The following is a 72,089-nucleotide window of genomic DNA, read 5'->3' as shown; positions in this document are numbered from 1 at the left end:
GCAATTGTCCCATCCTGCTGGAAAACCTCTCATGCCCCATCCTGTGGAGTTTCTACAGCTTGAGGCTTGTTAAGAGACTGAATAACAGCCTCTGGGTGCTTTGAGTCTTTGCCTGATTTGCTTCTGGACCCAGGGCGTGGAATAGCAGAACTTCATGTGCATCTTGGTCTTGTCCAAACACACCCAGCCCCAGCAGAGGGAACCACAGATGTGGAGTGTGCAAAACTTCAAACAGGATACTCAAGACCAGTCACAAACAACATCCAAAAGACTAGAAGTCCTAGCAGATCTACCTAATACATAGAAACAAATCCAAACAGGCAGCCAAAATGGGGAGACAAAAAAAACAAGCCCAAAATGAAAGTGTTGTAGGCAATGGGAACGGCACTGGGTGTTAGTCCAGAGGGGTCAGACCAGACCTGGGTTCAGCAACCTTGGAACTTGAGTTCTGGCTAGGAAAGCAGAGCCAAGACCCAAACTGAAAGAAAACATTTATTTCGTAAAAGTACAGAGGTGGAAGAAGGCATTCCTAGAAGAAATGGGTTTAGAAAATAAGTTTTAGAGGCCAAGGAAGGGCCTTTGGGGTTTGGGACTGAGGAAGCTAATGGTAACATGCCTGGGGGGGCAGGGTGGAGAGAGAAGGGGAAGAGAAAGGGAAGGAAAAGGGAAAGGCACGGACATGCTCCCAGGAGGAGGGCTCTGGGTTCTCCGTCCTAATGGTTTTAACAGAGGAGATTTTAGGGGAGGTCCCAGGGGAAGATCTCATTGTAATATTCAACAGCTTTGCAGGTGTATCCTTTCAGGGTTGTGGTCTCCACTGATTGATTGGTTGGCACCAGGGTCATTATCCAATGCAGTTGGTCCTGAGGTCAGCCCTGGCTGGTTTTGCTCCTTTTCTGGGCCTGGAGCTGGGATACAACTGAGGCCCAGATGTTATCTCCAGGGAGGAAAGGTCAGGGGGTCCAAACCGCATGGCCAGCAATATGCTAGGGGAGGAAAGGCCACACTGGGGGCAAGGTCCCACCCTACAATTGTCCTTTGCTAGGCATCCAGGGCTTTCCACCCTGATGACCTTCTGTACCTGGCCCATGGTCCTTACTCTGCTCACGTCTGTCTAACTGCCTATCACAAAAGAACAAAAGAATTCTCCAGAAGAAAAGCTAAATGAAATGGTGAAGCAATCTATTAGATATAGAGTTCAGAATACTGATCATAAGGATGCTCAACAGCAGGAGAAAAGAAATGAAAACTATGAAGGAAATTAAGAATGACATAGTAGAAATAAAATAAAAATATTGGAAGGAAAAATCATCAGATTAGGATAAGCTGAGGATCAGATCAGTGAATTAGAAGACAGGGGAGAAAAAATTACTCAGAGATCCAAAAAGGAAAGAACAATTAAAAAACAGGACAGTTTAAGGGAGCTGTGGGACAATATGAAATGTAACAATATTCACATCACAAGAGTGCCAGAGGAGGTCGAAAGTAAGCAAGGGTTAGAGAACCTGTTTGAAGAAATAATGGCAGAAAACGTCCCTAACCTGTTGAGGAAAAAGTCACACAAGTTCAGGAAGCACAGAGAGTCCCAAGCAAGAAGAACCCAAAGAGGCCCAAGCCCAGACACATTAAAATGCCAAAAATTCAAGACAAAGAGAGAACCTTAAAGGCAGCAAGAGAAAAGCAATGTTACCTACAAAGAAGCTCCCATGAGCCCGTCAGCTGACTTCTCATCAGAAACTCTACAGGCCAGAAGGAAATGGCACAAAGTATTCAAGGGAATGAAAAGCAATGATCTGAAACCAAGACTACTCTATCCATCAAGGCTATCATTCAAAACAGATGGTGAAATAAAGAGCTTCCCAGACAAAAACAAAAAAGGCTAAAGGAGATTATCACCACCAAACAGCATTGCAGGAAATGTTAAAGGGGTTGCTGTAATAAGAAGTTGAAATAGAAACATAGGCATAAAGAAATAAAATAGCAATAGATAAATACTTATCGATAATAACCTTAAATATAAATAAATGGATTCAATACTCCAATCAAAGGACATAGGGTAGATGAATGGATAAGAAAACAAGACCTAAATATCTACAAGAGACCCACCTCAGAACAAAAGACTCACACAGGCTGAAAAAAACAAAAAACAAAAAAAACTTCTGGAGGACTTTAAAGGAGAAATCATATCGACAGCAACACACTCACAGACTTTAACACCCCACTGACTTCACTGCATAGATCTTCCAGACAAAAAATCAACAAGGAAACAGTGACTCTAAATGACTCACTAGATCAGATGGATTTAACTGACATTTACAGAACATTTCACCCCAAAGCTGCAGAATAGGCTTTCTCCTCAAGTGCACATGGGACATTTTCAAAGAGACATGTTAGGACACAAAACAAGTCTCTACAAGTTCAAGAAGATTGAAATCATATCAAGCATCTTCTTAGACATTTACACCATGGATACTATGCAGCTATAAAAAAGAAGGATCCCTTACCCTTTGGGACAGCACAGTGGGACCTGGGGAGTATTATGCTAAGTGAAATAAGCCAGTCAGAGAGAGACAAGTGTCACATGATTTTACTCATATGTGGAATCTAATGAACAAAATAAACTGATGAACAAAATAGATCCAGAGGCATAGAAGCATGGAACAGACTGAGGGATCTCAGAGGGAAGCGGGGGGGGGGGGGGGGGGGGGGGGGGAGATTAACCAAAGAATTTATACTCACATATGCATAACCCATGGACACAGACATTGGTATGGGGAAGGCCTGGGGGTGGGGTGGATGTGGGGTGGAGGGGATCAATGGGGGGAAAAGGGGTACATTTGTAATACTTTCAACAATAAAGATAAATTTTTAAAATTTTATTTTAATTACAATCCTTAGCCTGATACCACCTTGGGGATTGAGGCTGAGAGGTTATAGCAAAAACTACTGGTGAAATGAGAAAGTGCCCCTCTCCCTCCTTCTGTGGGGACAAGTGAGACAGTGCCTGTAGGGAGGTGGGCAAGAGGGGAGAGCAGTGGTTCCTTATGAGTCTTCAGACTCCTGCTCTCAACACATCAGCTCCACACACTCGCAGTCCTAACACAGAGAGCTAAGATCATAGGAGTCATTTTTCCCAGGGCGTGGGGCCAGGGTTCCTGGGTGCAGGTCTACATGAATGCCACGAGGAAACCTATCCCTGAACTGCAGCGAAGTGCTTTCCTGAGATCAGAACAGAGTTGTTCTAAATCCAGCAAAATGCCACCCAGATGCCTACACCCCCAAGAGATCTTTGGATTTTGCATTTTGGGTTTTTTGTTTTTTAACCTTCACCCAAGGATATTTTTTCCATTGCTTTTTCAGAGACTGGCGCGGGAGAGAGAGGGAGGGAGAAAAACATTGATGGATTGGTTGCCTCCTGCACTCACCCCAACCAGGGCATCAGTCTGAGGGCCGATGCTCTAAACACTGATTTTGCTTTCTTGATCTGGGAGCTTCCCAAGGTTTCCCTCGTTTTGCGCATTTGGCCGGCACTGGTGTTTTGAGGCGAAGGACTGGAGGGCTGCTTCCCGTGGTCAGAAGTGCCAACCGATGAGGCTGTGGCTGCCAGGGAGTGCGGGCCCAGGAGGCAGTGGGTGATGCAGCCCGGGAGGGCGGGGCGCCGGCAGCAGGGAAACCCTGGGGTGTGAGCCTGTGAGCACCTTCACCCGGCGATCAAGCCAGAATCAAGTGCTGAGGTCCCTGTCTGACTTCTCCACAGGCTGGGAGGCTGAGCTGCCTGCTCCTTCATGCAACGTGGAAGCTAAATTCCGTGTTCCCACGGGGAACCGACCCACTCACCGAACCGGCCAGCGCCTCAGGACGGCCCTGCTGCATCTTAATGACAGGTTGTGCTGAGCTTCCCCAGATGGCCATCGAGGCGGCTGAAAGCAGGGGCATGAGCTTCCAGCAGATCAAAGCGGTCTGGGTGAGATGCTTTATCTCAGTTACAGAAAAACCAAGATGCAAGTCATGGGCTCAAGTAAACTGCTCCTCAGCTTTCTACGGTTACGGTGTTAAAACATTATCATTTCTGAAAATCTAAAACACAGCAAATGAGAATTTGTTTTCTTCAATTGCTTGTTTCTGTTCCTCTCGGACTGTGCCTGATAGCCAGTAAAATGAGAGATGAAGGCACCCCAGGGCTCCTTATGAATTCCACGCCCCAAGCATTTCTAAATAACCCGATACATACACTGCTGACAATACGTAGTTTAGTCTGAGAGGGAAACATATGTAATTTTAAATTTATGGGTTGAGGGTAAGCTGGCTCTCAGCTTCTTATGCTTTTTATTGTTTCCCAGAAATTTCCCAAAGAAAGATGTTGAAGGACTTCTCAGAAAGAATTTAAGGAGTTATCAACTCGGTAAAGAAATGGGTAAATGACCTGTACACACACTTCACTAGCAACCGCGTTTGAAAACTTGCCAGCGTGAGTCCCCCCCTGGAGCGGAGGGGCCCCCACTCGGGCCTCCGACCTCAGCTCGGCTGACCAGCGCCTCGCAGGCAGAACAGATGGGAATCCGGGGTGAGCGGCGCAGGGGACGGGGGTCTGTGCCTCTCCTGCCACCCCTCTGCCCGGCGCACCTCCCTCCTGGGGACTCAGAGCCACCCAGTGACGCTGCTTCTCCTCGGTCCGCGCCAGTCGGTTTATGTGGCATTCGGCTCAGCACCCTGACTCATTTAGCACTGACTCTGGAGGGTGGGGACCCCGCTCAGGCAGGGGTCAGATCTCCAGTGGGCCTTGGTTTCCCACCTAAAACATGGAGGTTTGACACTAGCCTGCTTCACTGAATTCTTGAAAAAAGGAGGCATTGGTGTATTTTTTAAGGAAAATTAAAAACCCATCAAAAATTATAAAGCGCAATATATTTTTTTATCACCCAAGGATGTTTTTCATTGACTTAAGAGAGAGAAACACTGATGTGAGAGAGAAACACCCATCAACTGCCTCCCGCAGGCGCTCCAACCAGGGATCGAACCTACAACCGAGGCATGTGCCCTGATGAGGAATCAAACCAATGACCTTTTGGTGCATGGAGCCTGCAGTGTGATTAGGTTAAGACACTTGCTATGAGGTGATTGTCCTGGATTCTGTGGCAGGCCCACTGTCATCAGAGGGTCCTAATGAGAGGGCGAGAGGGTCTGTGTCACAGAGGACACGTGCGGACGAGCGAAGGTCCGAGTGAGGCGTTTGGGGCCGGGAGCCCCAGCGAGGGTGCAGCCCTGGAAGGAGGAAGCTGCAGCCACCTGGATTTTAGACTCCAGGCCTCAGGCTGTGAGAGCGAATCTGGGGGGTTGTAGCCACTGAGTTTGGGGAGACTGGTTAAAGCAGCCAAGGGACTAACAATGTGGTTTGGCTCTGAGCAAAGAGGACAAGCAGTAGAAGGTGGCACATAGTGGTCACTTTGTCCTCAGGGGTACCCAACGCCCTAGCACTGCTGCCAGCTCTGGTCAGCACCTGGGGCCTTCCCTCTGCCCACGCTGGCGGCCCTCCTGTGGCCTGCACCTCCTGCCAACGCCTTCCCTGCTCCGATGCCAGTGGTTTTCCTAAAGAACTGGTCAGACCGCGTCAGTCCCCCGCAGATCCTGCACTTCTCACGAGAGTCCGATCCTCTCCGCCATTCCTGTCCTAGGGGCCAGCTCCTACCTGCCCCCCAGCCTTACCCCTCGCTGGCCCTGGGGTAAGAGTGCCCGTGAGTAGAGTCCAGAGATGTGGGTGAAAGAGGCGGGGCTAGGTGCCAGCAGCTGGCCTGGGGCTTAGCCCTTCCTCGCCCTCAGTTTCCCCTCAGGCACCTGCCCACCCCCACTCCCACCCCATCAGGAGAGGGGAAGCTAGGGAAGGGCCTTCAGATGGAAGGAGGGTCTGAAAAAACATGCCTCACACACCAATGAATACAACCCAGGGGAGCTTGTTCTAATCTAAGCAATGAAAAGGGGGGCCCCAAACAAACTGTCACCAGCTCCATGAGCTACCTGAACACAGTACCCCAGGCTGTTCAGCACGCCCGCTAGGGCCCTCGTCCCCACCAAGCCCCTGCACCGAACTCCCCGGTGTGAACCCGAACCACAGCCCCCTCCCTCTCCGTGGTGTCAGCCAGGAGGGGGGTCCAGGCTCCCAGCTGGACTGTGTCGGCAAGTGAAAAGACTCAGGCGAGACTGCGGGGCAGTCGTGTCCACTGTCACCCCCGTGCCCATATATCCTCCCACATTCTCCCTAGGCAAGGCCCAGACTCTGGGTTGTGCCTAAGCTCTGGCCCCTTCCCCTAAGCCCTGCTGTTTCTAAATGACCTGGTCCCGCAGGTCAGATAAACAGGTAAGATCACAGCCCTGTAGAATTTTAAATAATATGGGGGGGGGGGGGGTATTGGAAAAGGGGGTGGGTAGAGACAAATCACACGTAAGTCTACTAACCTACTGCCATCTATTGTTTTGATATATTTCACTTAAACCATTTTAGATGCATGTTTTCACACAAGGTCATACACACAATTTTGCATCTGGCTGCACAGTCTTCCCGGGCATCATTTAATGGCCTCATAATAGTCCTTCCAGTAAATTCTCTGCAATCTACCAAACCCTTCCCGTTTTTGGATGTTCGAGTTGCATCTAATTTTCTACAGTTTGTAAATAAAGCTTTAATATCTGCATCTTTTTCCATAAAATAAAATAAAAAAATCATTTCCTTACACCAGATTTCTAAAAGTGGGATTTCTGGGTCAAAGTGTATGAAAACATATAGGAAATGATACATTTGGTCAAACTGCATTTTAAAAAGTTGCACCAATTTCAAGTGCAGCAAACAAACAAAAAAGAATATCAGGTATTGAAATATATTCTCATTTCATATAAATGTTTAAAAATCTTCTCCAACATATTTTTGCTATTTTAATTGGCAAGAAAAAAACAGCATTTTGGAGTTGGAAGGACCCTCAAATCTAACCCAAAGTTTCCAAAACTTGGCTGCACATCAGAATTACCCGAGGAGTCTGAGTTCCACGAAAGCCTGGGACATGCCGTTTGAGGTCTGGAAGAAAAAATGTGCAGATGAGCCTGGAGAGTGGAGACTGGTTTCAGGGAAGCGATGAAAGACCAATGTCCTGTGTCAAAATACCCAAGAGCCAACTTGAAGAGGTCCCCACTGGCCAGAGAGCAATTCCATGGATAAGAATTGCAATGGATTAAAGCACAGCAAAAACACTAAAACCCATGAGGTAATGATGATGCTAAAATAATAAAACTTCAGTGGTCACTTTGGAGGGTGGTAGAGATATCCCAGCATCCAAATGCTTTTGAAAACTACAGGTAGCATTTAAGCCTTTCCTATCTGAACCTCCCATGGAAGAGCAAACGGAGACTAGGAAGTCTCTCTGCTTTAACTCAGCTGGTACGTGAAAGGGAATGAATTTAGGGCATCACGATCGACCATAACGAATTAATGGACAGGATGGTCATCAATGGCTGCCACCGTCACAGAAAGAAACAGCTCGACATACGTGCCCCTAACGGAAGTGCACACACCTCTGCGCGATGGCACATTGTTGAGGCTGGGTTCGTTATATGAATGCTCGTACTTCTGTGTGTTTGCATTTTCCATAATGAAAAGTAATCTGTATTTCACGTCCTAGGCCCCACCCCAGACCTGCTAAAGCAGGATCTCAAAGGTGGGACCTGGAATCTGAGTCCTGACAGTTCCCATGTGATGCAGATGCAGCTGGTGTGGGACTGGTGTCTGAGAAATGGTGATTTGACTGGCTCACAAGGAACCTGAGGCCAAGCTCAAGCTCACACAGCTAGTTCATGGGAGGGCCCAAGCTGCCCGGCTCCAGCTCCGGCCTAGGTCCTTTTCAAGAAAATGGGCAGCTCCTGAATGGATTTCCTTATTAGGCAACATGGTGCTTGGACCTACCTGTTCAGAAGACACCCTGGGGTGTCTAGGCCCTTCTGTCTCTCTGAAATCAGTCCCACGGGGCAACCCGACTCATGCGCACCTGTGTCTACTAGGGCAAAGGAGAGGGACTGAAGCCACACCTGACACAAGACCTCAAACAAGACCTCCGGTGTTATTTCCAAATGAGATCATACATGGCAATCACAAGCCTTCCCCCACCGTCCTCCAGCGCTCACATCCTCCGCCTCTTTTCTGAACATTCCTAGTTCCTCTGTGCCGATGGCAACCAGCACTCCCGACGCTGGCACAGGAGTGGTGAAATACTCATTCCCTAGCATTACAGGAAGTCTAAAGTAGCACCTTTTTGGGGAAAAAGCTGGTATCACATGAATTTTAAAGTGTTTATATTCTTTGACCCAGTAATTCCATATCTGGCAATCCCAAAGATTTTTTAAAGAATGAAAACAAAAATGTTATGCACAAGGTGCTCATCAGTGTTATTTAGAACAGAAAAGTAGAAACCCAAGTTTCTGTCTTGCCAAACTAATAAACGATCATTTGTAGCCATTAAAGTTGTATCTTCAAGTTTGTAACCTAGAAAGTTAGGCCCATCAGGTCCCCCTCCCTGGAACCCAAACCTCCAGCCAAAGGACACTAGCTGAGGGAAGCTGAGCTGTGGCCCTTCCTGGAGGGACCAGGCAAGCCGGCCCCCTGCTGTAACCCTGCTCCCAGGCCTGATGCTGTCTCAAATCCCGGGATTCCCACACTGGCCTCCCAGCTGCACTGTCAATTCTGAGTCTCCATAGGATCCCACTGGACTCCTCTTGCCTCATTTAGCTGGAGACGGTCTCTGTGGTTGTGCCCAAGGACCCGGCACACCTCACTAACCCATTAGGTGGCACACTCATGCTGCAGACGAGGACATGGCTCAGAACACCTCTTGTTAAGCAACCTGGCCAAGGCCACACAGCTGGAAAGTGACTGGAACCTGAGCTTTGCCATTTCGTATGGTTGGCCAAGTCCTATTGGGCTACAAAATAGAGCTAAGTTTTCAAGGAGGCACTCAGCTCCGGTGAGGTTCTCCCTTTCACGCCCTGTAGGAGCTAAGCCAACTTTAAAGATGATCACGGTCAGAAATTTCTTTAGAAATCACAACCACCCAAAATATCGAGGTCTGACGAGACTCACTCACCCATGAGGTTAAGGGAGTGACTGCACCTACTTCATGCCCCACCTGCCTGTCTTCTTGCATCGGACGATGCTTTGGCCAAAGTAATCAGTACAAAGTAATCAGAGAGAAATATCATTTAAGCAAGATCAGATAGTTTTGCATTATTTACCTTGTCTGCAACATATTCTGCAAGGAAAGAACAAAAAGCTTCAGAGAAAATGGGGAGGGGAAAAGGTACTAGAATGAAATCCGAAGAGGTGAGGGCGAGGCAATCCTCTACTTTCTCCAAGTGTGTTCTCCCTGCCTCCATTTTCATCAAAAGGTCTGCCTTCCAGACATGGTGTCTGCAAGGCCCTGGAGGGCCGTCGGTCCCAGCGAGAGCACATCACAGTAACCGACCAAGGACCAACGTCCAGGATGAACGGGCAGGTATTAGTATCCTCAGGTCCTTAAAGAGCTTGATGGCTTTCCCCCATCATCCAGGTGACACAAGGACGGGAGGTACAGGAAAGCGTGAGGTGGTCTGTGCAGCCACGTCCTTTGAATCCCTTGTGACAGGCGGAGGCCCTTGAAGGGAAGCACGACCCGTCACTGGGCAGGGCAGTATCGGTCGCCACTGTGGATGAACATGAGAAAGGACGCTCGCTCACATATTACAAACTCCGAAACGTACAGTAGGCAGAGTAGTTCTTATCTTAGCACCAGGGCTGCCGCATTCTTCACACCGTTAGTCAGGTTTTACTGTGTGATAGACACAAATAAAGACTACGCCATTTCGTTAGAGTACACGCAAATGAAAAGTAATCTGCGAGGCTTGGAAAAGCTCACGTCAGAACCAACCAAAAAATCATTTCCTGCTTTAAGACTTCCTCACACATGCCTGCTACGCAAGGAAAATGAACCATGCTTTCAGGGCGATCAGTTCGAAATTAAGCCAGCATCTTGAGGAAGAGTCTGCTTGTCACACTCACACACATGTCCAGTGTTTGACACAGAGCTGGACATGCTGCAGGCTTTTCTGGGAAGGAAACATTCTTAAAACAGGATATATAGGGCGTTGAGGGTAAGCACCCTATGGAACACTTATGGCACATGTGGTCTTGAAATTGAGTTGAAATTCACATTAGCTAAATGCTATTGTGGAGACTACAAAGATAAAAATCTACGTACAACACCTTTTGGGTTAGACAGCTCACCCCATGATGGAGACCTACATTAAGCTATTAATTTTCCCAGGAATAAATGAAGAATTTGACAAATCCTTTATTAAAACATTAGCACAGCCAAAAACAATCTGAAACTGCTCACACCCAATAGCTACTGAAGGGCAATAAAACAAAATATGCCTAACAAGATCATCTGACCGCACTTTACGTGCCAGAGCCGCTCCGCTGCTGGGCTGGGCCGGCTGCGTATACGGCGAGGGGCTCATCGGCTTCAATGCCAAGGTCTCAGCTAGATGGGAGGCCAGGCATGTTTTTAACCAAACTTCTGTTCTTCCAAATTCATGTTTGTGCAGCTTCTAGAACTCCAAAGAGCTTCACAAATATCCTGAGTAGAATTTAAAGTGTAACTTGCTTTTCAAACTCTATAGCTTCAGCTTGCTATTGTATTTCTGTGTAATCTGAAAATAAAAACTATAACTTGCAAATACACACAAAATAGTTCAATTATACATTAACCCTCTTTTGAGTCTTCTCTCAGGATACTGTTCTCTGTCCACTTATTCTGTGAAAATTATACATTACTTCTCAGCTCTAATAATTTGGGTTTTTTTACTTTGAAGTTGGACAAAAAAATTCAGTGCAGCATATTTAATACTATTCTCCAGGCTCTTTCTACTCCACATATATCCAACTTAAGCTGTTTACATTGAGATTTCTTTTATGGGCTTCCTTTCAGGAACTTTGGTTTATGCAATTCTATAATAATAAATGACACATAATAAAAATTTTTAAAAATCCACTCAATAAAAATGTTTTTCTCAAAGGAGATTAAGAATTAAATGTCCAGAACTATAGGGAAGCAGATTATAAAGTGACATTCAGTGTGCAGTAAACCAGGACATCGCCAAATGTAAATTTGTAAAATCCATTAAATACAAATCAAGTACAAGAAAATATCTTTTAAAGGTACCAGTGCCATGGAATTGTAGTGTTAGTTTTAAAAGATGTTCACATAGTTTTCAGAAATACTGAATGTTCATAAATTTTTTTCAATTTTTTATGTCTTTATTGATTTTAGCGGAAAGGAGACAGACAGAAACATCAATGATGTCATTAATCAGCTGCCTCCTGCACACCCCCTGCTGGGAATGGAGCCCGAAACCCGGGCCTGTGCGCTGACAGGGGATCGAACCACTACCTCCTGGACCCTAGGCCGATGCTCAACTGCTGAGCCAGGCCGGCCGGGCTGAATGTTTATGAATTTTAAATACCACTGTATGATAACCGTGTGCCAGTGATTTACAAGTGATTTCGTCCTTACAGTGAACACATAAGGTTACCACCCCACTTTATAAGCACGAAAATAAGATTCCGAAAGATCAAAGAGTGAGGAAGAGCTGGTATTCAAGTCCAAACATGACTCCACAGCAAAATGAGTATCTAATACAAACAGAGTTTACTCAATGCCAAAATTTCAGTTTCTTTTCATCAGGCAATAAAAATAAAACTAAGGAAGCATTTGTTGTGGTCACTGACATTAATACTGTACAATTTCAAAATCATAGTTTGCTTTGAAAATATATTTTGTACCCCTGCTATGAAGTGTTGAGATTAAACTACATCATACACAACCATATAAAAAGTGATAAAAATGGTAAAGAAAGTGGTGTGGAGTAGGTGGCATATATACTTGGTAATACTTTGTTTTCTTTTGAAGGTTTTACTCAGGATAAAAAATACTAACGTGCCATTTGGGAAAAATCCTTTTCGAATCCTATCAGGAATACAGAAGCTTAAAAGAAAAAGTAGGCTTCACTTTTATTTTATTGGTATTTTTTTAACCCTCACCCAATGATATTTTTTCCATTGCTTTTCAGAGAGAGAGAGAGAGAGAAAGAGACATCGATGTGAGAGACACACATCAATTGGTTGCCTCCTGCACGCACCTCAAACAGGGCTGAGCCTGCAGCCGATGCATGTGCGCTTGGCAAGAATCGAACCCAGGACGCTTTAGTCCATGGACAGACACTCTAACCACTGAGCCAAACCAGCTAGGGGGAAAAAGCAGGCCTTAAAAAGGAACCAGCCACCCGCCACCACGTGAACGAACCTTGAGGGCACTGTGCTGAGTGCGCCTGTCACAGGCACCTGAGGCACCTGGAGTATCCAACTCACAAGAAGAGCAGTGGAGGCTGTCGGGGGGGGGGGGAGACGACACACGACGGAGACGGGACGCTGCTGTTTAGTAAGTTTTGATTCTGTGAGATGAAAAGTCGTGGAGACTGGTTGCACAGCAATGTGAACACACTTATCACTGCTGAACTGGACACCTGAGTGGTTAGGGTGGTAAATTTTGTTATAAGTATTTTACCACAATTAAAAATTTTTTAAAGGGAACTGAATTATTTTTAATGTGATAATGACACTGTGGTTATGCTTTAAAAACATTTAAATACATACTAATAGGTTGATATTTGTAGGTTGATGGGTATTAATTCTACTATTGTACACATTTGAAATTTTCCTCAATGAAATAAAACAAAGTAACTCCACAAAAGGGGGACCAATAATGAAATAAAACTTCCTAATCAAGAGAACAATCTGTCATGAAAATATTTTATTGTAGTTTAAACATGTGAAATCACATCACTTATTTCACTTGGAGAAAGCTGCCGAGAACTAGGTGGTTTACTGGGCTTGCATTAGAAAACTATATGGAGAAAATTACGTGAACAGTCTACAGTTTGCTATAAAAACAACGTATTTTTATTAAAGTAATCAAAAGTCAAAAAACAACAACAAAAGGGAAATTCTACAACCTTTATAACTGTATATCTTTATGCAGAAAAACTATAAAGTGACAGCCTGGAAAGCAGCTCCACAATACACTTGACCCTCAAATCAAGAGTAACTCAGTTAAGGAATCGGTTCACCCAAAAGACGCTGTCTTACTGGGGAACAATTCAGCTGAGTTGACTTCAACTGTATTATTTTCATTTCTGAAAAACTGTCTTTCCAGATAGTTAAAATCACCAAAGATAAAATGTACAAGAGCCTGCTGAAGTGAAAAGATAAATCACAAACACTCCAAGCATAATTACAAGTGAAATGAATGAGGACATTTTATCTACAGATCTATAAACTCGTAAGTTATGCGTGTAGCCCACATCCACGAAGCTTGGAGGGCGCGGAGCAGACGGCGACCAGTGGGACGGGGCTCACCTGAGCAGCAGCAGTCCCCACGGTCTGTCATCACAGCACTCCCCTGGGGTTGGCATCTGTGTATTATCTAAGTCCTGGGAAGTTGATAACAAAATAAAGAAAAAGCCAAAAGGACAATGAATTAAAGGCCCCTAAACTCTACTCTAAAACATGCATGTGAAATGTGCCTAAGCCAAGCTCTCTGAGTCCTGACAGTCATGTGCTCCTTTAAACTTACGCTAGTGCCTTCATCAGTATCTACACTGAATTTCCTCTAATTAGCTTTTCCATTAAAATAGAAGAGGAAAACAAAGGGGAAAAAAGCTCTTACTTCTTAAATGTACAGTCGTAGAAAAGTGGTGCTATTTATTTTTAAAAACAATTTTCTCTGCTAAAGAAACCATACTGTTGTGGTCATCTAAGGATAGGGTAACTTTGGCAAACAGATTAATTTGCTCTCATTTTTAATAATCAAAATGATAAACTATTACCACGGCCATATAATTTTTCAGAACTTATACCACCACAGAGGCAAATGCGTACAGAATATTTCTAATAAACCTAAATTACATCACAACTGGAATTTCTTAAAAATATTTTCAAGTGCTCAAGAATATTAAAGTTTTTTGGGGGAAAATACAAAATTTCTTCCCTCTGAGATTCTTTAATTAGGATAAAAGTCTCAGGGTAAGCCCACAGGGATGGTCTGTAATAAAGAAAATTAGGTGAGGGTATAGTAACTTCTGCAAACTTTAGCTGAAAAGCCAAAAACATTCTGAGACAAAATAAGAGCATTCTTTGGGGTCAGGGCTTTTTGTTTAGTTCTTTAATCTCTAAGTTCTCAACATGTTACAGTTCAGAAATGCCCATACACTTACTAACAGTAACAAGTAAATACAGTGTCAAAAAACAATTTCCACACATGATTTTTTCCATCACAGGTCTCTCTGGTAAGAAACAGAGCACCATTTACTTACTTTCTCTCACCTGCAGAAGAGAGGAGATAACATGATAATAACCTGGTAAGGAATCCCTGTGTACAAACGGTTGGGTTAGAGAGTCAAGGGTTTACGTGATGCCCTTTATAAGAGCAGACAACTACAGCAGAAGACAGTAACTGCCTATCACAGAGCCAGAACAGGGCATTTCCTGTAACTAGAAGGCCCTGTCTATGAACATTTCAGTCAACCTGGAGAAATTTCACTATCCAATTAAGAGTGTTCTTTAGATAGGAAACATGAATAATATGCTGTTATAAAAATATGGTAGAATGCCTCTCCCCTTACTAATCATCAATTCCTGGTCCCATTAAACTTTCAGAGAATCCATGGAGAATTAAACAGGCTACTTTAGATATTTTCTCATTAAGTAAAATTGGAAATAAACTATCTAACAATATTATTTGCAATTCCAGAAAAAAACCCCAATACAATATAATACACTCATTAACAAACTTCAGAGAATACATATTCTATTAAGCCTAAGCAATCCCCACCCATCCATCCAACAGGGGGAGTCTTACCCACTGTGACATAAACAATGTTCACCATTATCTGGATATAAATGAAAAGATCTGCTAAATCCTATTGCAGTAGAAAAAATACTATGAATAAGCACCCAAAACTGACCTAACAATTTCTACTCACTCCTACCTCTCCAGCATATTTTTCAAGAGAGACAGAAATAACATTCCTTGCAACCTGATTGGCAAACCACTGCCTAAGTATTTCTAAGCCTATACTGGATACCAGAGAATGATGGAACGCCCAAATCAGCACAAACTCAACATTATTTTTGAAAAAAAAAAAAGGGTAATTATATAAAATTCCATTCTCTCAGGCAATGAACAAAGAAAAACATGTAACTTTAAAAATGGCTATATTTGTAAGTTTTTAAAAACCAGCACCAAATGTTCATGTTTATTCTGAGCAACATTTAGAAATTAACAAATATGAACAAAAGGGTGAACTATAAAAGAATAATTTCCAAGCACTATTGCATATTGGTAAGAACTACCAAGTAAAATAAACTGGTTGGCTCATTTCTAAAGCTACTGCAGGCCTTGCCCAGTTTGGCAATAGCATGGCCCACTGCTCAGCTAGTATACCTAACTCCCCCCAAAATGGGTACATCTTATTTTATTTTGTGACTAGGCAAGATTAAATAAAACAACTTAAAGATATTTTTAAAAAGCAAGTTAACTCAAAACAACCTATTACTGGGAATAGTTTTCTCCTCTCTTTTAAGGGGAAACCCCCATCAAATCACAGTATAAAGTGCCCAAATGAGAACCGGAGGCAGATTCAGAAAGAGCGGTGTCAGTTCAAGTCACACAGGCCTTTATCCCGCTGCATTTATAGCAACAGTGTGATCAACACCATGCACGGTCTCTCATTTCTTCCTCGGATGGCAGCAATGTTTCTCCCACTGCCTAACAGATTTCAATTCTGCAAATGGTTCAGATTAACTTTCTGTACCTTGAACTTACAAACCACTGGATGTTAAGTTTCCTTAAAACTATTTTATTTTTAAATTTTACTTAAAGCTAACACTATATCTTTTTAAAAAACAAAACAAAAAACAAAGGTGCTTTAAACAGAACCTTGTACTAATCAGGGTTTGAAGATAGCCTACAGAGGGCCCTAAAGGGGCAACTATCAAACAAGTAATCCTATGGCCAACTCTTGTTCGAAAATTTCTTTTAAAATACACTTCTTTCATACCAGATGAAATCAAAAGATGGAGATTTAATTCCCTAATAATAAGCAGTTGCTCAGGACACAGGCTGAGTGTATTAAAGTCATATTGCTTCTTTGAAAAAAGTAAAAATATGGTAGCCAACCATCCCATTAACAACAGACCATGTCACATTCACCCTGTCTTCTGACCTGTGGGTACTAGTATTACCCAGAGGACCTCATCACAGAAACTGGGGTAAACCTACCAAATAGTAGTCTCAGGTTCTCTCATTTTTACAGTCATCTTAGTAAATATAAAACTTGAGCTGCTTGAACAATGGAGCTTGTAAAGTGCGTTAGGTATAGAAACACAGAAGCGCTAAACTCACTTAGTGGGACTTTAAGGGACTGATGTCACCAATAGGGCAAAAAAACAACATTGTGGTTTTCTCTTCAGATTTTATTTGAAATCTAATTCAAACTGTCAAAGCTACAAAACGGGGAGACATCTGCATTAGTTTTGCTAAGTCACAGCATCCTAAAGCAAAACACTGCTACTGCCAGCAGGCCCATTATACACATTTCTGATGAAATTCATTACCACAATAAAAATTTCATCTTGAAAACAGCCACAACGAAAGTAATTTACACAATATAAAACATGACAGGTCTACAGATGCGGTTGCTCATGAGCTTACACATGCGTTCACAAACAAATAAACAAAAACCCCAGGAATGCTCTTTCATTTGATTTTTTTTTTTTTAAAAAACAGACCGTTCAGGCACAAAACAAAATCGCATTTCCAATAAGTGACAGCATCTTAAAAATGTTTGTCAGTGTTTGTTTTTCTTTGACTTTTTATGAGACCTGTGTGGAGATCGGGACTGGGATCTGGATTTCTTCCCTGATTTTTTAGGGGATCTAGACCGCGATCGCCTAGACCTTTTAGGTGTCCTTGAACCAGATGGTGATCTGAGGAAACAAACAAAAATAATTTATCACAGAACTCATGTGATCAAAAATGACTCCTTAAATTATCTAAAATGAGCTTTAACTGAACACAACAAAAGTCACTGAAACACAGAAGGTTGTAAACTTTCTGGATCTATACTCCGACTACTGCACACGTGGGCGCGCACAGATTTCGTACATCCTGTGCATCACACAGGTCATCAGTACTGCGCTTGCTTAAAAAGAAAGGTTCCTGAGCCTTATCACCCTGACCTACTGAGTCAAAATCTCGAGGCAGGACTGAAGAGTTGCAGTTTTTGAACCTCTAAATCTACAAGATAAAGTTCAAAATGACATCTAATACCATTCGCAAAATTTTAAACACAAGACAGCTTTGCAGCCTATCTCCTTGAGGAAAAGGCTCCAACTATTGCAGTATCATTCAAGGGAACCATGTAAGGCAGCATAATTTTGCAAGTGCTGTTCATGAAGGTTACCAAAACAAATAAATAATGTACTTATCTATTTTATATAAAGATTTTACTAAAAATGGTTACAATAATAAAGTTTCAGCTCTCAAAAAAATAACACCAGATAAATAAAATATTTCCGAACCACTTTTCTGGAACTACAGGAATAAAGTATACACTAAATTATACACTGAAGAAATGGCATTTATTTTCACAAATCACTACCCAAAAACTTGCTACTAAGATCGGGGGATGGGGAGGGGGGTATATTTCTTTCAGCCTTGACAAAAATCAAAGAATGTTCTATAGAAATTAAGAGCAGAATGAAAAGTAAAGCAGCTACCTCCCTATCCCACAGGGAACACTGGGTGTAATGCTCACGTTCTTGGCTGGCTTTACTCATCAGAAGCCTTCTTGTGCTTTAGTCATGAGGCTGGTGTTGGGAGGTGGAAAGGCATAATCTAAAATGAGAGTATCTCTTTCTGGTTTTCTAAAATCTTTTAAAAAATAGCTACCAACAAAATTACTTTCAAAGCTGGTGGAATGACAAGGAAACTGGTATTTGAAATATTGCAAAAAATGACTTGCATTTACCTTTTGGCCTTTTTGCTAACATCTCTGGGAGAGTCTTTGTGAGATGACCTCGACCGTGAGCTCTCTTTATGAGATCTTTCTGAACGCTCGGATCGTTCCGACTTTGGTGATGGGGACTTCACTCGTCTACCACTGCTACTGCGAGATGGGCTAGGGGACGTACTGTGTCGCCTTTTCCTATGGAACAAAGCCCCCAAACAGTCCATAAGTCAGCAAAAGATCAGGTATTCAATTTCCTTCTACTAAATTTGCTATTAACTCCTACCAGTTTACACTAACTTTACTTCACTAACCTTACTGATGTTATTTTCCAACAACATTCAATGCCTTTTATACCAAGAACCAATTAAGTCTTAAAGACAGATTGGTCAAGACAAAAACTGAATTCAACAAAATTGGATTTTCTTTTGCTAAAAGAGATTACTGAGACAATGGACAAAATTTCACTAAAGTATCTAATCAGGTAAGTTGTTTTAATGTTAATTTCACAATCTTGAAACTAAGATAATGGGGCATCTTGTTGGCAAGTTACTCTTGTATGGTTGGGGGAAGAAAGAAGAAAATAAGGTGGAAGTAGAAATATTTAACATTTGAGAAACATGGGCAAAAGATATCTGGAAATTCTTTATACTATTCCTGTAACTTTTCTGTAAATCTGAAGTTATATCAAAATAATAAAAAAGAAAAAAACAGATTTACCATTTAACCAATAATTATGCTATTTGTAATTATTTGTAGAGTGACTAAGCCAGAATTTTTTTTACTTGCATTCACTTGGTTTTTATTAGAAAAAAGTTAACTGTTCATTGAAGCAATTCTCTACTAAATCAGAGATTTAGGGATTATAAAAGTAGAAAATAAAAATTAAAAGCGATTTGTATTAGAATAAAGACAAAGTGAGGAACAAGTCCTTACAGTCTATGTACATAATCTCCTTTCGAGAAGGACCAGGAGATGCAAGTTTATAGGTAGCAGACTCAGCACAGAAGAAATGCTTATACTGGAGGCAACAAGAAAGATCTAGCAAGCTGTTTAGTTATTTAAGCCTGTATCTGAGACCCAGTACAGTACCTGAATCCTCAGCACTGACCTAAGGCTAAGGGACCCTATGGACCATGCAGAGAGGTAAAGGGGTGATGGCCGAGTCCACCGAGCCGAGCGCCAGCTGACCATCGTTTCCCAGCTGGTTCTGCCTCCTGGCGGCAAGAACCAGCCTATCGTCATGGACAAAGCCTTTTCTAGTGCTGGACTCGGCAGGGAGGGCACCTGACAGCGACAGGGCTGGGGCTGGGCCGGCGGCAGGGGGGGCAGGGGCGGTACCTCTCCTTCCGGGTGGGGGTGCACTCCTCCTTTTCCTTCTTGTCCTTGGACCGAGACTCCAGTTTCTCTTTATCCTTCTTGTCTCTTTCTCGTTCTCTTTCTAATTCTTTCTCTTTCTCCTGTTTTGTTTTTTTAAAGAAAGAACATTTAGTCATTAAAAACACCAATCTGGGTTCATCTCGCTTACGTAATGATACATTCTCTTCCACTTAACTAATTTTAAATCACTAATATTTTTAAAAAGTACCTTCTCTTCCAGAAAAACGAGCCACTTCTCCTCCTTAGGCTGAACAGCGAGCACCACTGGGACAGCAGCTACACTCACTGACGCTCGCCCTAGGCCAACAGTGGCCAAACAGCTGTCACATACCCCGCCAGCCTGCCTTCCAACCGCCACAGGAGCAGTACTTTCACCCTCGTTCTAAAGATGAAAACCCAGACTCCGAGCGGCTACGTGCCACACCCATGGTCACACAGAAGGAAGCCAGGGTCTGAGCCAAGCTCTGGAGCTAAGGCTCACAACGAACACCTGTAGAGTGCTGTCCCTCTACAAGCCAACAATACACTGACACTGCATTTCAGACAACAATAAAATAGCAGTGACACTAATTGCGCAGCAAGTTGATTTAGTCAAGAGAGAGCTATTACCAAAGCCACAGGCTGAAAAGGAGAAATAACTATTCACGATAATCATCCATCAGAAAATCTTACTGATGAGAGACAAGTACCAATTGTATTGGGAATTTTAAATCCTAACTTATGAAAGTAAAAACTGGCTATGTGACTATACAATTATATAAACCAGAAAAAACAATTTCCTCATCCTTAGATGCTACAATAAGGATAATTTCCTCATCCTCGGATCCCACTTCTCACTTCAAATTAGAATTTCTGTTGATTATGTAATTAAAGGAGTAGCTACAGACAAGGAACCCACAAAGCCCACGGAGATCTCTCCTACCAGGAACTTAACTTCTCTATGATTTCTGTACCTCCAGAAAGCTATCTGATAGCTGATAAAAAGCCTATACCAAATGTTGGCAACATTTGTAAAGAGCCAGATAGTAAACACTTTCTGCTTTGTGGGCCACAGTCACTGTCAAAAGTATTCAACTCTGCCACGGGAGAATGGCTGTGAGCCATAAGTTTATTTACAAAAATGAGGTGATGGCTACAGTCTGCCCATCCCTTGTATATACCTTCAAGAAACACAGCCTCCTCCCCAAATGCAATCTGGAAGGCAGGAGGCTAAAATGCTAATACAGGTATTACTACCATCAGGACCAATGAGCATCCCAAGGTAGAGTCTTCCATGAAGATCAAACACCTGCCACCATCTCCAAAGGGATTCATGTGGGACAGATAAATAACACCTTTTTAAAAATCTCAATTATCTCTATTCAAAATATATAATGTAGAGTACAAATTTAAAAAGTGAAGCGGAGGAGACTGCTTCTGGTGTCTGCACAATATAATTTCCTCTATATTTTGATAATTTATAAAAATCAAACTACAGTTAAAATACTTAAATATTTTAAACATTTTAATTCAATAACAAAATGTAATAGCAGCTATTATCTAACTCACAATCCTGCAAAATTGGGATGATCACCCAGAGTCACAGAGAAAAGGCAGCACCAAAGTTGTTTTGCCACCTTGCTGCTCCCATCACCAGTTTTATGCCAGTAATAGCTTTGTAGTGATTGTTTTTCCTATTTCTTTCTATATAATCTTTTTTTTATAATGAGTCAAGATACAGTAGTCTCAATAAAATTCCTGGGTTCTCCCAACAATTACCACATGGGTCTCCTTGTTCTAAAATCCTCTGTACCCCTACATATTTTTTAATGTACAAGAATATCAGGTCCTTCAAAAGTTTAGAGCTCACTGATGAGGTAGGCTACGCCTGCTGTCCCTCCTTGAAAACAATGGAAAAAGAGTCCTACATGAACTTTCTAAACCCTAACTCCATCTGTTTGTCTCTATGCCACTTCTCAAGGTTTCTGGTGTCTCATTGTCACAAATATTCTTCCTATTGGGTCTTCCAGTTTTAAAAACATACTCTTAGCAGGATTTTCTTGTTTACAGGTAATATCTACAATAAAATATTATGCTGTGGCCCTAACCCTTTTACAAGTTGAAATAATTGTAAAACATCAAATTTCAAATGTTACTAATTGTCTACCAGTATCCAGCATTTACACATCAAAGGATGCAATTTGAAACACATTCTCCTTAATACACCAATATACCAATATTCTAGGTAGTCAAACAAGTAATTTTGGAAAATGCATGTTACTGAGTATACTATTCCTTACTCGTTGAAGAAGTTTATCTCTGTAGTGTTCCACTTGCTCCTGAAAGCTCTGGCCTGGTTTTTTAGGTCTTTTTCCAGATTCCAATTCATCCTGAAACTTCATAACTTTGAGCTGTGAAATAAGACATAAATTTTTCATCACTATAGCTTCTCAAGTAACTGCTTGACAAACAAAATGGAAACAGAGGCAGGACACATGGAACAGACTGACAGCTGGGGGGGGGGGGCACTGGGTGAAAGAAAGTGATGAGATTAAGCAAAAAAAAACCAAACCAACCCCAAAAAACCCCACATGCATACATATATACATAACACATGAACACAGACACCAGTGTGGTGACAGCCAGAGGGAAGGGGGGAGGGGTAGCTGGAGGTGGGCAAAGGGGGGGAAATGGGGATGGAAAGAGACTTTGCCTAGGGCAGTGGGCACACGATGCTGTGTGCAGATGATGTTTTATTGAGCTGTACACTTGAAACCTGTTCCCCAATAAATTCAATTTAAAAAAGTCTTTTCGAAACAAGTGTATAAAAAGGAAAAACATCAATACAGCAAAGTAGCAAGATAAGAACTCGGTCAAAATATAACATCAACATAAAACTCCCTATGTGAAAGCCACTTGTCAGACAAGCCCACCTCTGCAGAACGCCAGTAATCAGGTGGGACCCACAGGCTCTCTGCACAACCATATAAGATGACTCAAAACCACGAGTGCAGTCCACGCCCTTCTGAACTTATCGCAACACAATGATAATCAATTTGGTATCTGGTTCCCCAAAGATCTACATTTTATAATTAAAATTTGGTTCACAATGAAAATCCCAAAAGGGTAAGCTGTGGGAGGCAGGCACTACAAGAGCAAGGGAAACCATCGCCAAATGTCCAGCAAAGAAAGGACGGAGAGGCCAGATTATCAGAGAGCACAAAGAATGGGAATGTGCGTGCACACCTACCACATGTATACAGGCCATCCAAATTAACAAAAAGGCCAAATCACAGTTCCCTTTAAACCATTAAGGAAATAGAGTATTTAAGAATAATCAGTCTGTTTTGGCATTTTTAATTATCAAAATGTCACTTCGATTATCAAGAAAATATATTTTTGATGAGCTCAGTTGTCATTTCTACTCCAGTAGTTTCTTCAGATAAGTAAGAAGGAGTTCAGCAAGGCCAGGAGGAGTTCTCGAGTTAGAAAGGGACACCTGCAGCTCGAAAAGGGCAACGGTGAGTGCGGTCACTGACACCCACCTTATACCCCTCCAAACTCTACAGAGTGTAGCTGAACACATCCCAGGAAAAATGAATCAACCTAACTGTGAAATCCCTCCTCTCAGCTTACAATTAATACCCTATGATTTTGTGTAAGTAAGCAAAATGCTTTTTGTGTTAACTTTTTGGCATGGTGATACTTGAGAAAGAGGTAGACAAGAATTTGTAGCAGTGAGTAGGCAGAGAAGGGGAAATAAGGTAACAAATTATCAGGAAGATGAACAGCACTGACACAGAACAGGCGTTCAAAACAAACTGTTAAATGAACGGACAGAGTACTGAAATTCACTCATGTACACTTTTTCTTTTTTGGATTTTTTTTGAGTGAGGGAGGGTGAGGGTGGGAGAGAAACATCAATGCGAGAGTAAACCATCGATTGGCTGCCTCCTGCACACTCCTTACTGGGATGGAGCCTGAAACCAGAGCATGTGCCCTGAGTAGGAATGGAACCAGCAACCTTTTGGTGCGTGGCACAACGTCCAACTAACTGAGCCACTCATGTACACTTGTGAGATTCTGGACTGACTGCTAAACTACTAATATTTACTGGGAATGTTTCATCACCTTGGGGCAAGGACAGGAAGGAAGGTCCCCATTATAAAACCTTCCCTGACATGTTTGAATACCTTTGATAATAAAAAGAGGCATTTAAAAAGGAGGGATGGAGGAAGGAAGAATCTGCTGGAGACAAGTTTGGACTCTGCCGTAAGTTTTTCTCCTTATTGTTAAGCCCCACTTAATGTCTTCTCTCTTGCCATCACTAAATGGTGCAGACACTTAAAGTTAGCGTACTGTAATACAATGTACACATAACTTGAACATGCCAGAAAATATCTCACTTTTCTTATATTCTATGTACACTCAAAATGTAATGGATTTCATGATGTCAGACACAATCTATTCATTAGAATCCATGTCTTCAGAGGATCTCCTAGGTGCCAGGCGATGGAGATACGATAAACAGAAAATAGACACCATCCTTTCCCCTCACGGAAGTCACACCCTAGTGGGGAATACAGACATTAAATAAGCCCGCAATCAAAAAAGCCCCACAAAACATAATGCACACATCGTAACACTAATCTCAACAGAGAGAAACAGGGAAGAAAATCCAGATGAGTAACGAAAAGGTTCCAGGGGGAGAAGGGATGCTTGAAGGAAGAGGCCTGAAGGAAGGCGGCTACCGTACCAATTGTTGGGCACACGGAACGTGGTGACGCCAGGAGGAAGCCCAGCTCGGAGAAAAGGGGAAGACGCGAGGCGTCAGCTTCACTGCGATACCAACCTCGATCTCACGGAGTTTGGCTCGTTTCTCCTCACTCATTTCAGAGAACTTGGAGAACTTGGACTCAGCCATGTCTTCTTTGATAGGATTAGAATACAGATGCTGTTCTTCGGATTTGGAGCTCTGAGTGTCCTCTTCATCTTCGCTCTCTTCTTCCTGACTTTGGAAATAAGCAGAATACGTTGTATGTCAAGGGAGGAAAGAGTTACACTTAATAGTCTGGCTACAACTGCCTTAGAGCTTAAATAATGTTAACAAAACATAAGAGGAAAATTCATCACCAAAACATTTTTACAAAATATTTGATCAAATTTTACAAAACTGTTTCCTCCACAGAAAAAGTTTGGGCTTCAACATAACCATACTTTAAAAAATTCTGCTTATGTTAATGTGTGTGCCTTTCATTCTGCAACAAACTTTTCCTGCGGCAGTTAAATAACATCACCGTTCAGAGTGACTTCTCCCAGCTTAATGTTTAAAAAGCCAAGTGCTTACTTTCCTTCACCAGGGGCCTACAAACTAAAAGATAGATCAGCTTGAGGCACGCAGATTTACTATGAAACACTCAATGCAGCATGTAAAGACCTTATTTGATTAGCATATAAGCCTAGGAATAATGAAAGCCATGTGTGAATTTTAAATATTGGCACACTAATGATTCTGAAAGTTGTGCTAGTTCTGTCAGGTAAGAAGAAAAATGAAAAACTGACTGACTACCATGGGAAGGGATACAAAGAAGAAATTTCTCCAGTCCTTCCAGAAGCAATCTAGTGGGAACAGACAGGCAGGTAACTATGTGTAAAGCTGGTCATCACTACTACAACAGGGTTAACAAAATGTTATCTGTGCGGGTATGTGTATGTACACGCGCGCACACACACACAAAATGAAGGGCCTTAAGAAAAGGCTGTGTGTTTTGCACCTGGGCTTTGTGTGTGTGTGTATCTTAAATCTGGGCAAAACGAGTCATCCATGTACAAACTCAGAATGTTTATGTATATAAACAAAATTCCATTATAAACAATATTGTATGCTAATATTACTGGCTTAGCCTACTAAATATGCCATTTCTCTGTAATTTTTGAGCCTGCAAAGTCCTTACATGTTGGTATTTGGGTACTACATACATTCTATCATAAGTATGAGTCCTTTTAGTATATACACAAAACTATCCATAATAATGTAAAAACAGTTATAACCAAATTGTTTCCAAATAAAAATTTCATTATTTTAGAGTCTGAATGAGAAAAACTTAAGCAAGGCAGATTAAAGTATTGGCAATTTAGAATCAGAAAAGACATGAAACTAAGAGAAAAAGAGCCTTTTAATTTCTCATCCAAAGGTCCTCTCCAGAACCTTACTAAAATGCTTTATAAACTTAATACTTTCAGAGCCCACAAATCATTAGTACTACATATAGGTACAACCCAATACAATACTTAGGTAAGGAGAAAAAGTGAAAACCAGCTATAAAAAAACAAACCAAAAAAAAAAACTATACTATTTTTGGAAATAAACCATTCACCTATTATTTCTCATTAATTTGTCAAAAACTTCCTAAATGTATTTTTTAGCTAATTTTTAAACACAAGAATTTCTTGTTTTATGGGACATAAAACTTTGTTTCAGATGCTTTTAAACAGTTAAACTGTGTGTGTGTGTGCATATGCACATGTGGATGCATATAAATGCAGGTGTTTACCGAAGGATATTCTAGAAAGGGTCAATAAGGGCAGGACACAGCTAATTAAACTGTGGTATCTATGTAATAGAAATTACTTAAATTCCAGCCTGCTTTTTATATGTTCCGATTTTTCCCCCCCGTTAATTTCAAATATTCCTTGCGCACTTACCTCAATGACTGCTTTTAAATACAGATGACTATGGAGCAGATAAATATGTAGACTGACATGAAATAATATCCATGACACAGAGTAACAAATATGGGTCACAGAATAGTAGGTACAGTATTATAAAACTTATGTTTAAAATGATATGCATGTTTTTATATATACACAGAAAGGATCTAGATGGCTGGACACTAAAACATTAACCATATTATTAAGACTTTAAGTGAGGCACACTACACTTCAATAATTTAAAATAGATAACATTTTAGAATTGCTATTTTAATTTTTCAAGGCCCAAGCAGTGTGTTCTAATTGGTTTTGACTTTAGCTCTTAAGTTACTAATTCTGGGTTCAGATCTTATCACAGCTTCATCGTGCTCTTCTTTAAAGAAATAGAAATTCAAGACTCTATCATTACAAATGAAGTTATATTACTATTTGGAAGTTTTCTCCAAAGTATTCGTGGTGCTACATATTTTTTAAAATCACACTTCTGCCATAAATAGTTTCAAAAAGTGGATCTTTAGTAAAAAGCCATTTTGGATTCAGCCACTAGAGAGCAGTAGTGAGATACAGGAAAATTTCAAGGGTCAGAAAGCTGTATGTGCAAAACTTCCTTGCTTTGTACTTTCATAAAATTATTTATTTAGGGCTCCTATAAGAATAAAAAATATTAAGTTATATTTTCAGTAATCCATGCTTTATTGTATGAATGTATGATTATTCTACTCTCAACACTACAAGGAATTTCCATTCCAAATATTAACACAAATACCAAATTTATGCCAAAAAAAATTAATACCTTTAGAAACAAAACCAACTGAATAAGATTTGGGCTCCTTGATGACTTTTCTACTCTTTCTTTCCTCTAAATCATTCTATGAGTACACAGACTCATTCTAAAGTAGTGATTCTACAATGGTAAGATATGTTATTAACGGGATTATAGATACAGACCCAGTTAAGAAAACCAGTATTCTAAAGCAGACTGAACTGTTCCCAATTCCTATACTCCTAAACAGTCTCAGGGATTTCCATTAGCAAACCGCATCTATATTTTATAAATACTTTGTCATAACCATTGCTGACTTGTTCTGATCACAGGGACACTCATGCGGCATCACTGTAGCCACGCTTTCCTCATCAGATACAATTGTTTCCACAAATGCTGATTAATTACATTTCCTTAACAATCTAAATGCTACTAATACCCGTTTATCGAATCCATACAAATGCCCAAATTGTGATGGGACACAAAGGTCCCTTTGTTCACTACCATTTGAGAGCAAAAAAAACCCCAAAGATTAAAAAAACCAGAAACCTCCACTTTGAGTTCTTGAGGCCATCTCTGTTCCTATTTTAAAAAATCAACTTCCTTTGCAACTATTTTAAAAGGTGTCAAGTGCCACCAAAAAATTACTAATATAATCTTGCCAGAGAATTTGGGAGAAGGGATTCCTATAATTACATTTGGCATTAAATGCAAAAAACTTTTGGGGGTGATTACCAATGGAGCAAAATTCAAAATTATCATTTCTTTATGCATTAAGGATTTTTTTTTTCCTTTTAATCTTAATTCTTTTGAGGTTTTTACATTTAAATAACAGAACAGAATGGTCGCAATGCAATATGTATTTTTCCAGCAATGTACAATCCAAAAGAAAAGAAGCATAACCTTCCTATTCACATTTTAATAATCACTTTCTGTGAAGCCTAAACAAAGATTTAAATAAATGCAGGTGACCATTTAGTAACTACAAAGTGAGAATGTAATACTTAGCACAGAAAAATAAACTCAAAAGCAAAGTGAAACCAGATGCAGCAGAACCAGAAATCTAAAGCTCCTTATTCACTAGGAAAACAATGGAGAACTAGAAATGATCCTCCTGACAAGGTTTTAACCGTGAAGTTTCCCTCATCACTATTATTTCAAGTCCCTCTTAAGGAAAAGGGAGCACATACGCAGTAAGAAACTGAGTACATTCAAAACGTAGATTCTTACTTTTGATTTTCTTCTTCCTCTGATTCCTCGTGCTGGTCAAATAACTCCCATTTAGACGTTGTTACAGCTGGATGGAGGGGAAAGATGTAATTCCATAAGGTAAATTAGCATTTCTGCAGCTTAGTAGAACCCTAGCTTTAGAATGGAGACTTTATATATGTAGGTTATCTACCTTTATCTATTCTTTGAATGGCCATTTCTATGCTCAAATCTATTTCTTTCCTCCTCACACCTACACTATCCTTTTATTCAAACTCACGAAATGACAAATGTCATCCTTGTTTCTATGCTGGATGGTAAGATTTATTTCATTAGAACCCACAAATATTAACAATTATAGATTATAAGCATGAGGATACATGTCCATGTAAGTATGGAAGGCAGATCTAGTTAAGTCAAGCACTACGGGAAGGTCAAAGCTTGGTTTCTCTGAAACTGACCTCTACATAGATTTCCAATCAGGTACGCAGCCTCCCATCTACATTTTCTACTGAAATGCCTTAACCCAAGAGGCGTTTAGTGATTTCTCTAATTACTCTCAAAGCATACAAACGGAAAGATCTAAGGGAATTATAACAAATACCACAATGGAAATCTAGCCACTAGATATAAATATGGTAACACTGGGTCTTCAGGTTAAATATTGTAAAACATAAAAGGAACACATGCACGCACACACACACACACGACTGAGTTTAAGTAAGAAATTTTCTAAAACCCAGTTATGTGTGTTTTACTCACCCTGTGCTTCCAATTCAGATTCATCCACAGCTTCCCATTTTGATGGGGCCACTTTAAATATCGGCTCATTCTTCTTTGAGTCCTCAGTCGCATCCACTAGGGAGGGAAGATACGCCATTAACCCTGACTTCCAGGGGATGGCCTCACTTAAAAGAGTTCATGGGCATTCACTGCATCAGTGACGTTCAACCGTGTGCAGCAAGAATGTTTAAAACATGTCGTACCTGACTACTTAGTCAGGAGCACTGACCTCTTTTTCCTCAGGCTGTCAAATAAAAAAAATGACAACAGCCCGGCAGGGCATGGCTCAGCGGTTGAGCATCGACCTAGGATCCAGGCGATCGGGGTTCAATTCCCAGTCAGGGCACATGCCTGGGTTGCAGGCTCAATTCCCCAGTTGGGGGCGTGCAGGAGGCAGCCGACCAATGACTCTCTCATCACTGATGTTTCTCTCTTTCTCTCTCCCTCTCCCTTCCTCTCTCTGAAATCAATAAAGATATACTTTAAAAAAAAAAAAAAAACAAATGACAACAGCCAGCCCAACAACAGCCGTCTGGTGTGAATGAATCAAAATTAGACCTATTTTTTGTCAGACAGCCAAAAAATGTATTTTTTGGTGTGCTGCAGAATTTTAGTAATGAGTTTACATATACCATGAGACGAAAAGATTGAAAATCACTGCAGTATATTATTAAAAAGTAAAATCAGGCCACACATGGACTAATAATTCTAGTTTCAAAAACAAGGATTATGACTAATCCAATTCTTTGCACCTGAGATCCAATTTTTAAATAGTATATAAGTCAACTCAGAACATGGAGGTTATTATTAATTCAAGCAAATTCAAGAAGGAAGCAAAAGAATCTTTAATACCTTTACTTATTTACTATTTAAATCATAGATTTCATATGTTGTGCAATATTTTAACATAATTCAAATGTAATGACTGTGTATAATTCTTATTTCCAAAGCTGATTTTTGACAGCTAGTAAAAATAAACCTATTAGTCAGGAAGACTAATAATAAAAACAGAGCTGGTAAAACCAGGAACCTGGGATTATGAACACAATTGAGCACAATATTGGACCTTTAGTTTCCTGACAATTAAGACAAAAAGAGAAGCTTGTTAATATAAAAGGCTAACTGTCCCAACAAAGAAATGTGACCAAAAAGAAAGCCATTTTCTTGGCATAGTCAATTTTAATCACTTGTATTTGAATTCTGAAAAGGGCGAAATAAAACACAAATGACTGATGTCTTAATCAGAAATTATAACCCTTTTCCATTTCAGCTTTAATTATGGAAATTAAAGAGTTTTGGAATCAAACCTATTAGCTAGATTTAATCAGTCTGAACTTACGAGGTACTCCATCAAGGTCATCATCAAAACTCTTTATAGGGACGCCGTCAAGGTCGTCGATGGGAGCAGCATCAATGGGAATTCCATCCACGTCTTCTAAAGGTGCACCATCAAGTTCTTCCTCAATAGGGGCACCGTCAAGGTCATCTGGGACATCCTGTGGGAACACACATACTATAGCCACATTTTCTTTAACTTGCTGAAGTCATACTGCTGAAGATTAATTTGCAGCACAGAACACACCAACTGGATGGATACCCACATTTCCAGATCCAACATGAGAACATAAGAACATATAGGGTGGGACAAAAAGTAGGTTTACAGTTGTTTGTATGAAAAATAAGACAATAATCAATAAGTAATAATACAAGAATAAACTGTTTTGGGTACTCACAACCGTAAACCTACTTTTGCCCCGCCCTGTATTTTGTGCCCGGGCCAGTGTGGCTCAGAGGTTAGAACCAGGCCCCATTCCCAGCCAAGGGCACATACCAGGGTTATAGGTTTGATCCCCACCATGGGAGGCAACCAACCAATGTGTCTCCCTCATCGATGTTCCTCTCTCTCCTTCCGCTCCCTCCCTTCCACTCTCTCTAACAATCAATGGAAAAAACATCCTTGGGTGAGCATTAAAAAAAAAAGTATATATATTTCATCATCCTGACCAACAAGGCGGCAGCAGTCACTCATGCACGATGCGTCAATTAACCAAGCGCTTACTGACACCAGGTGCCATGTGAGGCACCAAGGACACAACAATGAGCTTACAACAAGCTTAGTCCCTTGGTCCCTTCTGTCACAGAGCTTAGAATTTGGGGGGAGGGGAAAGCCAGACAATCAGATAATCACAATAACATACAGATAGCTGCAACTCAGACAAATGCTAAAACAAGGGGTACATCATACTTAGAGTACATAGTAAGTCAGTTTCACCTACAGAAGTCAGAGAAGACTCTATGAAGTTATGCTTAAACTGGGGTGTGAAGGATTTCAGGTAAAATAAAAATCATGTTCCAGAAAGAAGGGAAAACATGTACAAAGGTCTATGGTAGGAGGAAACATTGTACACTGAAGAAAATAAAAATTGAAACAAGGACCAATGTGTTTGGAGTAGGGAGGTCAATTAGGAGGATCTTGAAAGAATGAAAGTGAAAATATAAAATATGACACCTGGATTAGAATTATAAAGATGAAGGATTCGACTACTGAGGAGATAAAAAGCAACAGAACAGTGACGAATAGAACCCACTACCATTGTGGTACATCTTTTCATGTACATATTTTCTTATAGAGTTATCTTTAGTGTAACAAAATGAAATCATGCTCAGTATATTGCTCTACTACTTGTTTTTTTCTATTATTATATTGTAAATCTTTTCACATCATCAAATAAAAAACCAGCCACTGATTTTCACATAAGAACCCAAAACAGAGAATTCCTGTTACAAATAATTTCAACTCCTAGGTTCTAGGAATTCCAGTAACTAAATCCACTACTTAGTGGTGAAGAGTAAGTATTTTCATGAAGAAATGTTACATCTGTAAGGTATCACACCTCCACAGCATCCCCAGAAATAAATTTTAAAATAATCGGACACAGCCCTGGTCGGGTAGCTAAGCTGGTATACACCAAGGTTGTGGGTTTGACCCCCGGTCATAGCACATACAAGAATCAACCAGTGATGCATAAGTAAGGGGAACAACAAATCCATGTTTCTAGGTTTCTGTCTCTGAATTTAGAAAGAGAGGAAAGGAGAGACGCAATCAATAAAATAATCAGAAAAATACACTGAGTGCCTACCTCTGTTTCTTTTTCTTCAATAATATTTACAAGTCCTAAGAAAATATTTTGTAGTTTGATCAAAAATGGTTCTGGGTAAATTGCCCAATCTTCCCATGCTCTGAAGCAGGTCATTACCCGTTGCTAAATAAATAAGAAAAACACAACAAATTATTATTTACGACAATATATCTCAAACTTCATCTCATGAGAATGAACGTTACAATTTGCTGAATTTTTCTTTAAATTAACATTCTTTTTAAAATTTAAAGAAAATAACTATCATTGCCATGATTTTAAACAAATCAGTGTCACCTTTTAATTAAAAAAAAAACACACTCAAAATAAATATAATGAAAAAGAAACACTATTTGCTCTTGATCACCTAAGATCCACACCACTAATGGTACACATGAGGCCACTTCTGCAAAACATTATCTTAGAAACTTAGGTAAGCTGCATATCAAGGTAGGCAAGATATGACCCAAATTCCTATATAGTCCAATGAAGTACTTCCTAATTCTGGCTAACACTTCTTTTCTGTCCCATCCCTAAACCTCTCTATATGAACTCTGACTTGTGATCAACATTTAAGGTAAAAAAAAAAAAAATTTAAGTGTTGTTTGTTTGGATACCCTAAATAGTGGAGTCATTGGGCATCTTCCCAAGCTAAAAAATTTCCTTACAAAAGTATTCCTCCCATGAAAATATATCTATTTATTCAATTATAAGGTATTTTGCTTGGCTTTTCTTAACATTAGTTTACAGCTTAAGAGGTTATAAAAATTAGTAATGCACATACTTTGTAAACATGAATAACTAAAGTGTATGTTCCTAATCCAGCCAAATCATAAAAGTCATGGGCTGCTTAACAGCAGGGATACATTCTATGAAATGCATCATTAACCAATTTCATCATTGTGCAAACATCAGAGAGTGCACTTACACAAAACTAGATGGTACAGCTAGGACCCTCCTAGGCTTCACAGCCTACTGCTCCTGGACTACATGCCTATGCAGCATGTTACTGTACAAAACATGAGATTAAATCAAGCACAAGAGAAAATGATATTCGAGAGATTTATGAGGCTGCTGCCAGGTAACACAACATAGTATTTTACAACAAACATTTTTTTAGAAAGAGCACACTCTAAAATAATGATAAAAGTGCCCTGGCCAGTGTGCCTCAGTGATTAGAGCATCAGCACTCACACTGAATGGTACCAGGCTCAATCCCTGTAGGGGCTTGTGTGGGAGGCAACCAATCGATGTGTGTGTATGTCTCTCTCTCCTTCTCCCTCCCTTCCACTCTCTCTAAAAATAAATGGAAAAATATCCTCGAGTGAGGATTAACAATAAGTCATTCCTTATCAAATATTATGACTATACATAACTGTATGTACCACACTTTTATGTGACTGACAGCACAATAGGTGTGTTTACCCGAGTCTCATTACAAGCATGTGAGAAGGTGCTGCACTAGACTTTACGGTGGCTACACCACCACTAGGCTAGGAGTTTCAGTTCCACTACAATCTTGTGGAAACTCCACCGCCTTTTACTGAACCATCCTTGTGCAGTGCATTACTGTATACCATTACAGACAAATGAGCTTCTGAATATGTTTTCTGGAAAGAAAGATTAATATTCAATGTATTTAAATAAAATACTTAAAAACTTAAACAAACACTCAACAAAACAACACTAGATAATATATTTTAAATTTTCGGGTATTTTTCTGAACACTACAGTAAATTTCAGAACAATTTCTGAATCATGCAAATTATGTTTTATACTTGTCCTAGGTACTTTTCTAGCTCTCCAATATGCTTCTCAGCCCCCAGGCCCCATACTGAACACTAAGGCATAAGTAATAAAACAGTACACATACCTTAAAGTTTTCAGACTGTAAATGGCCTTGAATCGTTCGATAGGTAGCATTGAGGTCTGAAAATATCTGACATAACTTTGTTTCAAAACTGAAATTGAAATAATATATTTATAGTAGAATTTGTTTAAAAATCCCTATCTACTTCAGCATGCTAACCAACCCCTCCTGGACCTAAAAAAACTCCACAAACTTACAAATAAATTAAGTAATCTTTTAAAAATCAAGAACTAGGTGCTTAAACTCTAAAACTGTAATTCAGCTGCTTTAACTCCTATAATTCTGAATTTTTCTCCTGCAAAATCCACAAAAGTCTTAAGTAGTAGTTCTCTTGATTAGCAAGGAACTTTACACCTAGGACACTTTGAGCCATCTAGTCTCATCTCTATTTTATAAAAAAGGAAACAAAAGAGTTAAGTGACTTTTCTAAGGCAAAAAAACTAATGGCAGAGCTACGATTAGAACCCACACCTCCAAATTTCCTTTGTTTCAGTAACTGGAAAAAACTTCTCCAATTCATAAACCCCAAAAGGAACTCTGGGGAATTATGAAGAGTTCTATATTAATTACAGTAGAGCGACATAATTTCCTATTGCCTAGGAAAGCATTAGCAATGAACTACAACAATACAATGATGATCAGAAGAAAACATATATTCTATAGCTCATGCTTTGTTTTTTGTCTCTTCCTTTTATGTTTGCCATTGTTTCAGCATATTTACTATACAAGTGGCTAAATAGTCAATAAAAACAGTGTTACTGCCTATTTGTCTTATTACCAAGTTAACCAAGAAACTTACATAAAAACTTGCTAATTTAGCTTAAAGTGGTTTAGTTCAATGAATGCAATCTAATTTTTTAGAATATTCTATAACTACAAGAAATTAAAATTATTTATTATTGGAGGGTGTTAACAAAACAGTCCTCTCTTCTGAACTCCTTACCCTTAAATATTTTATTTCACAAATATCATTTTACACCATTATACTTACAATTTTCTATAATATGAAGCATTGGCAACTTTTGCTGAAGAGTTGTACAAAACATCAGAAACCAAATATAATCTGGCAATCTAGAATGTCGAAAGAGAACATAAAACTGATTAAAAACCATCAGCAATGTATTATCTAGAAAAAAATTCCATACTGAATTTTTTTTAATTAGTGTCATACGGCTGTTTGTAATTTAATAATCGTGACTAGTTAGAATAGTTGTAAGAAAGTCAACCTCACCACAGCCATGACTTTTGCAGGGATAAAATTGTAACACATTTACATTTCAACCTGTTGATAACTTGTGTGTCAATTAACAAGACTGCATAAAAGAGATTTCTTCAGTCAAGTTCCTCATGCAAAAAGGAAACCAATTTCAATCCAAAGAGTCAACTATTATCTCCCTTTTTATTTAATTAAACGTTCTATAAAGAAAAATCATTCCCATACCTTTTTGGGAAGGGGTGTCTTCAGGATTGACAATGACTCAGTAATGCAATCCACTATTTCTTCAGCAGCTTCGGCATTATTAAGACAGAAAACCATTGCATCTCCAATATCATTTTTCCGTGGCGTTAACCCCCGCAGGATTTCTTCTAATTTGTCCCTCTGTCTAAATACAAATTTTGTAAACTTAAATATTTATAAATACAAATTTCAAATGCCATTATAGTTTCTGCTCATAACTAATTTCTTTAAAACCCAATCAGTAAAATAATTCTGAGAATTAAATTATGTTAAATTTGATTTGTAGTAAGTCCAAGTATGTTACTTTTTTTTTTTTAAGAATTTATATGAGGAAGAATAATTTTCCTGGCCTTAAACTAATAAATGATTCCAGTGATTTTTTAGTTTACAAATTAAGTACATTTAAAATTATGTGCACTTTTTCAAGAGTATTTGAGAGTATCCCAGTCCTATTCCAGCACTATATTGAAGAACCTTCATGTCTTTGCCCTCCTTGGAGGGAGTCTGTTACTTTAGCACTCGTACACGGCACCTCCTACAGGACAGGCTAATGCAAGGCTGACAACCTTCTGTAAAGGATCAGACAGTGTAAGTATCTTACAGGCCTTGAGGACCACATAGTCCTTGTCAGTTACTCGACTCTACTGTAACCCCACAGCAGCCATAGATAGCATGTAGAGAAATGGACATGTCTGTGTTCTAATAAAATTTTATTTACAAAAACAAAAGGCAGCCAGATTTAGCCTGTGGGCTCAGTCTGTGGACCCCTAGGCAAAAGTAATGATGAACATGTATCTTCAGAAGCAAATATACTTTCAAATACTACAGTTCTCCATCACCACATGGTCTCACAAACAATGCATCCATAAAAACAGGTTTAGATTTATAGACTATGCAGTCAAGTATATAGTCCTATATGCTCAAAATTCTTTTTCCATGAGGTATAGAGAACTTCCTCTGAACATTTAATAGTTAAATATTTTATTTTCTTTAAAAATTTGTTTCTGACCACAAGGTACAGGAAGGGCGCAAGGGCAATGCCTGTGCCTCCAAGGCTGTCCAACCCAAGCCAAGCACCTATGACACCTTACACCAGGCTCACCCTCCCCCAGCATCACACATCCATGCCGCAGAGTGCAGTATCTGACCATGTGGGACAGTTAAACTTGTGTTTTCTAGCTTACTTGTAAATACTGAAACTGAACTGGCTGTTCTAACTGATTTCCTAAAACCCTCATGAATGAGTAGGTCATAGAAATTATGCCTGCCTAACTCTTAGAGCCATTTAAATTTTCTAAAAGGCATTTCTTAAACAGCAGTTACTAAGGCCCTCCTGTGTTCCCAGTCTTCTAAGATCCACAGTGCCTGTGGCCCCAGACAACAGCTCTGGGGGTTCCCTATATCCTAGGGTGCGATGGAGGAAGGGCAGGCCAGGCCCAGCATTAGGAATTAAGTCCATTTTACTGGCTCAGATTGGAAGTCCAGGAGTCCTGAGGATGGACCTCTGTGTGTGTGTCAATCATCTTCTCCATGTTCTTTTCCACCTGCTTCCGCAGCCTCATGAGCTGCTTTTCCTTCGGGTAACAGCTCTTGGTTTCTCCTTCCTCTTCTCCTCCAGAGTGCCTGTGACTGCCTGGTACTTCCAAGGAAGCCTAATGAGCCTGATACCCTAGGAAGGCAAACTTCTTTCCACAAAGGCTTAAGACACACAGCCTTGAGAGCAGTGGGAACCACCATTCACACAGGACGGTGGGATCCCATCAAACAGCTGGAGGCGGTCCAAGGTGGCCTGGCCTCGCTTGGTCTTGTACAGCAGCAAGCCTCCCACAGTTCACCAGGAGGTGCAGCTGGGGCTGGGAAGTGATGAGGACCACGGGGGGGTGTTCACCTGCTTGTGGAGGAAGGCCAGTTATTTCAACTTGTTTCTGTAGAAACTGTCAGAAATGTTGATGCCCTCACAGTACACAACCACTGCCTTTGGCCCAGCAGCACCTGCTTGGCCACGATGGCTGCCAGTTGCCCAGATGGCTTTCACCTCTGAGCACCAGGACCTGTTCCTCCAACATCGCCAGCAGCCACCTGTGAAAAGCTGTTTCTGCTTCTGAAATCAGGCTCACTTCACTGGACCAGAGCTGATGGAGCACTAGTAATAACACATGCGTCCATGGCGGCCACACAATGCAAGCTCTGGAGAGAAGTTTCACCAGTCAGCCATCTGACCTTCCCAAGCCATACAGTAACTTTGCCTTTACAATGTATTCAGAGAGGCAAGAATTCTAAGACTCTTGAGATAATTCCTGTAAGAATTTGAAGTGTTCCACTACTAGAAAATCACTGCTTAAAAAAATCATCACGGCCCCGCCGGGCGTGGCTCAGCAGTTGAGCGTCGACCTAGGATCCAGGCAATCGGGGTTCGATTCCCGGTCAGGGCACATGCCCGGGTTGCGGGCTCCATCGATGACTTTCTCATCATTGATGTTTCTATCTCTCTCTCCCTCTCCTTTCCTCTCTCTGAAATCAATAAAGATATATATTTTTTTAAAAATCCAAAAAAAATCATCACGAATCTTATCCATAGGGCAAGATCGAAGTCAACAGGATAGACATTTATACTTGCTAAGATGTTTAAACGCATGTAAAAAGTATATTTTAAGGTTAACATCTTAGTATAACCATTAATTAAAGCAACCATTAAAGAGACTTTTCTGAATGTGTAACAGAAGGGGAAAATCTTACTCTTCCTTAAGTGCTCCCTTTTTACTAGGTTCCTCTACAAAAGCTTCTGTTTCTTGCTCTTCTGACATCCCATGCAGGTATGGATTTAATGGTGGTGGCCTCCAAAAAGATCCATTTTTGAACATACGAAAATCTTCCGTCCGCCACTTAGTTGGAGAATCTCCCTAATAAACAACCAGAATGTTGTTAGAAAACTCCAATACCTCAGTCAAAATTAACCAAGTAATTGATTCTACTTGCCTGTAGAATAGAATAAAGCTTCCACCTATAGTAAACATGAGCTGGTGTCTGGTTTTCAAATAAGAACCTGAAACAAAACAAGTTAAACATCACATTCTTTAACAAAGAACTGTATTCAAGCAAATGTAAACAAATAAGAAACATTATTTGCCTACTTAGTTCAAAATAAAACCAAAAGCAAAGATCCCTGAAGAGAAATCCTTACTCATGTCTTGTGCCATCTATCCCCTTCCTCACCCCAGCCCGACGGCCTTCATGCCTGACATTAACACCCCAAACGTATGTTTGCATCTTGCTGAGTCTTACAATTTTACTGTATTCAATAAAATGTGCCAGATACTGTGTCTGACAATGAAGAGATTTCTCCCAAGATATAACTTTAAACAATGGTCTCTAAACTACTTAAGAGTGTTAAATGAATGTCTTAAATGTATCTATTCAGAAGATAAGCAATTTCCTATAAACCTCATTTGTTCTACTATATCTCACTTATGAAAGACTCCTTGGTTGAAAAGCATACTGAAATATATTTTCCTCCTAGAGAATGCTAAAAACAACGCTATCTGATCAAATCAAAAATCAGATGGCAAACTGACAGAAGTACATTCTAGCTCAATTACTAGAACTGCCTTTTCATTCCATTGCAAAAGTAACCTGGTACTTTTAGAACTTTATTCTTGGAAATATCTTTAGTTTCAAAAATGAAGCGGAAAGTATTTTTAAAATTCATACCTGATGATAAATGAAATGTGGTACATACATGCAATGGAATATATTTCAGACTTTAAAGTAATGAAATTTTGACCAGTGCTACGACATGGGCAACCCTTAAAGACATTATGCTAAGTGAAATAAACCAGTCACAAAAGTACAAATACTGTATGATTCCACTTACAGGAGGTACCTAGAGTGACCAAATTCAAAGAGAGTAGAATGGTGGCTGCCAGGGGGCTGGGGGGGACGAAGGGAATGGGCAGTTAAGTGGTACAAGTTTCAGTTATGGAAGATGAGAGTTTTGGAAATGAATAGTGGTGACAGTTACACAACTATGTGAACATACTTAATACCACTGAACCGTACATGTAAAAACAGTAAGTTTTATGTTATATATGTATTTTATCACAGTCAAAAAAATGCACACCTGAACATGGGATTGTTGATTTCTCTGTTCATAATCATAGCTTCAAACATTGGCCCTTCACGTACAACAAACTCTATCATTCGATGTATCAGGGCGAGCAAATTCCTACAACAACAACACAGTTAAAGAAAATGGATTCAGACCTACCACTATATAAAGCTACACTTGACCTAAGCTACTATATTGTGCAGAAAAAAAATTATTCTGCTGACTAATACAGAATCTTATACCAAAAAAGTAACCTGGAGCATATGTTAATGCCTCGTGCATTAAGAGGGAGTAGGACAGGGGGACAGGGGAGTGGGAGGGGAAGGAAAGGTAAAAGGGAGGGTAGAAAATCACAACACAGCTTCATAGCAATAAAGATTTAAATTTCTAAATGCCACTTAATTTCATTTTCCAAATGCGGAACATTAAATTATGAATCACAACTAATTAAAAAGCTGCAAATATATATCAGTAACTTCGAGCTTACATGTTATCACAGCCATCTAAAAACTTACACAATATCTGAATTTTAAAAGAAAATATTCCTAAACCAAGCACTTTTGTGGTGATATTGGAATGTTATACACATGACTATCATTTGTAAAAATGTAAAACTATTTAACAAATTTTAAGGCCTGATTTAATAAAAAAATCCACCCAACTCCTGTGCTTTTCTGGTACACATATAGCAGATGGAGTTTTTATTGAATCTGACCTTTAATGAGGCAACATCCCTTTGGACCACACTTCAAACCTAATTCACAGAACTCATGACATGTATAATTCTGCCTGTGTGTTATGAATCAATGAAGCAATTATATTGCCAAAGCCTTAAGTAAATGGAGTCCTCTTTCCAAAATATTCCAAAATAAGGGACATGGGTGGGATGCCCTTCACATTTTTCATAACAATTACTTTCCAATATTTAAGACAAAAATAAACATGTAACTTTTTAACACATTCATTTTCTGGGAGGGGCTCATAAAAAGTCTTTATTTTTAAAATCTGAAGCTGGGTTCTAAAATAATGATACCTTAACCTTATTAGACTCCAAACAGAATTTTAGACATCAGTTATGATGCCAGGCAAAATGACTCAACTTACTATAAGCTGCTCTTGATTTCTCATTTCACCAGTCCCCCAGCATAGAGTTGGCAAATAATAATTGGGAAAAGCAAAAGGATATTGGCTCTTGGTACAAGGCACACACTAAATTATACCTTTAGCATTCCCAGCTCAAATCAAGAAATTAAATAACTGCTAAAATATAAATAAATATATAGTTACAGAATAAGACAGAATTTTTTTTGGCTCTAGAATTCAGAGTACATGAATAGTAAAATAATTTAGTTCATGTTGATTACAATTACTTTCTGTTTTCAAACAAACCTACTTAAGTGGACACTAAAATCTCTACATAGTGGGGGGAAAAATGAATTTTCTGACCTCCCAAACTTTAGGATCCTAAAAGATCCTAAAAGAGGTCAAAAAATTATATGAAGGTTTAAATCTTTACAAAGGGGAAACTACACACTTAAAACTATTGAGCCAAAAAGCATTATTTAATTTTAAATCTAAATATTTTTCTTTACAGAAGTATTAGATGCTCTGCAAATTTGTAGATTTTGATATCCAAATGAGAATGAATGTATTCTCAGATCCACAGTTAGTGACATTTTAAAGAAAGGAACATTGTGTAAAGTTATGATTCACTTCCAAAATTCCCACTGGTATGTTAAAGTGAAGCGAAATTTTATGTATCATAATATATAAAGTCACTTTCTAGGTGGATAAATGCTATATATTCAGAAACTTGTATGAATTAAGTCAAAAGTAACTTGACTTAGGTATTAAAGATAGATTAAAAATGGTTTAGCAAGTTTAGAACATAGGATTCATTCTAATGGTGAGTCAAGACTTTTTAGCAAAATGTACTCAAAATTTTGTTTAGAAAGAAGCTGAGCAACATGTACAGCTACTACTTGATATATGCTTTTGAATGCTACAAAATACTTTTCTGTGAATGATTTATGAGTGGAAGAAAAAACCCACTACAGTTTTAAACAGGCTTGTAACTGATTAAATCTATTTTTAGAAAATTTAAAGTTTAAAAGAAGTTTTAAAATGTTGCATATATTATTTAAAATCAGAATCTGACAATTAATTGTTGCTAACTTGAATTCAACATTAATTACTGTAATTACACTCTTTTTCCTTAAAGTTATGTGTCTCTTATTTTAAAAAGGGTGACTTTTCTATCAGAATGAAACAGTGTAGTACAAAAAGGCGATATATTTTAAGTGTCCTATTTATTTTTAAATAATTATCTTATTTTGGGCAACAACAACCAAAAAAAAAAATGTTTCTCAGTTATAATAAAACCACCACATTTATTGGAGTCGATCGTACCAATGTCTGGTCAAAAACTGTATACTTTCCCAATCCATCCCATGATGTTTTCCTGGTCCCCCGCTGCCGCAGACAGTTCAGCTGGTGTTGCTCACCAAGGCCAATGTCAAAGAGAATTTGGTATTCTTTTGTGTTCATTTATTATTCAACCAGTGTTGTGTTCCTGTGTTTGGGAAAAGGCTTAGCTTGACTGAGCAAGAGCATACCTACGCATGAATTCTTCTGCTTCAACATTATGTTGAAAAGAAAAAAGAAAGGAAAATAAAAGAATTCCAAACAACTTTGTTATCATTTTAAAAGTTTCTAATATGTTTAGTGTTCATTAAAATAATAGGAATTCCTTCTTAAATTCAATCAGAAAAAAACAAAGCTATGCCTTCAATAAGGAAACTCAAACTAACATTGCATATTAAACACAGACAATTCAGAAACAAAGAAAAAACTAACAGATTGGGCCAAACTATATTATCTAAGATTGAAGATACATTTAAAACCCTTATTTTCCCATAACAGTACTCTAATATGATTAGACTAACAACACCAGATTAAATCTATTAAACACATTCTAACTACTAAAGCTATAAAATTCCCTACAATGGTAACAAAAACAAAACAGATAATAACATAAAATTGCACGGTATACTAAAGTTAGTTAAATTTCACACATCCCCAAAAAAGTACTGGGAAGAAACCATTGCTCAGTCAAGATATCACCTTTTCCTCAACACCATTTTTTTTTTTAATTCAGAAGGGGATATTGTCTATATTTAGATCAGTAATAATAAAGAAAAACATGTACCTTTCTGTTGGGATAACCACTTTGACTATGGCTTGCGACAGAGTCTGTATATGAAGTCACATCAGATAATAAACATAGAATATGTGAGTATTGTTAACAAGTAACAAGCAAAAATATACATATGCAATGAAAATACTACACATCTAATCACAAGTTTTGCAGGCAATCACTGCTTTTGAAGTAATTATACACTAAGCAATTACATAAAAGCAAATGGATGTGTCCAGTGAACAATAAATGTTCACCAAATGCAAAGAATCAGAACATTCCTGCCAGAATGCACATCAATGCACTGAAATAGGTACTACACTGAGAATTATCAGATAAAGATTTTAATTTGTGAAATAATTAACTGTTTGCTTCTGACCATAATACAGTTTGCTACTTTGTTCCCAAGCCTTTAAAACCAGCCCTGCCATTTTAAGTGTAATTAACTCATAATGAAACCAACAAATTCTTATAACTTGAAATAAGTTGGTTTTATGTTTAATAAAAAGAAAATACTCACCCTTTGCTTTTACTAGAGTAGTTAATGTTTTTTAAAAACCATATAGGCTCTTAAATATTCTAATACCTCAGATTTTGAGAACTAAGTTAGCTAGCTGCCATCCAAACAGTTAAACTATTTAGGAGGTCCTTCTACTGAAAAGTCACTCAACTAAATACAAAGCATCACTTTCTCAGAACAAAGTAAATTTAGATACTGTACTTAAGCAAACCAGAATACAAGAGTGGACAAATGGGGGGCTGGGGTGAGCAGGACTTAATAAGTGGTCAAAAAGGAATGGTAGCCACAATAAAAATAGAACCTAGTATTTCAAACAGGGTTTCCATGGGCTAAGGCAGGGAACACACATCTACTTAAGAGTTGCCAAACAGAATTACACATTTTCTATAAAATTGTTGAAAAGAAATACTACCACAGATTCAGTATTTACAAATATATGTGGCCCTAGGTACATTTTTAAAATTACCTTCTCAAAATCCTCCTTGTTTTTAGGTGGCGGTAACATGGGAGCATTGGGGTTTTTTAACCGCTCTCTAGGCTGCGCATTAAAAGGCAGTCCTGATGGAGGTGGGGGAAGCGTATGTTCCATCATAGAAGGCGGAATGTATATTGGATGTGGAGGAATAGGCACAGCTTTACCCCAACCTAACTTCATTTCAAAAGACATAATCATCTTTCCTACAAGAAAGGAAAGAAAGGTTACCTTGGTAATAACTCGCAAAAAAAAAAGAAAGAAAAGATACCTTGGACTTAAATTAACTTTTAACCTTTCCATGCCTCATTCACTTTTCTTCTCCAATGTCTTTATAAATACTTTCCAGAACCAAAACAAAAGTCTGAATTCTATTAACAGACAATAAAAGTTTTCTTACCATTTAAATTTTTTAAAGCTCTTTCAGCATCTCTTCTATTCATAAAGGCCACAAAACCACAATTTCTCTCTCTGGCTCTTTCTTCATCAGTTCTAGGCCACATAATTTTCACACTGGCTAATGGTCCAAATCTTCCAAATTCTTGGCATAGCATTTCTTCATTCATCTATTATAAGGCATAAGAGTTTTTTGTTTGCAAAAAAATAAAAGAATTCTATGCAATGGAACACAAAGTAGCTTTTGCAAAATGAAAAGAGACATATTAATTCCACACTTTTCCATTCAAGTACTAGGGCCTCTATACAAATAAAATCCTTCCCTCACAGGGCATTGACAAATCTTTTCATACCAGACACACACTATTTTATGTGAACAAATAGCCAGGGGGAAGAGGCTGGGTGGCTGGAGAAATCAAAGGTACATCTCTACCTCCCTCTTCCTCCTTTGGAGATCCTGCATCTAAATAAGTGTGTATAGGTATTCAGCAATGTTTTTTCAGGCAGTAGTAGTTACAACATTTAAGGTAAGGATTTTTTTTTTTTATTTGCTGGCAATGAAAGAAAAAAAAGGATCTAATCACCTTTTCTTTTTCCAGCACCCAGCTATCAGTGTAATCAAAACCAGAGAAAACAGTAAATATGCAATGAGGCCCAACATACATGTAATTTTTAAAAAGAGTACACTACTAGCCCTGCTGAGCATGGCTAAGCAGTTGGGAATGGACCCACGGTTGTGGGCTCGATCCCCAGTCAGGGAGGGGGGGGGTTTGCAGGGTGCAGGAGGCAGCCGATCAATGACTCTCTCATCATTGATGTTTCTATCTCTCTCTCCCTCTCCCTTCCTCTCTCTGAAATCAACAGATTAAAAAAAAAAAGGGTATACTATGTACAACAAATATTACATTTCCCATAACATAATTAACACTGATGTGCAGAATTAAAATATAAAAGACAAAAAATACAAATACTATGCACCAGAAGGATATCGTCCACCACTAGCCATATCCTCATATAATAAATAAAATCAGAACCTAGTAAAACAGTTTGAATTCAGAGTACATATTGTGCAGTTACAGAAAGAGAAGACAAGCCCTTAAAGAAGTATGCAAGACAACTGAATCCATACCAGCACAGTAACTTTAAAGACTCTAATTCCATCAAATCTGCTTACTTCAGATTCTTGACTTTATTTTAACTGACTGACAAAGCAGTTTCGTTCAAAAAAGTATAAAAACAAACAAACAAACATTCCTCTTACTTTTCTAATTATTACCTGTGGATTAATGTTTCCAAGGTATAAATTAGTAGTGCTTGGATCTCCCACGTCATGTGACCCAGGTGCATAATCATCGAGGACTAAAAAAAGAGAAAAAAATTATAACCTGAAAAATGCAAAGTCTAGAGAATTTCTATTAATTAAAAAAGCAAAAAACTGTATTACCACCAGATGATCTATTTCTTCTTGAAGGCGCATCCACTTTAAAAAGAAGAAAACAATTCTTAGTTTTTAGAATAGGTAATCACAGATGTAAACATTAAAATAAACGTCACTTACTGGAACGCCGTTGACCATCAGAATCTGACTGAGGTGGCTCAAATCGACTTAACCTGCCTTTTGTTTTATGTCTTTCATCACGCTCTTCTTGAATTCTGTTGAAAATATTTACAATCACTAATAATGAGCCAAAATTTGTTTGTTCACATTTAATAAAAAAAGAACTTATCCAGGTATCATCTTCAAATAAGATTAGAGTTCCTCAGTTGTTAACAGTTATTAGAAAATTTCTGATATATCACACAATCATTGAACTACAAAAGCCTACTTTTAAGGTGAAGGAGAAATTCAACATTAAAATGAAGGATTTGTTCTTTCTTGGCCAAGTTCAACTATTCCTCACCCCCACATTTCAGTAACTATATTGTTTCCACTGCAAACAGGACTCCGGCCCTTAATTTAATTGCATCCTCATAATGCAAGCAACCTAGATGCTGGATGAAATGCTAACACATTTTCAAATAGACCCCACAAAACATCACTGTAATATCTTTAAAAACCTCACAGTAAGCCCATTAGTAGTAAGTAACTAACTGGTATGCCCCATTCTTCTGCATACCTGCCATTTGTAGGTATCAGCTTAGTATTACTACTGATAGCCAATCTCCGTACTAGTAAACTTACTGTTTCAATTCTTCTTTGAAGAGTTCCAAATTGCTTTTTTTCTTTTCTTTCTCCCCTTTCTTCAGTGGCTATGAAGGATATGGCAAGTTATACTTCAAACAAAAGAAGGTTAAACAAAACTAATGGTTCAATAATCATTTTAAACAACTTTTAGTGCCAATTATGTTCTAATTGTTTAAATTAGTATGAATGCTTCAGTTCTCAGTTTCCCTTTCTGTTCTCTCAAACTAAGTATTTAACAATTTTAAAAACAATTAGCCTTGGCAGGTGTTGTTCACTGGTTAGTGTGTCAGCCTGTGCACCAAAGGGTCACGGGTTCAATTCCAAATGAAGGGCACGTACCTGGGCTGTAAGTTTGATCCTGGGCCCTGTCTGTCTCTCTCACATCGCTGTTTTTCGCTCTCCCCCCTCCCTCCCTTCCACTCTCTCTAAAAATCAATGGGAAAAATATCCTTGGGTGAGGGTTAACAAAAATAAATGAATAAATAAATAAAAGTAAACAGTGTGATGATTGTGGAAGGAGGGAGGTGGAAGAGGGACTACAGGGGATACATGGTGATAGAAAAATTTAATTTAAAAAAATAATTAAAATTAAAAAAACTAAACTAAATGACAACCAGCAGTTTTCAAGTAAAGGAGCCACTAACATTATCCCCCCAAAGCCTGTGATACTTCGGCCTGAGTTGGAGGAAATGAGGCAAAAAAAATTTTTTTTGAGTTTCAAAACAACCATTACTCTAAAAAATTTATTTATAAGATTTTTTGTATCTTATTAATCAACATATCATGTCACCAAATATAAGTAAAAGCTATGACAAGAAAATTACTAGAATATAGAAACATTAATTGTATTTTACCCCTGGATTCTTATAGGCTAGAGAAGGCAAAACGATCATCCTGTTTAAATGATAAAGGTGAATGGCGTTAAATAACGTCTTAAAGTAATTATATACTTAATATCCTTGGTTCACAATGAAAAGCAGGAAATGTTTCATTTTAATGGGAACTATTTAGTCATTAAAGTTTTGAAAAAATATGCCATAAAAGCCAAGTGCTGTCTTTTAGTCAGAATCTCTATTATAAACATCTATAAATCTAATTTTACAAACTGCCTGACTTTAATGAAAAAAATCATAAAAGCACCTGAAGAGTTTTGCTTCTAAATACTAACTGAATGAAAATATAAACTCACTGAAATTGTCTGCATCTGTGTGTGGAGAGGAAAGGCAACAGCTCTAGAGACATGGACTGCCTAAAGTGTATTGTTACTATCAGCAGTTTCTGATGAAGTAGGGTGAAAAGATATGCACAGAGTGAGGTCATATTTAATTATCTACAGAGTTCCTAGAAGCACTGTTCAATATTAATTTTTAAGTTTACATGCCCACATATTTCTTTGATATTTAGATTGAATTGAATTCAGTAAAATGTCAAACAAAACATGTGAATCCTATTATTTTGTTTGGTCACACACAGAAAGGGGCAAAAAAAATTTTTTAATAAATTCTTTTTTTTAATTTATTGATTTGAGAGAGACAGAGATATCAACTTGTGGTTCCACTTATTTATGCATTCATTGGTTGATTCTTGTGTGTGCCCTGACTTGGGATCGAACCCACAACCTTGGGGTATTGGGACAATGCTCTAACCAACTGAGCTACCCAGCCAGGGCAACAGGGGGAAAAATTAATGAACATAAAGTAACTGCCATGAACTACTAAAAATACGCATTCTTCAAAACAATAACCTTGGGAGGATATGAATTACTGAAACAATTGGTAACATCTTTGGCATTTCTTTTACAAAATTATTTTCAAAACTGCTTTTGGAATAACCTTTTAAAAGTACCAAAATAATTCAAAGGTGAAGACAGTCTTTTTAACAAATGGTACTAAGACAACTGAATAGCCACATGCAAAAAAGAACCAAGTTGGAACTCCACTTCATACCACTCGGTGGTGAGCAAAAGTAGGTCTGCAGCTGTAAGAATGTAAATAATACAATAATTCCTAAATAATACTGCAAGAATAAACTGTTTCACGTACTCACAACTGTAAACCTACTTTTGCCCACCCCTGTATAAAAAAAAAATTTCACCAACTGGTTTCACAGATCTAACCACAGGAGCTAAAACTAGAAAATTCCTAGAGAAAAATACAGGAGTGAATCTTCATAACCTTTAATTAGGCAACAATTTCTTAAACACATCAAAAGCACAAGTGACAAAAGAAACTGATAAACCAAACTTCGTCAAAATCAAACTTGAATGCTTCAAAGGACACCATCAAGAATGTGCACAGATAACCCACAGAATGGGAGAAAACATTTGCAAATCACATAGCTGATAAGAAACCTGACTCCAGAAGGTGTAAAATGTTCTTACAACCCAATAACAAAAGATGAGTAAGCAAATTAAAACATGGGCCAAGAATCCATAATGACATTTCCACAGAAGACTACGAATAAAAGTGTTCAGCCCTGGACAGTTTGGCTCAGTGGTTAGAGCGTCAGCCAGTGGACCGAAGGGTCCTGGGTTTGATTCTGGCCAAGGGCAGGTACGTCGGTGGCAGGCTCAATTCCAGGCCTTTGTCGGGGCGCGTGCAGGAGGCAACCAACTGACGTGTCTCTCACATCGATGTTTCTCCCTCTCTCCCTCTGCCTCCCCCCAACTCTCTCTGAAATGAATGGAAAAAAATATCCTCGGGTGAAGATTAAAAAAAAGAATGTTCTGCATCACTAGGAAAGTGTAAATCAAACCACAGTCAGGTTCAACTTCACACCCAAGGTGACATAATGAAAACAGACAACTGTAACAAGTGTGCATGAAGTTATGGAGTAATCGGAACCTTCATACATTGCTGATAGGACTTAACAGGGACAGCTACTTTGGAAAAATAATTTGGCAGTTTCTCAAAAAGTTAAACAAACAGCTACCATATGACCCAGCAAATCCACTCTGAGGTATATATAAAAGAACCAAAAACGTATGTCCACACAAAAGCCTATATGTGGATGCCTTATAGCAGCATTAGTCTAATAGCCAAAAATGAAAACAACCCAAATGTCCATCAAGTGATAAATGGATAAACAATATGTGGTATATCCATAATATGGAATATTATCCAATCATAAAAAGGAATCAAGTACTGATATATGCCACAACAGAGATGAACTCATTATGCTAAGAAGCCAGACACAAAAGGCAGGGTGTTGTATGATTCCATCTGCAGAAAATATCCAGAACTGACAAATCCAAAGACAGAAAGTAGATTAGTGGTTGACAGGAGTTGGCGATCACTAAAAATAGGTATAAGATTCCTTTCTGGAATAATAAAAATGTTCTGAAATTAGAGGTCAGTGATTGCTGCACAACTACAAAGATACTAAAAAATAAAATAACTTAATTGTATTTTATAAGGATGAATTTTATGGCATGTGAATTATATCTTAATAAAGCTGTCATTTTTTAAAATTGCTTTCAGAGCTATTTTAAAAGTCACACAAGATGCCTGGCTGGCATGGCTCAGCAGTTGAGCATCGACTTATGATCCAGGAGATCATGGTTCGATTCCCAGTCAGGGCATATGCCCAGGTTGTGGGCTAGATCCCCTGCAGGGGGGCATGCAGGAGGCAGCTGATCAATGACTCTCTCTCATCACTGATGTTTCTATCTCTCTCTCCCTCTACCTCACTCTCTCTAAAATCAATAAAAATATATTTTAAAAAAAGTCACACAAGAAATACCAGCCTCATTTTTCATTGTAGTTGTATTCCTTCAACAAACCTGATTCTAAATGACATCTACCTACCTTCCCACATAAAAAACTCACCCTCAGAAAATAAAAACTTTTCTAACATTGAGAATACTTAAAAGAAAGTGTCACTAGTTCTGATAATAATTACAAATAAATCCCAAAAATGTACTAGAGGTACCAGACATACTGTGGGAGGACATTTAGTCTTCCAAGGAATATAATTTAAATACCTCAGCTCAGAATCATTTAAAAATACAATCCCATTATTTTACACTTACACCTAAAATACTGTCAGCTTTTCATTTGCAATATGCTGAATATAGTAATAGCAAATGCTCAGTGCTCAAAGATCACAAACTATTATCTACACGTCCTACTCTAATTTATTCTCTCTCATCTAGGAAGATTAAGGTTCAAAACTCAACATCTTCTCCCCAAAAAATTAAAAAGAAACCAAAGTCCTGCTTACAGTGGAAGTACTGAAAGTACCATTGGCAGTGTCATGTCAACATAAGTGGTCACTTATTTAAGTATAACTTACAGGTTTTTTGGTTTCTATCACAAGAAGAGATGGTGGTCTTTCATTAGATGACTGACTTGGAGGGTTTTTTTGATCTGCAAATCTTGAAGATGGCTTATAGATTTTGCCTCTTTTTTCATCTGTCTCATGTTCTTCTGAAATTTAAAATACTAAGTTTCAATAATAATTTCACATTATTTGAATTTTACTTATTTTTATTTTAAAATAAAAATAAAATGCTTTTAGTACTAAGATATATCACTACTGACCAAATATGAAGTTAAAGTCATATATTACTACTCTACTCTCAAAAATACTAATTTAGCAATTTTATAGTAAAACTATGAAATATATTAAAATTTTTGCAGTGTTCTGCTGTCTTAAAACTTGAAAGGTAGTATTTTTAAAACTTATCAGGCTCTACCAGGCAGGTGTGGTTCAAAGGTTGAGCATCCAGGTGATCAGGGTTCGATTCCTGGTCAGGGCACATGCCAGGGTTGGGGCTCGATCCCCAGCAGGGAATGTGCAGGAAGCAGCCGATCAATGATTCTCATCATTGATGTTTCTATCTCCCTCTCCCTTCCTCTCTTCGAAATCAATAAAACCCTATCTAAAAAACAAACAAACAAAAAAACAAAACTTATCTGGCTCCAATTTCTCACTAATCCACATTTGGCCACTTATTTTCTAATTAATATCACCACTAGAGGGTGCTGATAGGAAGGAAACCTTAAATTCAAAGCAACTAAACTTCTTTCATAATTATCTTGGTCATTCAACCAAAGCTTCTGGGTTTACTCAAGTGCTGTAATATTCACGCTTACCTTTAGCTGCATTAACAACACCTCCGCGCACAAACGTCTTCACCTTATTACCATCACTTCCTTCAAAAGCAGCAAGGAATTCCTCATAAATCTCAGCAGCAGCTTTCTCATCCTCCTAGACACGCATGAACACAGTAGCATCACTCAGTACCGGAGTCACCACTGCACACAGGGCTAACCCACCAAGGAGTAATGCAAACGGGCCCCTCCCTCGCTGGGGAAGAGGAAGCAGTCCCGACAGGGAATACCCAACCCTAATAGACACTAGATATTAATTAGCGCTGAAACTAACAGAGGCTGTGCTCTTCTACTGCTAATTGGCAGAACCAGAGAAGGACCACTAAGTAAATTTGTTTAGCAACAATTCAAGGGTCAAACTGTATGACAAGTGACTATATAAAATATAGTATTCTATTAATGTTTGTATTGTTTACAAGGCATGATGATTTAACTCAGTGAATACAAATACCAAGATTTCCTTTAAAACCACCAAAGACATAAATATTAGAAAATTGAAGCATTATTTCCAGACAGTTGGCATTAAAGAAAAGCTCAGAACCTTGACAATTTCCATTATAACTATGCTAAATGTCCTCAAAATGTATGACTAGAAGGGCCAATGGAAAAGAGTAGAAAATACAGAAATAAATCCAACAGCATACAGAAATTTAGTATTCAATAAAGTGGCATCTCAAATCAGTGAAGAATAGACTTTTCAATCAATGGTGGTAGAGGTACCCTGATAGCTATTTGAGAAAAGATAAAAATGAACCAATTATTCACATTATACACAAGTAGAAATTGCAAACAAATCAGATTTAATTTTTAAAAGAAATAAAACCATGTAAGTATTAGGAAAAAAATAAGGAAATTCCTTTATAAACTGGGAATAGGAAAAACTTGACTGAAAAAACAGAAACCCTCAGGGAAGGACAAATAAATCTGATTATATAATAATAAGTACTTTCTAAATGAAAAAAAACACCAGAAGCAAAATAAAAAGACAACCAACAAACGGGGACAAAACATTACACCTTGTATCATAGACAAAGTGCTAAAATACTTAGTATACAAAGTTTCTAAAAGTATAGATAACCTACTAATAGAAAGATTAGTTTAGTTAATGAGCAGAGGGTTCACAGAAACAAACCCAAGAAAAGCCACTCAACCTTATTTATAAGAGAAATGCAACCACCCAGCAGATTGGCAAAACTTCTTTGATAACATCCTTTGTTGACAGGCTATGGGGAAACTGCTGACAGGAAAGCAAATTGGCCCTATCCTTTCAGAGAGCAATTTGACAATATTTAGCAGAGCTACACTTACGCATTTACCATCAACCCAGTAATCTCACTCATAGGAGTATGTCCCAATGAGACACTAGCAATAATACCGTGTGTATAATGCTATCCCTAACAGCATTATTTGAAATGGCAAAAGGCCAACACACAAATGCCCTCAAATAGGATTTTAGTTGAATAAACTATTGCCTAACTACATCGATACTTAAAAAAAAACAAGAAATATCTCAATATACTTGTAGTAATCTGAGACATGATGTTAAGTGAAAAAAGCAAGGTGGAGAAAGGTGTACTGTATATAACATGCTACTGCGCACCTGAGAGAGAGGAGTGGGGTGCAATATACATGTACACACCTGCTTATAAAAAATAGACCAGAAAATAATCAAAACTGTTACACAGTAGGAAAAAACAGTGGAGGAGACAGGGATAGAAGCTGGACTCCTCTGAATATACCTTGTGTCATAGACTCGACTTGGAGGTGGCAGCTGCGAATACCGAATACTGTGGAAGTCAAAAACAGCTGAAAAAACATCTCTCTACTGCTATACACTTAGTGCCCCCTTTAGATACATTTCCAAGGATTACTCAAACTACATTTTAAATGTTACCTTTTTCTTCAATTCTTCTTGCTCCTTCTTACTTAAAGTTCTCTTAGCTGTACTCATTTTTCCAATACTGAATGCTTTAAGTTTGTTTTCTAGAAGAGGCTATGAAAAGAAATAAAAAGCATATCTTTACATATGGTCTTAATGCTATCTATAACTCAACTGATACACCTAAAGCGGTAACCAAATCTTCAGAATAGACAACTTTAAAAAAAGATGATAATTCATTGTAAAGAAGAGCTGAAGGTGCTCTAAGCATGAGGTACCTGCCTGCCTTACAGCTGAAATCTGATATAAGTATTCATTAAAGAATATCTTCATCTGCTAGCTGAAGGTCAGTAACATACAGAGCCATTTAAAACAGAATGTAAAAAAGGCTTCAACTCATTCAATTGCTTGTTGGCAGCAATAATAAAAGCACTTGAGGAAAAGCTCAGACGTTTCTGAGCGAAAGCAGCAGCACAGAAAACAGCCATTCTGAACACAGGGGAGGCATATACCTCCCTGGGTCAGCAGCCTAAATCTACCACCTACAACCTCCAGCTCGGGCACTACAACCACATCACGTCCCTGTATAATGCAGTAAGTCACCTCACTCTTTTTTTCAATGTTTTCCTATTTTCTCCTTTTTTTTAAAATTACATTTTACATTCAATATTATTTTGTATTAGTTTCAAGTGTATAGCACAGTGGTTAGACAATCATATACTTTACAAAGTGGTCTCCTCCAATATTTCCAGTACCCACCTGGCCCCACCCACAGTTATTACACTATTGACTATGTTCCCTGTGCTGTCTTTATATCCCTGTGACTGCTCTGTAATTACCAATCTGTACTTCTTAACCCTTCACCTTTTTCACCCAGTTCCTCAGCCCTCTCCCATCTGGCAACCATCAGTCTGTTCTCTGTGTCTATGAGTCTATTTCAATTTTGCTTGTTCATTTAATCTGTTCTTTAGCTTCCATATATAAGTGAAATCATGTGGTATGTGTCTTTCTCTGACTTATTTAACTTAGCCTAATATCCACTAGGTTCAGTCACGCTGTCACAAATGGTAAGATTTCATTCATTTTTTTATGGCTGAGTAATATTCCATCGTATGTATGTACCACTTTTTTACACGTTCATCTATTGATAAGCACTTGAAATCACCTCATCCTTCATCGACAATACTGATGTTCATAAAAGTAATAATTACATTTTCTTTGCTGGGAATATATCATGTACAGTATTTTATATTTCTGCACAAGTAAACATTCATTGATTAATTTTAAATATGAGCAAACAGTATTTCCTTCTGAAATATGGTTTGAATAAACTGTAGACCTTTAGTTGTTCTTAATCATTTAAATGCTAGATTTTGATTCATAACTTAAAAGAAATGTTTATTAAATACAACCTAAAATATTAATCTGCAATTGAAATCTGTAAGGTTTCCCTAGCACCTGCTAAAATGAGAAGTTAACCAATTGAAAAATTAAACTTGATCAATCCCTAAAAAGCTTGCCCTTGCAATATGCAGAATGAAAGAGTAATATTGCTGTAAACTATTTTAAAGTTATTAAATTCCTTTTGAAAATACAAAGCAGTTTTAAAACCCAAAAGTCAATAGTGGGTTTCAGGAACAGATTAAAAATAATTTTTTCTCTGAGATGGGAAGAAAAATGTTTTGCCATCATTCAGTCAGCATCTTTGGTTTCAACTTAAAAAGTTGAAACAAATTGTAAAATCACATGTAAATCCAATGAAAGACATAATTTTACAAAACAATATGTTTGGGTTCAAATTTTATTTACATCCTAAGATCTAAGCCCAAGAGGGGTATGGTTAAGGAAATTAAGGACTGATTTTACATTCAAAACACTCTATGGTTTTTTAAGTAAAATTTTAAATTTTTAAATAAAGTATACCTCACTTATGAGCTAAAAATCATTCCCTTAGATAAACTTAAGTTTATTGTTAATCCAAATACAACAAAGAATGCTATTTTCAAACAGTGCAAGATGAAACAACAAGTACAAAACCAAGATATCCAACCACCAAATTAAAGTACAGATTAAAACCATTAACTCTACTTTATTATATTTACTTACTCTTGAGATAGCCTGGTGAGGAGAATCACAAAGGCTCTCACGGGCATTTTCATTCCTATAATTATGTTTTCTTGGGCTCTTAGGTCGTGTCCGACTAGGCATATCACTATCTGAGGGTCCGGATGCATCCATCTTCAGGAAAAGTAAAACAAGTTTTTAAAAATCACATATGTAGTACTGAAAATGAGAAATAACCCAAATGTCCAAATAATGATAAATTTTATTCTACACTATCAAACCTCTCAGTCCTTAACATCACCATCAATTTCATCAGAAAGGTCCTTAGCTATGGGGAAAGTTTTCAATGAAAGCTCCAATTTTGTATCAGTAACAAGTAGCTGTTCACTTGGAAGTAACAGGTTCAATTCCTTCGTTTTCAAGACAATATCTGCCAAGTGCCCAAATCTCATTAACCATACGCTGCCTGTCAGTTGCTCCTTCAAACAAAAATGGTATCCCATGAAAAAAGAAGCCAGGCTCATTTCTCAATTTAAACAGTCCCACAAGTACTTTTTTCAAGACAAACATCACACTTTGGTAATCTGCACTGCTGCCATTTCATCTCATACAACATGAAAGACTCATACAAAAGGACAAGATCTAATATTAGTAATTTTACTACTTCATGAAGAACATTCTTAAGAGACTAGCATATTTTTACTGTGCCTGTGGGAAAGAATACAATGACTACTAATACATTTTGGCAACACTGCCTTGATTCGTGCTCAGGTGCCAGCATTTTACCCATCAATTGCTTTTTCTCTGTAAGTGTAAATGTCAACACAGTGAAAAAGGTCAATAACGTCTTAGTGTTTGTTATTATAAAATAGTTTTGAACTCACAGACCCCCTGAAAGATTCTCATTGACTCTCAGGGGTCTGAAGACCGTACTTTGAGTACTGCTGTAATAACATATGTAAAGAATGCTCATTGAAGGACTATACAAAATACCAAAACCCTTTAAACAAAAAGTATATGCCCATCAACAGAGAAATACCTTAATAAATAACTGTACCTCCCCTTGTGGAACATTATGATGCCATTAGAAAGACTAGATTAGAGCTATGCCCATTGACTTGCAGGGATTTCCAAAAGATACACTGTGCAATGAGAAAATAATGACTGTGTATAATGCAACACCATAGTCAATGTGTAAGTCCACACCTTTCTGTATGTACAGAATTTTATAAGCACGATAGAAAAAGGAAAGGCACATACTAGATTTCTAACATGGCTGAAGGCCAACTTATGCGAACAAAACAAGAAAAGAAGGGCACCTAACAAAAAAGGTCAAAAAAAATAGGCATCTACATTATAACTGTATTGACTTATCAAGTAAAACCAAAGGGTAGGGATATAAACAAAGAGAAATTAAATTTTAAAGAAAAGATTGCCTTTTATACTCACATGTGCATCTGAAGATCCAGATGAATGAACATCTGACGATCTTGTCTGCAAGTATGAAAAATAAAAGTGAATATTAAATGATAGGAAAATGTCTCACTCTACCAACAAAATAAGTGTTTCTCATACTCAGTTTTCTCAGACTTAATTTTTTGAAACTTGTAGCAATTTCTTCTCAGCTAATAAAACCAAAGGGCAATCTCTGACTTACAAAAAAGGTGTGATCCAAAATAAATGTGCAAGTCCATTCTTTAAAATTCAGAATGCATATTTTCCAAAATATGACACAAATGATGGTCATAAGATATACTGTTCACTGCTGTTAACACTGACTAGCAGCAACTTAATACACAGCAAAGAAACCTCCCCTCCTTTCTCCAACCACTCAAAGTCATATAAGCAGATTCTAACTAATAGCAAGAAATCCACATGTAAACTCTAGCTCTCTAGCAAAAGGTACAAATTCTACTGCAGAAAAAATTCAAGAAAAACAAACTCATTATCAAATCCACCACAGGCCTCCACTGGCAACTTTTTAAAATTCTTCCTTTATTCGTTGATTGACTTGAGGGGGGAGGGAGAGGGAGAGAAACATCGCTTTGCTATTCCACTCATTTATGCATTCATTAGTGGTTTCTTGTATGTGCCCTGACCAGGGATCAAACCCACAACCTTGGCTAATGAGGACAATGCTCTAACCAACTGAGCACCCAGCCAGCGCCCTGCAACTTGTTTTAAGGGGCTGCTTCTACTTTGGCATGCCACCAATGCCGACTATTCCACAAGTAAGAGTTCAGTCTTAAAGTCACGGCACTTGCCAACAAAGTCAACTCTCAAAATTTCATCTTTTTTCCTCTTACTTGATCTACAGTTCCAATTTCAGATTACATACAGCATGCAACATTTTATTGGTTTTTCCCTAAGCATCTAAGGACAAAAAAGCCAAGCTGCAAGGCTATTTAAATAAGATTCATATGGATCCACACAGTATTACTTTACTTATCTTGCCTAAACGTAAGGCTAAGAACAGTGGGTTGCATTTTATACTGAATCAGTTTATGCCTCTGAACTCCACTTTACTGGTTCCTAGTCAAAATCAGCCCAAAACAACCACACACCTAGACACCTCCCACCTCCATTCTATGCATCATTTTTCTGTCCCCAACTTTTACTGTGATCCTCCTCATTCACTTTCTTCTCCCAGCTAACCTTTCTTAAACAGCAAGATAGTATGAAACAAGAAATTGTTTGATATTTAAATTAACTCTGTGAAATACAATTTGAAATGTGCCCATTTGCAGAAAATCCAAGAGAATAAATAATTTCTCTTAGAAAATAAAAAAAGTTCAGTCAAAAGACTGAATGGTCTGGGGGGTAAAAAATCAACTGCCTCCCAAAATAGCGGTAACAAAAATAATATCCTAATCATAACAGGAACAAAAAATATAAAGCACCCAGGAACTAAATAAAGAAAATGTATACAACCTGTGTGAAGAAAACAAACTTTACAGAAGGATTCAGTTATTTAAGTCACCTTTTGAAAAGACTCATCGAATTCCTGCATGAGAAAACTCATTAAGAAAATGTCCACTATACCCAAATTTATTTACTTATCGAATACAATTTCATTCAACAGCTCAAAATCCCAAAGGGAAATCTTTGCAAGGAGACAAAGGAAACTGCCAAAAATAACCCTAAAGTTTACCTAGAAGAACACAAGAGTAGCTAATGTGCTAGCCTGTCTTCTATGCCACCACATCCAAATCATTTCTAGGATTTAAAAATAACAGCATGCATGGCTTAAGAAGAGGCATCAGTTGATTTCAATTTCCCAAAGATGACACTGGTCATATTTAGTCCAAACCATATATTTTCCACTGATAGAGAAGTTAAATTCAAACAGTAGTTAATAAGATTTTAAAAGAATAGCCAATTTCTATAAACAATAAATATAATTAATGCTACTTCAGAAGCTGAGCCTCTCCCTCTTAACCTGGAGCTGGGCTTAAGTTTTTATTTTCTTTTAAACTTAAAAACAACAAATTAATGCTTAAAGATCTTCTGAAGTCTACAGAACAATTCCTCATCCAAATGAAAAGACCCAAAAGCAAGAAATGAAAGGGTAGAGTAAGGGAGGTTTGAGGAACTAAAGCAGCAAAAAAATATTTATCTCAGAGTAAAGAAAGTGATAGTACAGATGTGGGGAAGGACAGCAAGAAAATCTCAAAGGAAAACGGATCGTTCTGACTGCTGCTGAGGAGGTTAAGATAAAGGTGAAGCCAACCACACTCGTGCCATATGGCCCTGTATCTTGGTGGCTGAGAATAAAAACTTGTTCGTTCCTGGCTGCTCCTACGTTACTTTAAGTGAAAGGCCTCCACACCTGAGTTTTCAAATTAGCAAGCTACCCACAGTGACATCCCTCCAGCACTGCCCTTCTGCCGTCAGCTCTCCATTCCACTTCCCTCTCCCAGATGTCTTTGCCCTCCATCCTCACATCAACTTCCATCTCCCCAAGTTTAACAATCTCTCCCACAGGAAGAAAATCAGCACCTTTATTGTACTGAGATGACTCCCAATTCCTGATCTTCAACCTTGGTCCTCTCATAGGTTCCAACCTATTCTCAAACTGCTCCTGGACATTGTCAGCGAATGTCTGCGAGCTACTCAAATCCAATAGGTCTAAAATGCCTCACTAACTAGCGTGTCCTCTGGACCTTGGGTGGTAACTCTCAATCTTTCATAAGTAAAATGTTAAGGGCACAAACTCTGGACTCAGACTTACCAGATTTGTAAACTTGGGCCTAGTTCCTCCATGTATGTGTGAGGCTGAATAGCACCTGCCTCGGGGATGTTGTGCAGGATACACACAGGTGAAGCACTTATAACAGTTTGGCACACAGTCCGTAAGTGTTAGCCAGCAGCAGCATTACAACAGGGTCATCCTGGACTCCTTCCTATCCCCTGTAATCAACAGAATCAAGTTCTGTTCATCCTGCCTCTAACATAGCTCTTCTACACGGACCCTTTTCCCTTTCTAAAGACACCATTGTGGTTCAGATCTTCCCTTTATTTAACCATTTACTGGTACTGTGCCTGGCACTGGAGATATAAAGTAAAATAAGACACAGTTCCCATCATAAGGAGCTCATAAGAAAGACACGTAAAAATGCAGCTACGCCACAAGAGCACAGGCAAATCTTAATGGGAGTGAGGAAAATGTTAGGAAAAGCTTCCCAGAAAGGATATGAGGTGAGGTTTTTTAAGTAATCCTCAGTATCAGCACTGCAGTAATCTCCAAAATGGTCCTCCTCACTTCCAAATCCTTCCTAAACTGTGCCTGCACAATGGCTTTCCTAAAGGACTTTCCTGCCTCAAATTTTCCATGGCTAATTTTATTCTGTAGCATTCAAAGTCCTCCATAATTTAGCTAAAAACTTATCTTTCCATCTCAGTTCCTTTTATGTCATATGCAAGCACCCTATGCTAAAACAAGACCACTTATCAATCCACTTCACAACCATTTATTTTTCTTCACCTCACCCATCTTTTTTATACCCCTTATTTCTATCCTTCAAAACTCTGCTCATTGTTCAAAAGGACTCAATCAATCTAATTCCTCTACGCTCTTGAAGGTTCCCCTGCCCACCTACCATTCAACCAGCTATCACTTCTTTCGCTAAACTTTTAGGTACTTCTGATAGCTCTGCCTTGTACTATTATGTTAACTCTCTTCTTTCACTAGACAGCATGCTTCCCAAAAGTGGGTAGGGTATAATTTAATGTTTTCTTCCTCAAAATGAAGCACATGATCTAGCAAGTGACAGAGCCTCAATATACCTGATTTAACCTATACAACAAAACTGCACTGCACACTGTCAGCAAACTCTGCTGTCCACTCACTAACATGGAGCAGCTATCTAGCTTAATACCACTCTCCAAGCCAAACCAAAACACTGTAAGATCACTGAGACAAGCACTATGTGTAATAAAATTAAATAACAAGCCTTAAGTGATCTCTAAAATTACATCTAAAACACTACCAATACATGAAAAGTTGTAACTACATTTTGAACGTCCTGCAGTTTATCTAAACTGAGGAAGGGCCTAGTGAAAAAAATTTAACTCCTCAAAGAAGAGACATCTAACAGTACCAAATAGTCTCAAGTGCTATAGGCAAATGTATCTTGCTTTCAAAAAGGTTATTTTGACAAAATTCCTCTAGCACACAGCTGGTGTGTAATAAAATGTTAAAGGTACTTAATAATAACATAAGAGGCAAATTATCTGTGATATCAATGTTTTGCATTTACCATTCTGTAGCAAGTTTTTATTTTTATTTCAAAATTGATGCTCTTTGTAAAAAAGGTTAGAAAGGCAGGAGTCTGCTTGCATCCCAAGTGGGATGTTGTAAGGTAAATGGGTATCTTTCACTGGTTTACTTTCCAGGAAAAACAAAGCTTTAGAAACTCAAGTTTCTAAAAAGCACTAATCAAGAAAATGGAAGTTCATAATTCCACTCTCTACCCAAAAACACAACCTTCCACACATAAAACTAACCACCCTAAATTTTAAGATAAGGTTATGACCACATTATAATAAAAATTCAGTTTAGCCCCGTGAGTGTGGTTCAGTGGTTGAGCGTCCAGCTGTGAACCAGGAGGTTCACAGTTGGAGTCCAGGTCAGGGTCATGGGCTCAATCCCCAGTAGGAGGCGTGCAGGAGGCAGACGATAGCTGATTCTTTCTCATCATTGATGTTTCTATCTCTCTCTCCCTCTTCCTTTCTCTCTGTGAAATCAATAAAAACATATATTTTTTAAAAATTCAGTTTAAACTAAAACTGGAAACTATGAAAAGCCTAATTTTCAAGATCTGTGTTTTGCTTGGAGATTTTCATATTTAAATCTTACATATCTTCAGGCACCACAAAAAAAACCATGTACATAGGCAGTAATAAATACCCAAGGATCACAAGCCTTGGATGGATCCTCATTTTCCTTATTTCTTACAAGTGAAATACTTGGTTAAACCAGCTGTCGATCAAAATTGTTCCCAAACCAACTTAGCACTCAATGTCAAGGAAGCCAGCAGTGTTTTCTTTGTTTATTTACCTATCTAACCCAATTTTTGACAATATGGCAAAAAATAAGCATTGTTAGAGTGCAATAACACGGCACACAATTCGATATTAGTACTATTACCAGCACAGGAGATGCAGAAGCAAAGGAAGTACCACATTCTCTTCATATCCTCATTATTGCTGAGCAAGAAAACAAAACACTCTTGAAATCAAAATAAGAATTTGATAAATTCTAAGAAAATATGTTTAACAAGTTTATAAGCAAATAATTATAGGCTCTCTGTCTCTCCTCCCAAGATTAAAGCAACAATATGGCATCAACACCCTTCTCCAACAAAGTGCATTTTAGTCTGGTAATAAAAAGAATGCATAGGAAAATTTTAGCTCATTCCTAAAACATTTACTGAATTTCTGTGTTTGTCAGGCTTTAAAATTAAACGCATAGCAAAATTCCACAGAAAATAAAAAGGCTCGGGATCTCTTCACTGGGGACAACTACACATAAAGGTAAGTCATCTGACTATGCATACATAAAATGTAATTTTTAAAGCTAGAAGAAACTGTAGAGGTTATCTAACACAATCTCTTTATTCTATAATTAAGACATGTCAAACAATTTCGCCATTACTGATTGGAAAAATCTTGTATATTGTACATTTTTAAATTAAAAATTTCCTCAATGTCTAGAAATATGACTTACAAACACCCCTCCCAAATCAATCGGAATTTAAGTACCAAAGAAGAATGAACATGAAACAGAAGAATCTCTTCACTCTATCTGTATTGTAGAATGTCACTCACCTGCTGCCTGGAGAGGAAAGGAAATCAAACTACAGAGATCAAAGGCTAGAAATTCCAAACACTGTAGTATTAGCCAAAATAATCTGACCCTCTCTCGAATTATTTCTCGACTTGTGTTAAAAATAAAAAGCAGCCAGGTAAGGAATGGCTCAGTGGTTGAGCATCGACCTAGGATCCAGGGGATCAGGGTTCGATTCCCGATCAGGGCACATGCCCAGGTTGTGGGTTCGATCAATGACTCTCTCATCATTGATGTTTCTCTTTCTCTCTCTCCTTCACCTTTCCTCTCTCTGAAATCAATAAAGATATATTTTTAAAAATAATAATAAAAATAAATAAATAAAAAGCAACAATCTGGGCAGTCATTATGATAGTTAACGACTTAAGATTCTAAATCTCAGTATTAGACGTTATCCTGACCTTTTTCAAAGTACTTTTAATTTCCTCTAAGGATAAAAAGAAGGGAAAGGAACTAATATTATGTACTTTATAGACATTAACTCAATCCTTACACTGACCCTGTAAAAAGGGGATTGTATCCATATTACAAAAGAGGAAACAGACTTAAGAGTTCATGACACCTGGCCTGGCCCGTGCGGCTCAGCCGTCGGGCGCATCCTCGGTGCACCGGAGCGCGGCGGATTGGACAGCTTCAGGGCTTCAGGATACCCCCACTTTGCAGGTTCCAGCCCCTGGTCAAGGATTTGGGAGGCAACCAATTGCTTTCTCTCTCTCACATCTATGTTTCCCTCTCTCCCCATCCCCCCTTCATCCCTCTCTAAGGTCAGTTTTAAAAAAACGTTTATACAAAATCGGCCTTAAAACTGCAAATATAATTAATTACCAAGGCAGCACCTGAATCCAAATCTGGTTTGTTATCAAAATCCAAGATCTTTCAGCATCATGCAGCCTTCATATTAATAGAGAAAATCATGTCAATGTCATTTGAATCCTGAAACATTGATTCCTTTTACAGGCCTCAGTAGAAAATTTCTTAATGGCATCAACTAATGATACTCTAATTCTAAAGCAATATATTTTAAAAGATTACTGGAAGATCCAAAGATTTAATTACAGGTAACAGACACACACACACTACCACGATAAGTACTATTACAGAATGAAAACTAAACAGACATTAAAATGTTTTCAATGTATCCAAGGTCTCAAAAAAGGTGATACTTAAAATACTATTTTGAGAAGAAACAAAAAATTATGACGCTTATGCGTGATTACGGACTTAGCTAGCTTTAGTAACAGTTCCGGATAGTACGAAAGGCTGTTTTGGTCTTGAGTCTGTTGAGAGGACGTAGGTAGAGTCGGGTACCCAGCTATCCCCTTACTGCCCAAGGGGAAAGGTACCGGGTAAGGGAGAAAATGACGAAGAGTAAACGCACAATGCCAAGCAGCCAAAACTGGCCCTCTGCCATCGTTTTCACATAACTAAAGGATGTCTGGTAAAGCCGTTCTAATTACGAACTAATTATGAATATCATTCACCAAATGGCATAAGATTATGATTTATTAGAAACTGAGACAGCAAAAACTATTATGTTCGCCAGAAAGAACTGTAAACGCAAGGCTCGCCCGGTCTACTTAACTGAACTTCCTAATAAAGCGACTTCCAGTCCCACGCACGTTCGGACGGCACAGCCCCTGGAGCCTTCAGGTGTTAAACAACTTCTTACTCCACCACCAAAAAGTTTCACAGCTGCTTCGAGCAGTACCATTACTTTTCACACCGTGTTCCAGACGAGGAACTCCGAGAGAAAACGAGTCAATGACCCGCCCAAGATGGCAACTAGGACCCGATGCCGCGAACCACCCAGGGCCCTGCAGCCCGGCGGCGTCGGCGCCCGCGCCCCGCGGGGAGCCCCGGCGGAGGCGGCCGCGCAGCCCCGCAGCCCCGCAGCCCGCGCCGCGAGGATGCCGCCCGGAACGCAGCGCCCTCCCGGCGCTCACCGCACTTCCTCCCGGGAGAGCACGTGCGGGCGCCCGGCTGGCAGCTCGGGGCGGCCCGCACGGCTGCGCGGCCCCGCACCGCCGCCCGCGCCCTCCACCCCTCCTCCGCTCACAACTGCCGTCCCTCGGGTTATTTACGCCCAGGAGGGCGGGAAGGGAACGGAGGGAGGCCGGACGCGTGAGGTCCAAAAGCAGAGACCCGAGAGAGCGGGGCAGGGACTTCATCACCGGGAAGCGGTTCCCGCCTCTGCCGGGCGCTGGCGGCGGCCTCGGCGCAGCCAGGTGAGCCCCGGGCGCGTTTCCGCCGCCTCAGGCCCCAGTCTTCTCCCCCGACTCCACGCCCACGCCCAGCGCGGGCCGAGCTCCCCTGCGGCCCCGCACGCCCGGCCCGCCGGCCCCGAGCGAGTGCGGGCTGGGGCTCGGGAGACGCCAGGCCTCCAACCTGCGCACCGCGGCGCGCCGGCCCCAGCCCGCCATCGCGAGCGCAGCGCGCCCCCGCCAGCCTGCCCCCGCCGACCGGGCGCGTCCGCAGGCGCCGACCCCACGGACAGACTCGCTGGCCGACGGGGTCCTCCGAGAAATTACCTTCGAGCCGGCCTTCTGAGAGCCGCCTGGCGTTTTGTCCGCCATCTTGAGTTTTGCTCCTCCTTCGGCGGCGGCAGCAGCGCCGGCGAGCCGAGCGCCGAGAGGGGATCCTGGCGGCGCCCGCCCGAGCGCCGGCGAGGCTGAAGAATCAACTGCCGAGCGGGGATTCGCGCTCGTGCGCACGTGACTTCCGGCGTCGCCGCCCCGCCCCCCGCACACGCCGCCGGCCCCTCCCGCGCGCTGGGGTCGGGTTCCCCGCGGCCGCGCTGCCGGGCGGGGAATTGGGAGACTTCCCGCGCTGGCTCCGGGGCAGCGCGGGCCCCTGGTGGGTGCGAGCCGGTTGCGTTTCCCGGAGTGCGGGGGACGCCTCCTTAAAGAAGAAACGCGCTCACCCGCCGGGCGGGATTTTCTGCAGCTCGGAGCACAAACCGGGGCGGAGCGGGACCTGCGCTCGGACGGACCCGCGCCACCAAGTCGGGAGCTCCCGCCCTGCGGGAGACTCGCGGGCTGCTCCAGGTACCAGAGTAGACTGAGCCTAGAAAGGGGAGAGGGGCGTTGGACCCAGCCTGCGGCCCTGCAGGGGTGGCCGGGGGGCACCTGCCAGGCAGGGTGAGTAAGGGGAAGATCGCGACAGCGGCTGGGCAGGGCGGCCCGTCTCAGGGACCCTCCTGCAGGTGGCCCGGCCCCCCCCCCCCCCCCCGCCCGGCGCCTCGCGCCTAAGTGGAGGCTGCTGCTGACCCGCAGGAGCCTTCGCTTTCCGGCTGAAGATGCTCATCACGCTAGATCGGAATTACCTGTTTACAGTCCAGGGTTGGGAAGTGAAGTCGTCCGACCTGGCTGGTGGCTCGGTGGTTAGAGCGGCCGCCTGCGCGCTGCGGGGTCGCAGGTTCAGTTCCCGGTCAGGGTCGAGGGCAGGTTTGTACCCGAGTTGCGGGTTTGAGATTCCAGGCCGGTCTGGGGCCGTGCCGGAGGCACCCAATCCATGTGTCTCCCACCACGATGTCTCTCTCTCCCCCTCCCTACCTTCCACTCTCTAAAAAATCAGTGGAAAAAATATCCTCTGGGGAGGATAAAAAAAAAAAAATCAGCGGAGATGAAGGGAGGAGTGGGACTGGCTGTACTAGCCATGTTCTGGCAGTGCTGCAGGCTCACTTTGTCTCTAACCGAATATATGCATGCTTTTCATTCAGTGGAGTTAATGCAGACATCTTCCCTTCTTCATACAATAAAGCCCCAAAGGAAGTCAGACAAATGTGGCCTGACTAGAAGTAATGCATGGGCCTTTTTTAAGGCCTAATTAAGTATACTTTAAAAACTCAGTCACAACAATGAGCACTCCCCCTGGATACATGCAAGTCATGAGGTCTTGGCCCTATTACTCAAACCAGAAGTTAAGGAGGATGAGAGAGCATGAATATACAAGTGGAATTTTTACAGAATCTGAAATTTTTAATTAGACACAATTACTGTTGCCGAGGGACTACACATAAATAGCAAGGAAATCATACAACTTACTGCAATTAGCATTACTTTTTCACAGTCACACTAAAACCAGGCCACTTTTCTGCCCCACACCTGCCACATGTTCAGGCTCTTCCCTGCAGCTGTGCTCAACACCAACCACAGAGCAGTGCCAAATGCAGCTGCCCAGGGGTTTTGCTTGCCTCGAGCAGGGAGATTTTTGTTTCTTTGAAATTTGAGTTGGCATTTTTAAATTGGGAAAGTTTACTTTTTTTACTCAGGATTTCCAACTTTTCTTGAAAAATGGGAAAGTCTGGCAACAAGCCATAGCGACCTCTTGGAAAGCAGGCTGGGCACTCCAGTTCACCAAGCTGTCACCACACACATGCTGTGAACAAATGCCCACAGCCAGATGAGTCTTCTACTTGTCGGTGTAAGAAACGTCCCAATCTGTAAAGAATTTTTATAAGCTTATTTGAGCCTAATTGACGACATAAGCTGGGGAGCAAGATCCCAAATGCTCCTGAGAATAACAGTTTTGCAGCTTCTGTTATGCATTTGAGCTTAAGAAGGGGATGTAAAGAAGATTACGTGGAGGTAAGAGAAAGCTCTGCAGGAATTAATTGGATTACAGGATAGTAACAAGATTATGTGATCTCTTGAGGGTTAACACCCCCTTTAAGGGGTATTTCACTGGTGTGTTAACCTAGATCGGGGTGGGGAACCTTTTTTCTGCCAAGGGCCATTTGGATATTTATAATATTCGAGAGACATACAAAATTATCAACTTAAAAATTAGCTATGAAAAAAGCTCCTAGATTTATTGAATTTTGAGTGCCGCTGCAGTTGCCTTGGCAAGGCCAGAGGTTCCCCACCCCTGATCTAGATGCACGAGAACAATGGATAGGGCTGGCTTAAAACCTTTCACTAAAGTTTTAGGTCTGGGGTGTGACTGCCCACCATGACCTGCCCAGTTAGGAATTTATGATCAGATCACCCTGGGATTCCTTTCCATAGAACCCCTTTTTTTTTTCATATATTTCTCATGTACAAACTTAAGTCTTACCAAGGGTGATGATGAAAACTCTTAACTATCTTCCCTGGCCGGTGTGGCTCAATGGTGAGCGTTGGCTAAAGCACCAAAGGGTTGTGGGTTCGATTCCCAGTCAAGGGCATGTACCTGGGTTGCAGGTTCAGTCCCCGGCTCTGGTAGGGGTGCAGGAGGCAACCAATCAATGTGTCTTTCACATGAATGTTTCTCTCTCTCTCTTCCTCTTTTCCCTCCTAGTCCCTCCCATCCTTCTACTCTTTCTAAAAATCAATGGGAAAAATATCCTCGGGTGAGGGTTAACAAAAAAACACTTAACAATTAGTCCCCCAGGCACCAAGAACTAACGTTCATTTAGCAAGGCAAGTTCTGAGCCTAGGGACCACAGATACTTTAAGGCATCCCAAAATGTATTGATTTCTTTTAAAGTAAGTGAGAGAGAAAAAGGTGGAGTGAAAAGGCTAATCAAAAGCCGTGTTTAACCATACACACAATGAATGAAAGAGACACCTTAAACATGAGGGCCCAAAGCTAAAATCTGTATTGTGCCAACTGACTGCTCCTACCTGGTGGCACTTTCATTCCAGAGAATTTTTAAGCAGCTTCTCCCTGTTCTCTAGGCTTCGGGATATAGGTTTGTGAAAGCACAGTCCCATCCATTTGTTCATTTGGCAGTTACCGAGTTTCTAGCATGTGCCAGGCTCTGAAGAAGGAAGACAGAGGGAGGGGGGAGGGACTGCTAAAGATCCGCCTTAGTCCTGCCTGGGAAGAGCCTAGCTGCTTCTAGGAATAGCCAGGACCAGCTCTCACAGAGGGCAGGTCTGTGTGGGATGGGAGATTCTTTCTGAGGACCCTGATTGCCCCCTGACCCTTACACAGCTAGCCTGACAAGGTTTCAGTGACAACAGCAGGTTCTCCCTTTTCTCCCCTACCCTACCAAAAAAATACCTAGCTGACTTATCATATCTAGAGTTCTTTTGACAATAGTAATTAGCAGTGGCATTTTTGTTTAACTACAGATACCTGAGAAATGAGACAAGTAAAAATGATGTCAAAAAGCCTATAGCCCAAGGATGGGCTAGTGACATGTTGAAGATAATAAAAATTGCTATTTTAGCTATGATCCTGGTGGGAAGATTACCCTTACTATGTAGCAATTGTTATCGCAATAAGATAATGAGCTTGGCCGACGTGGCTTAGTGGTTGAGCATCGACCCATGGATCTGGGGGTCATGGTTCGATTCCCAGTCTGGGCACATGCCCGGGTTTCGGGCTCCATCCCCAGTCGGGGACGTGCAGGAGGCAGCCAATCAATGACTCTCGTCATTGATGTTTCTCTCTCTCCTTCTCCCCTCCTCTCTCTGAAGTAAAAAAAAAAAAAAAAATTAAAAAAAAAAAAAGATAATGAAACCTAGCATGGTCCAGATGGAGCGAGTGTGCGTGTGCACACATTAGTGACAAAGGAGGACTGAAGTTGCCCATGGCAAGTCATGACGTCTAGCAGAGGGCAGTGTCTAGGGAGGCCTCACCGGGCCTGGCAGTCCAAAGGTGGGCTTGGCTTCCGCCACCCAGAGATCATGCTTCACTTAACCTGTGCTCTGCCCTCTGCCAGTGGGGGCCTACATATCCCCATGAAGACTGGAATTCTTGAGACAAGACCAGGTAATATAAAAGTCTGGGTATAGAATGAACTTAGGAAGAAAAAGTGAACAAGACTGTCTCTTATCAATGTTATTTGGTTGCCTGTACAGAATTGCAGCGCCAGTGGTCTAAAACCGTAGGCTTTATTTCCACAGTCCTATCATATTCTTTCAAAGAACATGGCATACTTTTCTTCTCCAAGTTTTGTTAATTTTACTTATTTCCTTCATATTGGGTTTGCATATTTCTTGTTACCTTTTATTGTTTCTGTTGTTAGAATAGAATAGGTTTTTCCATTATTTACATGCCCTAAGTAATTGTTTATATATTGATTACTGGACATTGGTGTTGTGCCCAGCCATTTCTCTGGGTTCTTTTATTATTTGTATAGTTTTTTAGTTTTTTCTCTTGGACTTTCAGGTATACAATCATCACTTACAAATAACTACAAGTTTACCTCCTCTTTTCCCATTTTTTTCTATCTCCTGTTTTCCTCTTGTGTAGTGACACTCACCAGTCCCTTCAGCATGACAGTAAGAGCGCAGCTTATGGTGCCCTTGTCTTGTTCCTGAGTCTAACGAGAATGCTGTTAGTGTTCCTGTGAGGGGGAGGCTGACCTTTCGGTTTTAGGTTGAATTATATATTAATTTTTTAGCTAACTGTGGAACTGAATATTACAGAATTTTAAATTCTCATAGAAAACTCAAGGACTCTGGGATATGCCAAAGGATGCTGAAGGTTAGACAACCCTCTTAGAGAAGCAGTTATAGGCTTGTGTTAAGAGAAACCAGGACAACTCCATGACTTTGGAAAATAGGAACAAATTACAAGTGTCCTGCTCTGTGCACAGGGAGAGTGGGCAGTGGGGAGGGCTGATTAGGGGGAGGACAGGTAAAAATCTATATTAGCATCCTGTTGCTGCCATGACAAATTACCACCAAGTTAGTGGCTTATATTATGGTATAATATATCATATAATATTTATGCATGTAATATATGTACATTGTATTACAAATTGACTATTTTAGTTCTGGAGGTCAGAAGTCCAAAGGTGCAGGCAGGCCTGTTCATTCTGGAGGGGCTAGAGGAGAATCCATTTCCTTGCTGTTTCCAGAGTCCAGATTTCACTGGCTCATGGTCCCCTTCGTCTCAGAGCCAGCAACATAGCATCTCCTCTCTTCTGTAACTGTGTCATCCTTCTATCTGCCCTCTGGCTCTAACTCCACTTCCTCTGTCTTAGGAAGGACCCTGTGATTACACTGGGCTCACCATTGGCGATTCAGGACAATCTCCCCTGGCAAGAGCTTTAACCAGATAACACCCACAAAGTCCCTTTGCCATGAAAGTTAACATATTCAAAGGTTTTGGGGATTAGGATGTGGACCTCTGGAGGGCTATTATTTACTGGCCACAGGACCTAAAATGAACTTTCTTCTGTATTTTGTCCCTGGCTGAGAGGCACAGCTTTGATCCCACGAGAAAACTGGCATGGGGATAGCCCTAATGAATACAGTCATCTCAGATCAGCTGAGTGCTGAAGTTATCACTGGGGAGCTCAGTAGGCAGATGGTGTGGTTCTGGGGAAGGTGGGGTGAAGCAGGTCTCCAATGCCTTACAGGGTGTAAAGGAAACAGATGTGTCTTAATCAGAAGGTAATCAGTGAAGACAAATTTCAGTCCAGTTTGTTTACTGCTGTATCTGCAGAGCCCAGAAGGAGTAAGCACCATGCAGGCACTCAATAAATATTTGTTAGTGAATAAACCCTACATCAGAGGCAGGATTTGGGAAGCACAAGGGAGGGGTACAGCGTAGGAGTCAGGGAGGACCTCATGAAGGAGAAGGGGAACCTTTGAGTAAGTATGTTCTGCTCACAAGAGTTTCCCACTGGGGCTAACTCCCAGGAGTCACTAGAGGCCACTCAAGAGCAGGATGGAAACTTCACCACAATGTCTTATTTTAAGAAAATGCAAATTTTGCTAATTTTAAACATTTAAAAGTCTGCCTTCTGTACAAGTTTTGAAATAATATGAATCTTTCAACCCCAACTTAAAATTTTTTTCAAGGACTGTGTAATTTTGAGAGTGCCCTTCTATAGTTGATACATGGGATGCAGCCCAATTCATTAATCACTTAATAAAGCCAATTAGATCTTCAAATTCAAAAAAGAATTGTGTAATTTCTGTGCAGGCAGGCTCCAGGGACTGCAAATGTCATTCATCATTTTGCCACGTGGTGGCGCTGCTTCCACTGGTAAACAAGAAACCCCGCCACCCTTCTCTGGCGTCGGGGGAACACAGGGCGCTTCTGAGTGATCGCAGTGCTCTTGTCACATTTCTTGTTACAGTTGAAAACCTAACATCGTGTCATTGTCAACCAAGCTTTCACTGCTGGTGCTGGTGCTGAAAAATGGAGAAGTTAAATGTGGAAAAAACGAGGTATACTGTGATGTTCATTTAGGAGAACAGTCCACAAAATATTAGAGATACTAGAAATATTAGGAGTAACAGAGACAGGCAGCGTGTTGCGCTCAGGCCCGCTCTGCTCCCGCGGGAGGGCGGCGGCGGGCCTGGCACAGCCGCACGCAGTGGGCCGCGGGGAGGCACGCCCTCCCCCGCACCGGAGCTGGCAGGTGCGGGCGCGGCGCCCCAGGTCGCAGCCGGGAGCGCCTGGACGGTCCAGCTCGGGCAGACGCCGCGAGTCCAG

At 39.8% G+C, this 72,089-nt stretch overlaps 1 protein-coding gene and 1 pseudogene across 2 annotated transcripts; both read right to left on the bottom strand.

Annotated features, from left to right (window-relative positions):
* Positions 1-12,866: 12,866 nt before the first annotated feature.
* On the bottom strand, positions 12,867-65,331 carry U2SURP (U2 snRNP associated SURP domain containing). 2 transcript variants are annotated; one of them, XM_087818062.1, is made up of 28 exons: positions 65,237-65,331; positions 56,810-56,854; positions 55,403-55,534; positions 53,312-53,410; positions 51,400-51,514; positions 50,597-50,730; positions 46,301-46,368; positions 45,677-45,771; positions 45,563-45,598; positions 45,395-45,477; positions 44,123-44,288; positions 43,717-43,928; positions 42,743-42,786; positions 39,547-39,651; positions 38,406-38,472; positions 38,166-38,329; positions 35,412-35,574; positions 34,962-35,041; positions 33,974-34,061; positions 32,104-32,226; positions 30,303-30,459; positions 28,943-29,038; positions 28,202-28,268; positions 24,350-24,509; positions 21,798-21,908; positions 19,480-19,598; positions 18,160-18,336; positions 12,867-17,116 (listed from the first exon to the last, which is right to left on the bottom strand). In XM_087818062.1, exons 1-28 carry the CDS (start codon positions 65,279-65,281, stop codon positions 16,978-16,980), a joined length of 3,090 nt encoding a protein of 1,029 aa, XP_087674188.1. In that variant the 5' UTR covers positions 65,282-65,331; the 3' UTR covers positions 12,867-16,977. The 2 variants fall into 2 exon arrangements, with proteins under 2 accessions (XP_087674188.1, XP_087674189.1); XM_087818063.1 differs by having other exon boundaries at positions 45,566-45,598.
* LOC107537982 (large ribosomal subunit protein uL13 pseudogene) lies at positions 35,595-37,495 on the bottom strand (annotated as a pseudogene).
* Positions 65,332-72,089: the final 6,758 nt, after the last annotated feature.

Source organism: Miniopterus natalensis, chromosome 6, assembly GCF_054644295.1.
Source record: "Miniopterus natalensis isolate mMinNat1 chromosome 6, mMinNat1.hap1, whole genome shotgun sequence".
Classification (NCBI taxonomy): Eukaryota; Metazoa; Chordata; class Mammalia; order Chiroptera; family Miniopteridae; genus Miniopterus; species Miniopterus natalensis.
This window is presented reverse-complemented; position numbering and strand designations above follow the sequence as displayed.

Coding starts and splice junctions, on each gene's coding strand:
- U2SURP (XM_087818062.1), bottom strand. CDS start 65,281: ATGGCGGACAAAACGCCAGGCGGCTCTCAGAAGGCCGGCTCGAAG. Junction 32,227..33,973: donor TACAGTCTGAAAACTTTAAG/GTATGTGTACTG, acceptor TTATTTATTTAG/CAACGGGTAATGACCTGCTT. Junction 24,510..28,201: donor GAGGAAGAAGAAAATCAAAA/GTAAGAATCTAC, acceptor TTATTTCCAAAG/TCAGGAAGAAGAGAGCGAAG.